The sequence below is a fragment of the Gopherus evgoodei genome, chromosome 5 (assembly GCF_007399415.2).
Source record: "Gopherus evgoodei ecotype Sinaloan lineage chromosome 5, rGopEvg1_v1.p, whole genome shotgun sequence".
In the NCBI taxonomy this organism is placed as follows: Eukaryota; Metazoa; Chordata; order Testudines; family Testudinidae; genus Gopherus; species Gopherus evgoodei.
The window spans coordinates 66,646,795-66,718,883 of NC_044326.1; the positions used below are offsets into that span (position 1 = coordinate 66,646,795).

Genomic DNA, 72,089 nt, shown 5'->3' on the forward strand with positions numbered 1-72,089 from the left:
TGTTCATCCAGTCTCTGTGACAGTCAGTTCGTTATCAACTTTGTAAAGAGTTTATAGATATGAGAGAGGCATATAGGGTGATAGTTCTTAATATTTTCTCAATCCCTCTTCTTGTACAGCAAGATGGTATTTGATGCCTTCTAGCTTGATGGTATTTTTCCTTCTTCGAGATATCAACTGAATCTTAAAGTGAGGGCCTTTCAAAGTTTTTCGCCTCCTACAGAAATACTTTCTGACATTATTCCGTCTTTCCTGGAGCTTTTCCCTTCTTCATCTGGTGTAGTGCTTGCTGATGATTATTGGGGGTACACATTCTTCTGACTCTTGGAGCACTGGGAGAGGGACATTGATTCTTGATTTGAATAGTTCTGTATAGAAGTCCTTGCAGACCTGCTCCATCCCTGCTCTGTCAATTACTGTCTCTCCATCATTGTTCTTCAATGCTGTTATGCTCAGTCTATACTGTACCAATTCCCTCTTGCATATCCTGAGGCTCTTGTGTGAATCAGATGTTTTAAGGAGCTTTTCTTTCCAGAAGTTCTCAAAGTTGTCCTTCAGTTTTCGCCGTATAAGCTTGCACAGAATGGAGTACACAAGGTTGTTATCCCAGTTCCTTTTCAGATTTCTCTTCTTCTCTAACAAGATTTTTCATTTAATTCGAGATTCTTCTCTTTGCCTTTTTCATCTTTTCAATTTCAGCTGCTTTTATGCAATGTCTCAGCTTGTCAACAAACATACTATAGTCCTCATCACACTTTTCCATCTGGCTCCAGTCAAACCCAGAAATCGTTTTCTTCAGCTTTGCTTCATCGAATGTCTTTGGGCACTGTTTCCTGTTTGCCATTTGTAAAGCTTTCTTTTCCACTACTTTGTCAAAAATCAACTTTGCTCTAAGCAGGTGATGGTCACTGCCAGTGTTGAAGGGCTGCACCTCAGATGTCTTGAACGATGCACCTTTTATTGACTAAAATATAGTCGATTTCACCTGTACTCTTCGTGTTTGGCATGATCCATGTCCACCTTTTTGTGATCTTTTTTTTCATACCAGGTGTTTGCCAAGTTCAATTCTTTCATTTTTGCCATCGTTATCAGCCTCTCTTCTCTTCTCTTTCATTTCTTTCGCCGCTGCGGTATCTCCCTATGAACTTTTTGCCAGCTTTCCCTCACCCGACCTTAGTGTTGAAATCTCCCATCGTCATAGTGTAAGTGGACATTTGCGCGAGGGCTCTTTCGAGCTCTTAGTAGAATTCTTCCACTTCTTTGTCCTCACTGGCACTTGTGGGAGCGTAGGCCTGAATGACCTTGAGGATAGCTTTAGACTCCATCTGAAGATGCAGCACACCAATACATGATGATATTAGCTGGCATTATCTGACTTTCAAAACCCAATCCTTACTGATGATAAATTCAACTCCTCCAGTGTTTCCAGTGCCATCTCCCTTTCCCAGCCTCACCGTGCTTCCATCCTTCCAGTTGACTTCCAGCTCTTTCTCTCATTGGGTTTCACAGATACTAAAGATATTGCATCTTTTCCTTTTCTTCTTCTCCTTCAGATGATTTAACATTTCCTCCCTCGCCAGTGACCTACAATTGTAAGTACACATGACGAAGGTTGTCCTTTTCCATGTGGGTCTAGCACCTGACATTTTTAGCAACCTCTCGTTGTTCATTTTCCACTCTACCACTGAAGAATGGTTTTATGACACACAGGGAACTAACAACCATTTACTTGTGTTGTTTTAGCCATTAACTTTAAGCCATCCCACTTGCTAGGCGGGCAGGCATAAGCGTTAACATGATTCTGAAACTGTCCAACATGAAACAATTTTAACCAAGGAATCTGGTATAGCCTGCTTAGTACCATGACAAACAGACCAGTAAAAAAAACCCATTTAACTTTGTATTAAGGACACAGAAAAGAAGAGAAACAGTTAAAGCATTTGAAATGTAAAGTATTAATTACATTTTTCATTTTAACAACATCTCTTCCCTTTCCCTTTAACTAGAGAGAGATTTTACAGGACAAAAAACACTTTGTTTTGAAAATCTTTTAGATAGTATTAAAGAACTATTAAAGAACTACTGTTTTTTTGGAGAAAAGTGAAGAAGTTAGTTGATAGGGACTGGATCTGTTGTAGTTGTTGTTAAAGTCCAAATCTGTTTGCTAGAAGGCAAAACTAGACAAACATGCACAAAGGGGGAAAGGGAAAGGCAGCAAAGATTAAAAATGCAGCTTCTGTCTCTGATGCTGAGTCTCACTTGCGATCTCATTGCTGGAAAAAATTCAGGCACAGCACAAGGTCTTATCAGCCACTCTGGGACCTGGCAAATTCATACTATCATTGGGCTGTTTAGAGCACTACTTTTGTCTGCCTTTCTGATCACAGGCTTACAGCAATATTGCACAATATGCAGTCTTGGCTGGCTAAACCAGACTCTGATTAGATAGAAGTAAAAGGGAGAAAGAAAGGAAAGAGCAGAAATAAGGTGGGGAAGGAAGAGTATGTATGCAGGGTGGAAAGTATCTGTGTGTGTGTCTCTGTGGGTTGAGGGTGGGTGGGTGGGTGGAGGGTGTGTGTGTGATGAAGTTTCTCATTCCAGCTGGTATCTGGGATTCAGCTGGAGTTGGTGAAGGTAGCAATGTCATCTGGCTCACTCACTGGCCCAGTCTGGTGAGGACCTCTCTCAGGATTAGGATCAAGAAGATCTGGGGTCTCAGAAGATTGTGGGAATGGCAGCCATGCTGGTGAATCTTGCTCCAGTAGCTAGTTTTTCTCCTCAAAGTCTCTTTGTAAAAGGATCCTAGAAGGGAATGATGGGCAGAATAGCCGACCCCCTTATTATTTTGTTCACTAATTTGGTCTAATTTCTGACCCCAATTTTGTTTTTGGTTTTTTTTAATTTTCTGTTCTTAACTCAAGGACTATATTATGATCATGCCTGGTAAACGAGAGGAGTTCTCATTAGGCCTTTTTGTTTGGAATAATTCAGTCTGCCTCTCTTTAATACCTTCCCTCTCCTTCAACATTTGTCACTCTAAGTGACATATCATTGTGAACTTTCATTTACTTTTTTACAGTTGACCTCACAATTACAGTAAATTTGTAGGCCCAATTATTACAATAGATATTATATCTTCCTGTCTTTGTATACTGCCACCTGTATAAAGGCGAAGCTACTATCTGTAACGTGCACTGCCAGATCTGTTGCCTATCTCCATAGCCTGCTGTAATCTTTAGAGGCAGAAACAATTACACATTTTATAACCTACTGTATCAAATGCATTAGCCCACAGATAAGTGCATGCTAACAAGAGTCCAGATAAAGAATAAAAGCTAGCTACCATAAGAAAAGCTTCTTCCTTGAAGCTAATGTGTATGCTATAGTGTATGCCCAGTTGAACTCATCGTACATAATACCTAGAAACAACTTACCCAAAAAGTATCTGCTTCTGTGGCAACACAAAGTCTGGGGGGTGACATCATGAATGTCACCATAGATTCTGAACTCTCCATTTGTGCCTTACCTGCTTGGCTAATGGACATTTTTTCCTGTGTAGCCATAATGAGATTTCTTTATAAGCATATTAGAGAAAGTTGATTGAAAGATTAGTAATTTTCATCAAATATTGGGAATGATATCACCAATAGAAAGCTTTTTTCCCCTGAATTTAATGAGAAACATTTATTTATTTCAAAAAATGTACCGGCACCCATTACTAGGCACTTATGAACTATGTTTATATTAGTCAGCTATAAAATGACAAATATCAACTGTAATGAATTCTTATCTCTGTAGTGTCATTGATTCCACTTCTTCATCTCAATCTTCCTTTTAGTACTTAGTCTTAACATCTCCACTGATAAAGTAGTTTGTGTCCTGGACACCATCTCTTCTGGCAGTAAGGTAATTCATCCTTAGTTTCTCTTCTGATAAAATAATTTGATCCCCCCCCCCAGCTAAGTCTCATTAGGAGTTCTCTCAGAATAAAAAAGTATAAACATACAACAAAACAGTCTTTGTGTCCTTCCTCATGGCTCAAATCTTACTCTCTTGATGCAAATGTTGGAAGACCCAGGCATGGTGCCCCAAAGTGACAACTAGTACTTCTACTATTACTACTTTTTTCTACATTTTCATCCCCAGAATCCTACCTCTTTAGGTCTTCAACAATGTATCCTTCCCGGCATCCTGTTGGTTTTTTTTAAACCATCCTTTTCTGCAACCTGTTCCTGGAATTAGTGCTTCCCCAGCTTTCTTTGCAAAAAGCTCCAAAATAGGTCTAATCTCTTTGAAGGAAATTCCCAGCAAACAGCCAGAATCCCTTCCTTTCTGAGGAAAGGCTGCATTTTATATAGCCCTGTCCCCAGTCATATGGTTCCATGTTGGTCACATGAGATCTCTGGGAATCCCCACAACCATCCTAAATGTCTGGCTTTAAAGGGCCAAGCCTCAATAATAGGCACCTGAGCAGCACCTGCTCCTCAAAGGACAAGCACACTCAGTTACACCAGCATTTCATCTTAAAAGTCAGCAATAAATTGCCCCTCTCCAAAACAACTTAAAACCCTCAGTCCCAATTATCATTATTAAACTAAACCAAAATTCATTCTTGACCAGAAAAATAAGAGCTTGTCTATTGGATGTGAATAGCAGTGCACACCAAAGTGCTGCTCTGTATCTCCCCCATGTGGACACTGCAGGCACAAACTGAAAGATCCCTAGCTTGAATTCATGTAATCCTGCAATGTAAACATTAATGCAAACAGGGAGCCTTTTAGGTCATGCCCACAGCATCCACATAGGGGAGTTACAACACTTTGCTGAGCACAGCTATTCACATCAGATAGGCTGAACTGCATAACCTAAGTCTTGCACTGTGCCCTGAAGCTCATTTGATTCAGACTTTGGCAAACCACTGGAGGAAATGAATTCTGAATTGGCATTCTTCTAAAAATGCCAGGGCTTTGATATAAAGAATTTAATTCCAGGAACAGACAGTGAGAGTGATGCAATGGATCTTATCTCCCACACAAAACCAACAATTTAATCAATTCATTAAACTGATTTCTTTTCACAAATTATCCCAGAACAGACTTCAATTCTTTTGCATTTGTTATTCAAAATTATTCCACAAACGGTTTATTTTAGTAAATGGATTTCAGCTATTTTGACATTTAAAGAAATGTGCCTTAGTCATGAATAGGGTTGCCAATTTTGGTTGGTTGTATTCCAGGAGATTTTATCACATGACAGTCTTTAATTAAAGGTTAATGTTTAATTCCTGGAGACTCCAGGACAATCCTGGGGGGCTGGCAACCCTTTCCCCAACATATTATGGTAGTTCTTGACAGCCATAAATTCTTTTGTTCTACCAGAATCTTACAATTTTTACAAACCATGAACATACTTTGTATGTTGAAGAAAACATCCAATTTTTATCTGGCTTTCTTGCTCTTTGGGTTCACTGCAATCTCTGCCTATTGGAAGCCTTGAAACACACTGGGCAAAATGGAAATGGAGTCTGTCAGTTCCTGGAACTCTAGATTGAGCCTCTAGGGAGTATTACCCTATAGACTAAAATAATAATGGAGACTAGAGCCTTCTGATACCATTTATGAACATGCCTGGAGACGGGTGGGGGAAAAATGGACTAGAAACTCCTACTGAAGCCAAATGGTAGGCTTCTGCATGGGGTAATATGGTGAAGCAGTTTGCTTGATGAGCCATGGCTGCACATCCTGCCCCCTCATTGGAAGGGAAAGCCTGATTCAGAGACAGAGACTCCTTTTAGGCCTGGTCTACACTAGGGGTGGGATCGATTTAAGTTATGCAACTTCATCTACGTGAAAAACATAGTTGAAGTCGACGTACTTGGATCTACTTACCACGGTGTCTTCACTGCAGTAAGTTGACTGCTGACGGTCCCCCGTTTACTCCACCTGTGCCTCTTGCTCCAGTGGAATACCACAGTTGATGGGAGAGCGCTTGATGGTTGATTTATAATATCTTCACTAGACTTGATAAATCAACCCCTGCTGGATCGATTGCTCTGGAGGTAAGTGTAGACATGCATTTAGTTTCAATTTTGAGCTTAGCAGCTGAGAGAAGCAGAACAGTTCAGGGAATCTGTGATTAGTTTCCCGTCCCCACAAAGGGAGTCTTTAAACTGCTGTAGGATCCAGTGCATGGGTCAGACATTTCCAGCTTTAGAGAGATCAAATGCAGCACCAGCTACCAAAAAATAGTTGAAACCACTGCAGGGGCTGTCCATAAATTACGTAATACATTAGGCTCCTTAATTTTGCATTTGTGAGTTTCAATGTTACAAAGGGTGCATGAGTCTTGAAAATCACCGAAAAAAGTTGATGTAATTTATGGACAGCACCACAGAACTTCAGACCAGAAAGCCAGGAGAGGACTTTTCTCCACCCAGACTGAAGACCCCAAAGGAGGACCCTCCATTTTTTTTTTCTTATGAGAGCCAACAATCATAACCCAGCAGCCCTTGTTTCTGGACTCATTCTCAGCCTACCTTCTGCCTGGGCAGGAGCTATGGAGGCACCTGGGGATTGGGAAGAACTGAGAGTATTGGGAGGTGGCAAATTTGTTAACTTGCAGGTATGTTAGTGCTTCTTAGCTAATTCTAGCCCTTTCCTTCCCCAGAGCCTATCTTCTCATTCCCAATAAAAAACCCCTTTTACTGTACTGTTATTTTTGGATACATCATTTCTTTGCTGGGGTTTGTGCTGATGTACTTTGTTTCTTGTGTTCTGGGTTTTATTCTCCTTGCCAGAAATTGTACCATTATTTCTTTTCCAAAGGAACAGCTCATATCTCAGGCACAGTGTGGAGTCACTGTCGGTGTGTCAATTATAAATTCAGGCACCATGAAAAAGAACCCAGGACTCAACCCACATCAGGAGTGGAAAGAAGCCACTCCAAGCAAGAAACAACAGGGAGCAGAATTGAGCCATATCTTGGGGGTGGAGGGGTACATGGAGTCAGCATTAGTAACTATGCCTGCCGGTGTGGTAGACATCTCCTTAAACTGAACAAATTTGTTTGTTTCTAGAGGGTCTGATAGCTTAAAAAATTACAACCAGACGAAAAGGATTTGCATAATTTTGACTTAGAAAAAGTGACAATCGGAAATATCATGATTCAGAGCTTAAGTTATTATAGCTAGGTTTAAGACACTCTCCCCCCCCCTTCTTTTTGGACAGGTATAGTATCTGTAGCAGACAGTTTTTATGTCATCTAGTAAGCAGACTGTCAAGTATCATGGAAGTGTCCAGCATTATTTTATGAGTGGATTGTCCAAGGCCCCAGAGCAAATTTCCAGACATGTATTAGTGTCAAGCAAATCACTATATGGGAATACAATTAAATAAAAATTGACAAAACACCCGAGATGTGCTCATGACCAAAATGAGTTTCAGCATAGTTGTAGTACTGCAACCCATATCCTTTCGCAAACCATCCCTTCCCCTTCTTATTGTTTGTCACACTTACTCAAGTGATGCTATGAAATTTAGATTTCAATCTTTTGAAGGCAGGCAGTCTCACTCTTTGTCTTCTATGAAGAGCCTACAACACTGTTTGGTGCTGTATCATAACATTTTTTCTTCATTCGGCTATACTGTGTTCTGTAATGGAAAAACAACCAGCACTTTTTTTTCCTTTACAATATTTTCCATTTATATAACTGAAATTATAACCACCTTTAGTAAGGACTAAATTATGATGACTTTAAGCAAGTGGGCTAGAGGGGGGAATAGGGCACGTGTCACTCCTTCTTCAACTAGCTCATCTTTGCAGGATGTATCCATAACTAGAACTTCTATGAAGTATGGTAATAACAATAATTTTATTACTAGAACTCCAGGAGCAGAAAGGTACAGTCTGGCCTTTACTGCCAGCATTTCAGCCTCAGAGGCAACATGATGGATTGTGTAGGGAGCATGGTCTTATGGAAAAATCCTGCAGTATTAAATAGGAATGAGCCCAAAAGGGTTCTATAGACATTCAATAGGATTCTATAAAAAGGACTATAAGTCCTTCAGAATTTGCTGGAGAAAGATGGAATTCCAATTGTGGCAGTTAGTCATGGCCCTGTTTTGGGGTGGGGTGGAATTCCACTGCCCTATGGGAACACTAGAAGGCTACTTCAGGGAGGTACAATGTCTCCTGGTGCGCTAGTGGTACCAGGTAGGGTACAATTTGTGATGTGCCTTTTAAAGTTCAACAAAACCCTCTGTGTACAGTAAACTCTCTGATAGACAACAGACCCAACTCCGATCCCTTCTTGGGTGACTTATTGCTGTACCTTTCTGTTCCATTTCTCCAGAGGCAGGTTTCTTGGCAGTTGGCTCACTGAGTATCTGATAACAATTCCATACTTCTGAGTTGAATGCTTCTTGGTTCTCTTTCCCTTCTTGCCACAAATTGCCAGTTTGCTTCTGTAGTTTCTGTTCTGTCCAGTTCCTTTATTGCCGATCCTTCCCATTGCATCTGTGGCAGACACACAGACAGATGGACTTCTCCCGCTTGGCTTGTTCAGGAACCCCATAAACTTCATGGAGACCAACAAACCAAAACCACACCTCATTAAGTCCCTTTGCCTCCTAGCACAGGATCCATAGCTCTTTGCAGCTCCTGTTTGCCTGCCTCCTGGTGTGTGCATAAATATTTGCAGGACTGGTGCCTAATTCACCTATCAGCCTCATACGCTGAATGGGAGGGGTGATAAAGTTATCCCTAAGCAAACATGTGGTTTACTTTGACAATTTAAAGGTACAATTAAATAACATACACAATGTTTACCACAAATCACAACTATTCTTTACAAAACCTTACAAAAAAGGTAAGTGCCTTCCTTATTACTTTGACTGATAAGCTTTATGTGTAACCAATAGGTGCAATCCTGCTCCCATTTACATCAAAGTCAATCCCCACTCCCCAAACCCAGAGCAGGATCCAACCTTGGATCTACTGAACAATCACTGCTGCAAAAAATTATTCTGGTACTTCTCACACCTATTCATGAACATAACAACAATCAGACTGATAAGAGGGAGAATTAACCCTTTGGATGCCTTAAATCTACTAAACAAATTACGGGATCACAGCAGCATTGTTCAGATTTTGTAGGAAACTTATAATTACTAATGCAAACCATCAGTTTTGAAGGTTCATATCACTTATTGACATTTAAAATTACAAGCATAATATAAAAGTGGTCAACCCAGATGCATTTTTTTTCACAAAAAGATTTAAGTTAGAAAATGCAGTATAAGAGAGAATGGGATCTCAGCAGGATACAACAATATATGTGCTTCAATGCCCAGGAACAATGGGATTAAATCTCAAATTAAAGTTTTTATTTAGCAGGTTCTCTCTCATGTGTGTCCTCTCTTTCATGTGCATATTTAAAAAAACCTATATTTTAACATTTCTGTCTGAAAGCGGGAGTCATGTACTTTATAATAGGGCAAATCCTGCACACCATATTCATTCAAGAATTCCTGTTCCAATGGAAGCTGATGAAACTTCTTTAGGGTGTAAGGGAACATTTTAGCACAGAATTAATTAATTTTATTTTTACAGCAGTCTTGAGAAACAAAAGGGATATATTACCAGGAAGATAAAGACAGGTTGAATTCAATAGGTTGAATTCTGCTCTTTACATTACACTATTATAAACCCAGAGAACTCCACTCGTATCAGAAGAAATATTCTGAATTTACGCTTGTATAAGGGAGGTCCGAACCAGAGAGACAGACTCTCTAATGGTGAAAGAGTTGAGAGAGTGGAGAGTAGATGGAGAAAGCAAAAGAAATAGTTGAAGGAAGAATAGAAGAAGGAGGCTGAGAGTGGCTGAGCAGTCATTGATTTCAGTAGGAGTCATAGAAGGGAAAGTGGCAATACATCCAGTAATGATGACGCTGGGATTTCTTTATTAACCTCAGAACTATCAAGGCAACTGGGCCTGAATGTGCAATATTTTTCTTTGTTTATTTGCATTGTGATAGTGCCTAGGAGCTCCAGTCATGGACCAAGACCCCTTTGATAGGCTCTGTACAAGCACAGAACAAAGAGAGAGTCATTGCCCCAGTGAGTTTATGGACATAAATGCAGTGAAAGGAGATTTCATGAGTCACAAATCTCTTACAAATGTTAGTTCAGACTAGTATTAGTGCTGACAATCCTGATACTGCTTAATTAATGGGACATTCAGTTGATATGTCCAATATTCTGTATTAAGTTTACTCAAGAAGGGCTGGTCAAAAAATGCAATAAATAAAATATTTTCAGCATTTAAAAAAAACAAACTTTTGTTGAAATGTTAAAACCCTCCTGCCCCCCCCCCCAAAAAAAACTGCTAACACTTTGTAAACTAGTTAAAAACAGCAAAAAGTTTTTTAATACATTTTTTGGTCAAAAATTTGAAAATTCTTGATCAGCTGTATTTTCAGATCTCTAGGAGCTTGGTCCAAAGCCTGCATAACAGAATAAAAAGATCCACTGGTCTTTACACCAGCCCCTAGGAGAAGTTTGACAATGAGAAGAATTGAATGCAATAGGGAAGAAATAGAGAATGAAAAGAAAGAAACAAGAGAAAAGAATATATCAGAAGAAATAAGAAGAAAAAATCTAGTGAAATAAGGGAAATAGGAAACAAGAAAACGTATTTTGTGTAGTGGGAGTTATATGGCCCCCATTACTGTAGTATGCCTTACAATGTTTAATATATTTATCCTTCCAACACCTTTGAGGGGTAATTAAGTGCAGTTATACCCATAGGGAACAGTTATCTCCAAGGAAGTCTTTAGCAGACCAGGAAGCCCAGGTTCCCCATGTCATAAATTAGCACTGTAACCAATGGACCATCCTTTTAATATCTATTTTCACCTGTGTCTGAAACAAAGTGCACAACTGTTTTGGAGGCCCTTGTGTTTTGTTTATTTATAATAGACAGTAACTTCTTGTTATTGCAAGTTATTATAGAAGATAATCCCATATAAAAATGGTAACAGTTTATAAAATATGTTTTGAAATATCTCAAAATATTCTAAAATGCAGAAAATTCCATCTACTATTTAACATTATTAAAAGAGAAGACTTCACAGGTTCTGACTTAGGTTTTGTTTTTGCTAGCCCTCTCTCCAGTTGTGCCCCTGACCGTGCAGAATTTATGTAGAGAGATATCCACTTGGGGCAAGGGAAGTTTAGTATGAGATCAGAATGTGCCTTTGATTTTCAGTTAGGGATAAGTGATCCTCTTGCCATTCAAGGGTTTGTGAGCTTATTGAACTATTTTTTAAAAGGATACCTACGCTAGTGCACAGTCCAGTTACCCAGACTAAGTTCTGAATGAACCTGATCCAAAGCCCACAGAAGTCAACAAAAAGTCAACAGGCTTCAGATCAGGCACTGATAGCCCCAATTCAGCAAAATGTTTTGAGCAAATGATAATTGCAACCCCCTTCAGTAAAGCTCTTAAAAAGTGTGAGGGTTTTACTGAATAAGGATGTTTCACTCAAACGGGATGTAAGTATGTGCCTGAAGTTAAAAACATGCTTCGATGCCTTTCTGAATAAGGATATACTGTAATTTGCAGCCTAAGTGAGGAAGAAAAGTAAAATTATCTCTTCAAACTACTATTACAAATCTATTAGGGAACTAAGTTAGGGTTTAAATTGTGTATCATATCTTTGCTCAGACAGGAAATAGCTAACATTCTCATTTATTTTACATCTTTTCTTTTCTCAATACTATATTTTAATTAATCTCAGAGCAGAGGTCAAAATTTAGCAAATGAATTCACAACATAATCCATACAATTTTTGGTTAATACTAGTCTTCCCTGAGCATTCCTCACTTTTTATCACATATATACTAATTAACTTACCTGTACTTCTTTATAATTACTCACATAGAGGATAAGTTACTTAAAATGCTAATAGCTTTATTAAATACACAGAATTAGTTTCTTCACACTTTGAGGTCATTCTGAAATAAGCATACTAAGAATTTATAGAATGTTTTATCTCTTCAAAGCATTTACAAACTTCAAGCTAATTAAAAGATACTTTAAAAAATCTCTTTAAAGGAAATTTGAATTTATAAAACTACTTGTAAAAATATTAGACTTTATCCTTTATGTTTATTCACAGGTGACAACTTAATTGGATCTGTGGGCCAGATCCTTAGCTGCTATGAATTAATATAATGCCATTAACTTCCATGGAACTATGCCAATTTACATCCTCTGAGGGTCTCACCCTGTATTTGCAATATTTATATTATCTTGTCTGCTTTGCATATGGGCATACATACATTCAAATACAACTTTATTTTATATCACAGCATTCATATAAACAGTCTTGCAAAACAGGTAGTCTCCATTTGCTTGTAAGATTTATTCATGATTTTTTTTTAACTCCATGGATTAATTATGAGCAGTTCTCTGAGTACTGATCATGTTTTTTATATTTTAATACTTGGTTGTGCTGAGACTGTTTTTTTACTCTGCCCTATCTAGTCTACATTTTAGCATTCAGTTTTGGCAACTGCCTCACTGTCATGGCTACTTTAGAGTGGCTTAGAAGACTGAGATTGCCAGGAGCTGGGATGTTGGAGACTTAAAGAGAGAAAATAATTTGTGAACATTTCAATTCTGCAATCCTGTGATAAAAGGCAGTTGAGGCCAGATTCTCAAAAGTACTTTAGTGTCACAATACCCAACCCCTAGGTCCCTCCTGCCAAGCTCAAATATTTTTCCCACACGTATAGTAGACTATTGCTTTCTTCTTCTGACTCTGTCATATAGGTATGAACAATGCTAATAGGGATTCAGCTGATACAGAATTAAAGGATAGGAATATAATTAATGTCAGTCAACATGGTTTTATAGAAAATAGGTCTTGTTAAAGAAATTTGATTTCATTCATTAATGATATGACAAGTTTTTTTTGATAAAGGGAGCTGTGTGGATGTAATATATTTTGTAAAGTGTTTGATTTAGCACCACATGACATTCTGATTAAGCAAATAGCAGTATAATTATCCATACAGCACGCATTAATTGGATTAAGAAGTAACTGACAGTTCTCAGACAAATGTCATCAGTGGGGAATTGTCATTGAATGGGGCCCATGAACTGGGTCCATTCAAACAAAATGTGTTTTAATACTGTGTAGCGAGGTCAACGACTCACTGGTGCCGTGCCTCCTGCTGGTCATCTTGGGAATTAGCTCAACTCCTGCTCTGGATGTGCTCTGCTGGCCAGTGGGTCACCTGCCTTAGGACCCATATCCCTCCTGGACCTCAGTGCCCCTTTCCTTCAGGTTCTGCCCCACCGCAGTACCCCCTTACTCTGGGTTTCCCCTCCCAGGGGAACCCCCAACCCTCTAAACCCACCTTGCCTCAGTGGCTACCGCCAGTCATCATCTAGCCCCCGCTCACTGGGGCAGACTGCAGTCTGTAATGGCCGCTCATCATTGGCAATGGTTTAGGACCAGCTGCCTCTGCCTATCCCCAGGCTGCACCTCTGTAGCACCAATACCTTTGTAGGCCTTCACCAAGGCCAGCAGCCTAGCGGTTTAGCAGGCTGGAGCACCCCAGCTCCTCCTGCCCTTCCCCAACACTGCTCTGCTTCAGATACCTTGCTCTCAGGCAACTAGCCCTTCCCACACCAGGGCTAGAGTGAGACTCTTACAGCTCCTGACCCAGCGCTCTTATCAGGACCAGCTGGGCCCTGATTGAGCTGGCAACACCTGTGGTCAGCTACTCCCTCAGTTGCTTTCACTCCTTTTCTCAGCCGCAGCCCTCTCCAGGGCTGCTTTTAACCCCTGTTCTGCAGGAGTGGGGCAGCTGCCTCACTACATACTGCCAAATGCCAAGTTATATATCTAGGCACAATGAATGCAGGTCATACCTACAGAATTGGGGACTATAACCTGGAAAACAGTGACTCTAAAAAGGATTGTGGGGTCACAGAGGACAAGCAGCTCAACAGTGCAAAAGCTGTTGCAAAAACTAATAGGATCCTAGGATGTAAAACCAGGGGAACAGTAAGTAAGTGTAGCGAGGAGATTTTCACTCTGTATATGGCACAGATGAAACTGATACTCTTACACTGTGTACTGTTCTGGTGCCCACATTTTAAAAAGGATATTGAAAAAACATGGAGAGGGTGCAGATAGGAGTTACAAAAAATTATTTGAAGGCTGGAGAAAACATCTTACAGTAAAGACTTAAAGAGCTCCATTTGTTTAGCTTATCAAAAAAAGATTGAGAGATGATTTTATTACAGTTTAAGTACTGATCAATTAAACAGTAAAAAGTCACTAGGACCAGCTCGTATCCACCGGGGAGTTCTGAAGGACCTCAAATATAAAATTGCAGAACTACTGACGGTAGAATGTAATTATCACTTAAATCGGCTTCTGAACAAGATGACTGGAGGGTAGCTAACGTGACACTAATTTTTAAAAAAGGATCCTGACAATTACAGGCCAGTAAGCCTAACTTCAGTACCAGGCAAATTGGTTGAAACTATAATCAAAAACAAAGTTATCAGACATAGATGAACACGATTTGTTGGGGAAGAGTCAACCTGGCTTCTGTAAAGGGAAATTATAGAATCATAGAATATCAGGGTTGGAGGGGACCTCAGGAGGTCATCTAGTCCAACCCCCTGCTCAAAACAGAACCAATTCTCAACTAAATCATCCCATCCAGGGCTTTGTCAAGTCTGACCTTAAAAAGCTCTAAGGAAGGAGATTCCACCACCTCCCTAGATAACCCATTCCAGAGCTTCACCACCCTCCTAGTGAAAAAGTTTTTCCTAATATTCAACCTAAACCTACCTCACTGCAACTTGAGACCATTACTCCTTGTTCTGTCATCAGGTACCACTGAGAACAGTCTAGATCCATCCTCTTTGGAACCCCCCTTTCAGGTAGTTTTAAGCAGCTATCAAATCCCCCCTCATATTTCTCTTTCCAGTTCCCTCAGCCTCTCCTCATAAGTCATGTGCTCTAGCCCCCTAATCATTTTTGTTGCCCTCTTCTGGATTCTTTCCAATTTTTCCACATCCTTCTTTTAGTGTGGGGCCCAAAACTGGACACAGTACTCCAGATGAGGCCTCACCAATGTCAAATAGAAGGGAATGATCACATCCCTCAATCTGCTGACAATGCCCCTACTTCTACAGGCCAAAATGCCGTTAGCCTTCTTGGCAACAAGGGCACACTGTTGACTCATATCCATCTTCTTGTCCACTGTAAGCCCTAGGTCCTTTTCTGCAGAACTGCTTCCTAGCCGTTCGGTCCCTAGTCTGTAACAGTGAATGAGATTCTTCTGTCCTAAGTGCAGGATTCTGCACTTCTCCTTGTTGAACCTCATCAGGTTTCTTTTGCCCCAATTCTCTAATTTGTCTATGTCCCTCTGTATCCTATCCCTACCCTCCAGCGTATCTACCACTCCTCCCAGTTTAGTGTCACCTGCAAACTTGCTGAGTGTGCAGTCCAAGCCATCCTGCAGATCATTAATGAAGATATTGAACAAAACTGGCCCCAGGACCGACCCTTGGGGCACTCCGTTTGAAACTGGCTGCCAACTAGACATGGACCCATTGATCACTACCGATTGAGCCTGACGATCTAGCCATCTTTCTATCCACCTTATAGTCATTCATCCACCCCATACTTCTTTAAGTTGCTGGCAAGAATACTGTGGGAGACTGTATCAAAAGCTTTGCTATAGTCAAGGAATAACACATCCACTGCTTTCCCCTCATCCACAGACCCAATTATCTCATCATAGAAGGCAATTAGGTTAGTCAGGCATGACTTACCCTTGGTGAATCCATGCTGATTGTTCCTGATTACTTTCCTCTCCTCTAAGTGTTTCAGACTTGATTCCTTGAGGATCTGCTCTATGATTTTTCCAGGGACTGAGATGAGGCTGATTGGACTGTAGTTCCCCGGATCCTCCTCCTTCCCTTTTTTAAAGATGGGCACTACATTAGCATTTTTCCAGTGATCCAGGACCCAGGGGCGGCTCTAGGCATTCTGCTGCTCCAAGCATGGCAGGCAGCCTGCCTGCCGCCCTCGCAGCGACCGGCAGAGTGCCCCCCGCGGCTTACTGCCCCAAACATGCGCTTGGTGTGCTGGGGCCTGGAGTCACCCCTGCCGGGACCTCCCCTGTTCGCCATGAGTTTTCAAAGATAATGGCCAATGGCTCTGCAATCACATCCGCCAACTCCTTTAGCACCCTCAGATGCAGCGCATCCGGCCCCATGGACTTGTGCTCATCCAGCTTTTCTAAATAGTCCTGAACCACTTCTTTCTCCACAGAGGGCTGGTCACCTCCTCCCCATGCTGTGCTGACCAGTGCAGCAGTCTGGGAGCTGACCTTGTTTGTGAAGACAGAGGCAAAAAAATCATTGAGTACTTTAGCTTTTTTCACATCCTCAGTCACTAGGTGACTCCCTCATTCAGTAAGGGGCCCACACTTTCCTTGACTTTCTTTATGTTGCTAACATACTTGAAGAAACCCTTCTTTTTATTCTTAACGTCTCTTGCTAGCTGAAACTCCAAGTGTGATTTGGCCTTTCTGGTTTCACTCCTGCATGCCTGAGCAATATTTTTATACTCCTCCCTGGTCATTTGTCCAATCTTCCACTTGTTGTAAGCTTCCTTTTTGCATTTAAGATCAGCAGCCTAGCTGGTCGCCTGCCATATTTACTATTCTTTCTATACATCAGGATGTTTTTTTCCTGCAACTTCAATAAGGATTCTTTAAAATACAGCCAGCTCTCCTGGACTCCTTTTCCCCTCATGTTATTTTCCCAGGGGATCCTGCCCATCAGTTCCCTGAGGGAGTCAAAGTCTGCTTTTCTGAAGTCCAGAGTCCGTATTCTGCTGCTCTCCTTTCTTCCTTGGGTCAGGATCCTGAACTTGACCATCTCATGGTCACTGCCTCCCAGGTTCCCATCCACTTTTGTTTCCCCTACTAACTCTTCTCTGTTTGTGAGCAGCAGGTCAAGAAGAGCTCTGCCCTAGTTGCTTCCTCCAGCACTTGGACCAGGAAATTGTCCCCTACACTTTCCAAAATCTTCCTGGATTGTCTGTGCACTGCTGTATTGCTCTCCCAGCAGATATCAGGGTGATTAAAGTCTCCCATGAGAACCAGGGCCTGCGGTCTAGTAACTTCTGCTAGTTGCCAGAAGAAAACCTTGTCCTTGTCCACCTCATGCCCTTGGTCTGGTGGTCTATAGCAGACTCCCACCATGACATCATCCTTGTTGCTCACACTTCTAAACTTAATCCAGAGACTCTCAGGTTTTTCTGCACTTTCATACCAGAGCTCTGAGCAGTTATACTGCTCTCTTCCATACAATGCAACTCCCCAACCTTTTCTGCCCTGCCTGTCCTTCCTGAACAGTTTATATCCCTCCATGACAGTACTCCAGTCATGTGAGTTATCCCACCAAGTCTCTGTTATTCCAAACCATGCCTCACCAATTTATTAAAATTATTTGATGAGGTTAATAGAGATGTGACTAGAGTGATCCAGTGAATATAGTGTATTTGGACTTTCAGAAAGCCTTTGTTAAGGTCCCTCACCAAAGGCTCTTAAACGAAGTAAGCTATCATGAGAAAAGAGGGAAGCTCCTCCCATAGATTAGTAACTGGTTAAAAGAATAGAAACAAAGAGTAGGAATAAATTGTCAGTTTTCAGAATGGACAGAGGAATCTGTACTGGAATCAGTGCTGTCTATAGTCATAAATAATCTGGAAAAAGGGATAAATGATGAAGTGGCAAAATTTGCAGATGATGCAAAATTACTCAAGATAGTAAGTCCAAAGTAGACTATGAAGGGTTACAAAACGATCTCACAAAACTGGGTGACTGGGCAACAAAGTGGCATATGAAATTCAATGTTGATAAATGCAAAGTAATGCACATTGGAAAACATAATCCAAACTATGCATACAAAATAATGGGATCTGCATTAGCTGTTACCACTCAAGAAAGAAATCTTCTAGTCATGGATAACTCTCTGAAAATATTTGCCCAATGTGCAGTGGCAGTCAAAAAGGAATATTAGGAACTATTAAGAAAAGGTTAGATATGAAGACAGAAAATATCATAATGACACTATATAAATCCATGGTATGCTCACACCTGGAATACCGTGTGCAGTTGTGGTCACCCCATCTCAAAAAAGATATATTAGAATTGAAAAATGTACAGAGAAGGGCAACAAAAAATATTTAGGGTATGAAACAGCTTCCATATGAGGAGAGATTAAAAAGACTGGGACTGTTCATTTTGGAAAAGAGTCGACTAAGAGGGGATATGATAGAGATCTACAAATTCTTGAATAGTGTGGAGAAAGTGAATAAGGAAGTGTTTTTTACTCCTTCACAGAGCATAACAATCAGGGGTCATCCAATAAAATTAATAGGTAATAGGTTTAGAAGAAACATAAGGAAGTACTTCTTCACACAATGCACAGTCAACCTGTGGAACTGTTTGCCAGAAGAAGTTGTGAACCAGCTGCCCCAATTCCCCAGATGCATTATTTCCAAGCAAAGGAGGAAGAGGAGGGTCTGATGCTGTCCCCGCCGTGTCCTGCACTCTCCCCCATGAGCAAAGGGCTGGTGGGGAGAAAACCCAGAATCGAGCTGTGTTCCAGTGAACAGCTCCAAGAGTGAGTGTTTGAAATGCCCATCCTCTCCCCTGCCTTACCATCAGCAGCAGCAGCACCATAAACATCTCGGGCAACAGGACCCAGTAGTCTGTCCTTCCTAGACACTTCAGCTCGGCTCACCTCCCTATTCCACATTCTTGTTTACTTTAAAATCAATACAGTGGAGGGTCTTGTTTATAAAGCTGCTTCTCAATTGGGCTCCAGATAATGCTAAGGAGCTAATGCCTTTTTAAAATTCTGTCATGTTATGTTTGGTTAATAAACTTGTTTGGCTTACAATCAATACAGCAGAGGGAGTGTTTGTGTGGAGCTTGCTAAGGTTATTAAAAAATGAAGCTGAGAGAGAGAGAGAGACTGAGGGATTTTGTATTTGCATGTTGAAGCAACAAAGTGCTGGGCCAAGCCTTTTGGCCCTCCAGAGACAAATGGCTTAATTCTCATTTGCAGTAAGGCTGGAAAAATTTAAAGAGGCTTTGCTGTAAATAAGAATCATGCCTAAAAAGGTCTCAGATGAACTCTGATTAATTTTTCTGCAATACCCTTTCAACTAAGAAAGCATTTGTGCAGAATTTGCAAAGAGCTAAGAAAAAGAGAAGGCTGGAGGAAGGGCAAGGAGATGAAGCTTCATTAAGCATTATGAATTTTTGGAATCTGGAAAAAGTGAAACTGTGGATAGTATTGCTTCAAGAAGATATGTCCTGCTGCTTCTCCTTCTCCATTCACCATCCATATCAAGGTTCACTGCATACCGAGCACTTTGGTCACCTGTGTTGCCAACCAATTCTTGTGATGTTTGAGTGAGAAAACTGACTGGATGTGTATAGAATGCTGTGCACCAACAGATATGCATTATTAACAAAAGTTATAACTACACATCATATGCTACAATAAGTATTGTAATTAAAATGACAAGTCCGTGGAGTTTCTCCAGAACTACACCAATCTAAATGAAAGCAGTAATGAGAACAGAATTTGGCCCATTATCAATGGGATCATTCCTTAATACAAAAGCATAAATTGCTAACACTGAATTATATTAATTAAACTAAATCTTATTAATCAATTGTAGACTTCTAAAAAGGCACTCGAAATGTCTCAGATACCATTTTGTACTCTTTATTAACTCTTATTAACTGATATATTATCAGTTTCTAGGCTGGCTGCTCTGTTTCATTCTATATACCAGTGTTGTGAAATATGCTTTATAACATCCACATGTTCAACAATGAAAGTCACTGGACCTTGAGGCATTTAATACATTTAAGATTGGGCTAATTACATTTAAGTGAGCCTATTTCAGCCTGCATTGTACTTCACTCTGCAGGGATCCCAAATGAAACCACTGGACTGCTTGTGCCATGGCAGTGGCTCTTAACCTTTCCAGACTACTGTACCCTTTTCGGGAGTCTGATTTGTCTTGTGTACCCCAAGTTTCACTTCTCACTTAAAAATTACTTGCTTACAAGTATAAAAATACAAAAGTGTCACAGCACAATATTACTAAAAATGCTTACTTTCTGATTTTTGCCATATAATTATAAAATAAATCAATTGTAATATAAATATTGTACTTACATTTCAGTGTATAGTATATAGCACAGTATAAACAAGTCATTGTATGAAATTTTAGTTTGTACTGACTTTGCTAGTGCTTTTTATGTAGCTTGTTGTAAAACTGGGCAAATATCTAGATGAGTTGATGCATCCTGTGGAAGACCTTTTTGTACCCCTAGGGATATACATACCTCTGGTTGAGAACCACTGGACTAAGGTATATGCAACATGAGTAATTGTGGCAGAATTAGACTTAATATTTTAAATGGAATGACACTATCTTAATATGTGCAACATTGTATTTCTCAGTGCCACACATCTTCAACACTTCTAAATAACTTTTATATTACTTTTGCCATTTTACTGGAGTGTGATTTTTTAACCTTTTCTGAATTAGACTCAGCCTTCAAAAATAGAAGACTCTTCACCTCTGTCCTTTATTCTAGGAATTTATCTCAACATTTTAATATATTGAACTTCTAAAGGAGTTAACAAGACACCTGCATAAAAATCATAACTTCATCTCCCAAAGTCTACAGTTTTAATGTTCATCTTCTCTAACCCCTCCCCACTCTTTTAATAAACATTTGTTATAATCCCTTGTTGTTTCTAATTTAGAGCATAAGAAGTGAATGACAAGACTGGTCATTTTTATTTATCTGTAAAGCTATAAATAATAGAAGACTTACTATTAGAACATATTTAGTTTCAGATTCACATGATATACATACTAGTTTCCTGTTCCCAAGCTATTCTCAGGTTATCCATGCCAGGATCTTGACCAAAGGAAAGTATATATTGAAACTACACTGTGACTGCATTTGGAAATTAACAATTATTGATATTGCTTGCTTGATTATACCTATTAGGGAAGAATTTTTTATTTTTATTGGCAGATACCTCCACTTATGGAAATGACTCAATATGTACTTCTACTGAAAAGTGGTAGCTGGGGTAAAAGGTAGTGATAAAATGACTGAATGGAAAAAAATAAATAAAAAAGAGGAAAGGGTCCAAAATAGAATTTTTTGAGACTTCACAGAGATGCAATGTGGTTCAAAAGAAACACCAGAATCAAAAACAGAGAAAAAGCAGTTTGAGATGTAGAACAGTAGGAAACAGTTGCTTGAATAGTTATGGTGGGGTCCAGGACTTCAAAGGGAATGAAGTTGCCACTTCTCAGTACTCATTAACAGAAAAGAAATACCACTAATTACATGTGGTAGAACCATTTCTATGCTATGGCTGGAGAGAAACCCAGAAGCAAAGAGCCCTAGCACAAAATATTCATAATTACTATTATTTTTAATTGAAACATAAACAATTGAAAAGTAGGAAAAACAGATGAATAGTTAATGTTTAGACTGAAAACTGCCTTTTGCAGACTGTGGAGCAAAGGCTTTGGACTGTACAGCATCTTCTATTTCCAGCATGGTCTGTGCCAATGTTTGCACTTAATTGTCCTTGGTGAATGCATATGGAATATTCATATTCATATAAAATGACAAAAGAGTAACAGAAAATATTTATATTTTCACATGGTTTATCTTACCAGTACAGATATACTGGGGAAACTGGCAATCTTGGAAATTATTTATTAAATTTTAAGGGGTATTCTGCTCTAAACATTCATACATAATTTCCATTTGCATTAATAAAAGTTACATGGCAAAATTGTAGAAAAATATATGCCCCTAGCCACCTTTTCAGTATGAGTTTGCAGTCATTCAAAGTTTTAGCAGACTGCGGTCTCATTAGTGGAGCTAGAAATCTAGAAGTCCACTCCCTCTGGTGACAGTGCAGGAAAAATGAGGCTGTCTGGAAGTGGAGAGAGAGAGTTCAACTGAACAATCTTTCAGGGCACTCATCCTGCAGTTATATTTTGCATACATGAACCTAAAGATATGGTGTGACAGGAACAAATGTAAAGTTGGAATTTACAGAGGCCAGAGACCACAGTGATGAATTGAAAATCTAGGAGAAATGCTGGTTCTTCAGTGTCATAATAAAACATTATTCCCACCTAGCCTGTTTCTACAGTCTACCACTGACCTGACCTTCCAGATATATTTTCCATGTTGAAGTGAACCTCCCTGTCACCTGAAAAGATAGGAAATAGAGAGCAACTAGATTGACTAACCTATCCAAGTTTCCACTATTTTGATGAAGTGCATTTCACCATACTTAACAAAGATTAGTGGAGGGATAGTTCAGTGGCTTGAGCATTGGCCTGCTAAACCCAGGGTTATGCATTTGATCCTTAAGGAAGCCACTTAGGAATCTAGGGCAAAATTAGTACTTGGTCCTGCTAGTGAAGGCAGGGGGGATGGACTCGATGACTTTTCAGGGTCCCTTCCAGCTCTATGAGGTAAATATATGTCCAAATCCATTAAATTGAAGAAATAAAGGTTATTTTTCTTGGTATCTGTTGAATACATCATTGCCTTTCCCGACTTCATATTTCTTACTTTACACTTAATAGTCTTACAGTAAGCTTCATGTACCCTTGACTCACAAGGAGGATTTGAATCTGTTTTGTATTAATATATGTTACATTAACAATTTCCTCAATCTCAACGGAAGCAAAAAATAAAACCAAAAGAGCACACTCCACTTCAGGAAATCATCTTATTGTCGATGCATAGGAAAAGACTCAGCATTTCATAGAGCAACAAATTCTCCATCCAATACATGAAATAAGTGAGTAATTAAAAACAAATTTCATCTCATGAAGCTGAAAAGCAGAAGCTACTCTTACAAAATTGAGCCTCATATAAAAAACAAGGAGTTATATAATGCTAGATACAATTTAGAAAGGATATAAAGTCTCTCAGAGAGAAATTGGTTTGGAGACTCCATTAAAATACTTTTATCTTAACTTCTCACATTTGAACCTGCATGTTTCAAATAGATGAATGTACCTCCATCACACCCCAAAATAGCATTGAGAGATACTACTAGGATTTAAGAATTACTCTAGAAGAGAACTAAATCAGTGGTGGCACTTTTACTTACCAGCAAAGGTTACTTTTTTGTTGGCGAGACTCTTACCAGGATATATTCATGATCAGAGTCAAATCAATGGGAATTTTGCCATTGATTTCAATGGACCCAGGCTTTGGCCCTTCACAATAGAGACCACATGTCACAGAGTGGGCTGGCTTTTGTAAGGGAATTGGTCCAAGCCCCACTTATTATCTGACCCCAGGCGATGGATTTGAATTTGGGCAGGTAGATAGGTCAAATCACCAGGATTACCTGATAGTAGTGGGAACAGGCAGGGAGTTCTGTTAAGAGGGAGCCTGTTCCTTCTCCAAGGAGAAGGAGAGAGAGCTGTAGGGCGGTTCCTACAGTGGAGCTAGATGGCACTCAGGGTCAGAGAGGACAGGGGAAGGGACTTTCTACTCCAGCCAGATGAAGCAGCCTGCAGTGAGAAGCAGGAAAAGAAGCCTAAAGAGGCTGGGGGAAATATAAAGCAGCAGGGCCTGGGTTTTTGGGAAGGAACTGTTGTGCCCTCGCTGTCTTGACCTGAAGAAACTAGGGAGCTGGGGAAAAACTTGTGTTGGTTTACACTGACATTTGAGCTGTGATATTGTATTAATAAACTAGACTCCAAGAAGGGTGTCAGTTGACTCACATGAGAGCCTGTGTGCAATTATTGGGAAGCCCAAGAAGGGAAAGCCGAGGCAGCAGCAGGGTCTGACACTGAACTGGAGAAATCCCTGTCACCCTCACACATCTAAAACCTTAGACAGAGAAACAGTATTACAAGCCAATTATGATTTATTTTGCCATCAACTACCAGCACTGAAACACTGGTATAAAGTTCTCTTATATTTGCTGACCCATTAAAACTTTAAAAACAACTCCTGAAAGTGGAGGGAGTATTGCTTCCAGATGAAACTGTCCGTGCTTGTTCTCAGGCCAGAGATAACTTTCTTCTATGGAGAAGACTAGGTTGGAGACATGTTTTGAAGGTTTCAGCAGAATCTCCCCCTACCCTGTCCCTCACTTTTTAAGGAATGCAAAATACTTAACTTATTTAAAATTATGTTTTACGGTGATTTTTGATTACACGTCTCTCTGAAATGGCAGAAATAGTCAAAAGTCCAGGGGTATGATCTAACAATCCTAGACAAGATCAATCAGTTCCCACTCACATAAGTAGCCTCACTGAACTCAAAGTTTACCTAAATGAGTTGGGACTATTCCTGAAACTAAGGGTTTGCAAGTCAGCCCCTAGGACCTTCTGGTTGGTTTTATTTGTTTTAACTACAAAAACAACTAATGTGTTTAAAAAAGTATAAATTTGCTGATGTGCTGTGGTAACATTTGTTAGTATTGGAATCTAACTACAGTGCAAAGAGTTTGATCCTGGTCAATCCAAGGTCAACAGAATCAGCTGTGGACCCTAATTTAAGCACCACAACTAGCAACCATGGAGAAAGTTTTCAGTGTTGGCATATTTCAGTGCAGAAACTTATTCTGTTTTGAAATTTCTTTGTTTCTAACCTCAGTAGGCTGGTCCCCTTCCCTGTAATGTTTATAAATCACAGCAAGTGCAAGTTGTGGGGCTTCCAGACACAGTGAACTCAAGACCTGTAGTTCAAGACACTGAAGCTTGTAGCTTGTAAGCCTCTGGTGAAGCTTGTAACCCTCTTAAACCTAGTAGCTTCACGGGGCATGGAAGATGAAAATGAAGTCAAGGAAGCTGAGAGGAGCAAGTGGTTTTCCTAAGTAATTTAACTAACCCAAACAGTATTTATACTTTTTTCCAAGTTCATTATCTATTTTCATCTTAGTAGGGTTTTGGGGTACTCATGTTTTTTTTGTTGGTTTGTTTGCTTTTATTTTAATCTTACATGAATATTCTCACAGGGAACTTTATCTCTGTGATGCGGGTTGGTTTGTTGGGGGTTTTTTTCAATAAAAAATTCCACATAATTGATCGAGCTTTCTATGGAAAATATATTTTTGAGCACTGGTCTAAGGTTTATCTGTTTATGAGCACCGTTTAGTTAAATCACCATCTTGGATTCATACAAGTTGTTGTGTGGATTACATTTTGAGTGTCCTTCTTGTTAAAATATTGGCACCTTTTCCCCCAAATGGCTGGAAGGAAGGGCAGGAAAAGGGCACATGACTAGACTGTATAAATAGTTAGTGCTCCCAGCACAGGGTGCTGTCCGTCTGAGAGGCAGCCTGTGTCCCATTTATTTGCACTTGCATTGTGAGTCAAGATCCATCACTGTTACTTACCTCGAAGACCATCTCCTATATCCAGATCCATGTTCCTTCTGCGTCCTTCTGTATCCCACCAAAGCGCAGTTCAAGGTCTGGATTCGACTGGTAGCCATGGCAGATCTGAGACATGTCCAACTATCTGTTCATCTCCATCTGTGCACCAGAAGTCATCTACCTATAAGTAAAGTTCTGTCAATAAGCCTATAGTTCCTTAAGGGTTTATAGTGGAACCTTGGTTTCATTGCCTGTGAGAACAAACCTATGAGATGTTTTACTAGTTTCCTGTTAATAAACCCCTTTTTGCTTTTGCACCATAACATTGAGTTGGTATTGCTTACCTGCTACCAAAGTGATAGAGATGCTATTCCTGAGTCCAGAACACAACATTTCATTCAGTTTACTTTCCCTTGATAACACTGGGGCTAACTGCCACAAGGCCTGGTGCATATACTGTTCATTTTCTTAATTTTCATTTAAGATGCAGGTTTGTTTTAATTAACATTGCTAATGCTCCCAAATGTCAACAGCATAGAAAACTGATGTGTTTTACAAAAATTATTGCATTAAATCCATATAAATAAGGTTGCTTTTCAGTTTGGTGACTTTTAGCACTTATTATTTAAAACATGCTTCCTTCATATTCCACAGAGTGATTCAAATGGTAGAAATAATAGTTGTATGTGTAAGGAGGTTGCTTTGATCCCAACTTTTTTGTGTTACATTGAAGATGGTTATGCAGCACAATTTTTACTAGAATTCAGTCTAACTGGAAATCACTGTGAATTAGTTTATATCACATGGGCTGAGATTCTGGGAACTTTCTGGTAGTATTGTAAGTAGAAAGGGATCTTAAAGAGACATTACAGCACTTGGGCATAAGGGATATACACCTATTTTCCTACTGTGTTTATGGCCTTCCATTTCTATATGGGTAGGAGTTGCGTGAGTGCAAAAAGCAAAAGAAAAAATTATGCAGGAGGAGAGACAAGTCAGGGTAACTTGCTCACTATAGAAAGGAAGGTCTCCTAAGAGGTACCAGCTGGACAAAGCCCATCTTCTGCTTGCACCTGTTTTAAACATTGTGTACATAACAGCAAAGCACATGACCTTGTTGCTCTACAAATGCACATTAGGGCCTTGATCATACAAATATTTATACATTTGCTTAAATTTAAACATGTGAGTAGTTTTTGCAGAAGTGTTTGCAGAATTGGAGTCTATTTATTATAACAAAAAACTTTCACTAAGTGCTCAATATGCAAATTTCAAACAGTCGTAACTTTGTTAAATCAGTACCAAATTTCCTTCACACTTAATGAAGCAAGCCCTTTTCAGTGAGGGCTATTTATAAGCAAGGTTTCAAGCTTTGAACTGTAGCTATTTTTAGTTATTCCAATTAAAAAACTGTGCTGCAAAATAAAATCATCATAATCAAACCTGAATACTTTACTTAAAGCCTGTTAGAAAATTTGAATACAGGGATAAGCTCTATGACAAAATGTATCAATATCTGGGCAGAAACAAAGTAAATATTCTGCACTACCAACACTACTCAATTTTTGGAGATGGAGTGAAAAGCAACTTTGCTAATTGAAACTACAGGGGGAATTTAGTTAGGCAGAATGTAATTACTCACATTGGAATTTGGCCCAGAATCTGGATTTAACACTCCTTTGAAAAGTGGATAGAATCTTTAATGGCAAGTAAGGATCACAGTTTTACCTCTCATCCAAAGATGGCATTTCCAATGCTACACAATCAAGCTTTGGTGTTGTGTACTAATTTGCTAGTACTACTTCCTCTTGCACCTGGTGGAGTGTTTTGAAGGTGTCCTAGCCAAATACTGCTCAGACCCTACCCTCCAACCTTAGCTTTATTATTATTATTGTTATAAGCAGTGCCTGTAGTGGTGTCAATATTTAAAGTTGCCGAACAGTTTCTATTATTAATCCCTGCTTTTAATTTCTTATAACTTTGTTGGTTATTCATCATATGAGCTGACATCCTCCCATACCTTCCCTTGCTTTCTGCCTCAGGCTGAATAATTTTGTAAAAGCTTCAGCAAAATGTTTCAGTTATTTCTGAGAATTAAATTAGAGAAAAATAGATTTCAGAAATGTTAACTAATTTCGTATCATTCCTTTGAAGAGCTTCAGACCTTCCAAGGTTTGGAGCAGCCACTTGAAATTCAGTATGGGAGTGGTCTTGGTCAGCAAGATTACTTTTGCTATCCCCATTTAAACACCTCCAGGTCTGACCAAATAATAAGCCCCAGAAAATCATCATTTGTACATACTCACTCCATCTGCAATGAGTACGTTCCAGCCCTTTGGAACTCCTTATAACATGGTGACCACAAACAGCAGGTTCTAGGAAGAGAGCCAGAACTCAGCAAGGAGGACACTGAACTAGATGCAGCAGTAGCTGCTCCTTTTTCTTCTTTGCCCTAGGAGAAATCATGGGTTAGAGGAAGTGAGGACAGGGAGGTTTAACTAAAATGTGCTGGTAGCCAGCAGGAGAACATACATTCTAGTTTTCTCTTTTCCACTGACTGCTGTTAAATTTGTACACTTCACAGACCTTAGCATTGAAGAGACAATAAGAGGAAGCCAAATATCATTTTACAGATGAGATAACTGAAAGCTTGCACAAGGTCATTTTTGGCAGCACTGGGGAAAAAACCCAGGGGACAGACTCTACATTGGGTCCCTCAGGAAGTGCAGCAAAGCAGATGCAGGCTCCAGGGAAAAGGTAGTTTTCTGCATAAGCAGCTGATTGGCCTTTGTATATCACTGGAGTGGGGAATGGAATCTGACCCCAGGTCTCTAATATCCAGACTAAGCCTCACCTACTTAACCACAGTTTCTTAGAAAATGAGTATGCTAAATCTGTTTAAGGTACCTATTTTGTCCCCATCACTATTGTATATAAGCACGTCACAATTTTTAATGTACTTACCTTTACAGTACACATGTGACACTGGATTGGAATACTGGAGAGCTGGATGCTATTCCTGCATCTATCATAGCATTTCCTTGTGATGTAGGCAAGGCTATCATATTGCATAGGTACAAGGGGCTGAATTAAGGTTGCTTGGGTATAAAATATCTATATTATGGTTATGCCGTTGGTGTGTTGTGACTGCTGCTTTTCATACTGATGAATGTGATGTCATGGGATTTGGTCTAACTGCAACAGTTAGTACATTTGAATTAATCCACTTGAGCTAATGTAGCCTAGCTCAAGTAGAGTGACCATTCTGCAAAACAACACTACCACTATGCAGAGTGATAGCATTAACATTTGAGGAGTCATTGTAACTTGAGAAACTTCATCCCCACTACATTACTAGCTAGAGCAACAGCCACACTCGAGCTTTCACTGAAGCTGTCTTGAGTTTCAAGCACCATTTAAAGTGAGTTAGAGATTTTTGTGTGTGGATATGAGTCAGATTAAGGGCAAAAGTCAAGTTATAGCTCAGGTGAACAATGCAATGCTGCTTTCATCTGTTAACTGTATCCAATCTATGGTGTCATCTTATTCTTAGGGCTTGCCTACACTGTTACTTTAATTTGGATTAAGATGGGGTATGACTTTAAAGTGGAATAGCTATTCTTGATTAACTTCACATGTGGAAGGATTAATTCTAGAATAACTGTGCCCTATTCCAAATACACTAATTGAGAATAAGACTGTGCTAGATCCTGTGTTGTTTTTATTTGCTAAATTCTTGGTATAGTTTGTCAGTATTTTGAATCCTAATCTATTTTTGGTTTCTCTTTTGGTGTAGTCCACAATGCTTTGCTTATCTGCTCTTTCATTTGCTCAAGGTCTTTTATTTTTCTATTCCATTTTTTACTCTGCTTTCCAATAGTAGGGTTGGGAGTCATCATTTTGCCAAATTTTGAATGTTATCAAATATTACATGCAAAATTCATCCCTGGCATCACTGTATATACTGGAGATACGTCAGAGATTAATTTGGCCACGTGAGTTCACACTTTGGCAATAGAAAGAACATATTAAGATTTGTGTTCATAGAACCTTGCAACTTCCTTAATTTTATTCTTTTTATTTTATAACGTTGAGGTAGCGGTTATGCTGTTCCATACCATACATTGACCACCATATGTCTTGCAGATACAATGGTAATGTCCATATACATACTCAAATACACTTACCATCCTTATGCTTTCACAGTTCCTTGTCTTTCTGTCACTATATTTACCTTTCCATTCTTCTACCCAGTGTCCTATGCCCTTTATATTATCTTCCTGTCCACAGCAATCACAGACTTCCAGGGTGTCATTGGAGCAGCCTATAATAAAGATAGATATGACATGAGTTGTTTGGGATGTTTTGAATTAAGGACAAAACTGTATCAAATGATCTTTCTCCACCTTCTTTAATGAGAGTGGATTGGGACTTTGAATCCATAACCAACTGTTTTTAAAACTTTTGTGAATACCATCCATTGTTTTGTCTGTCTTTCTGGATTTTTGCTATTTGTTTAATCTCAGTCTTCCCCATTGTTAGAATCATAGAATCATAGAATATCATGGTTGGAAGAGACCTCAGGAGGTCATCTAGTCCAACCCCCTGCTCAAAGCAGGACCAATTTCCAACTAAATCAACCCAGCCAGGGCTTTGTCAAGCCTGACCTTAAAAAGCTCTAAGGAAGGAGATTCCACCACCTCCCTTGGTAACTCATTCCAGAGCTTCACTACTCTCTGAGTTAAAATTTTTTTCTTAAAGGCAGTACATTAAAGGCAATACATTGAAAACATACTTCAAAACTCTTGAAATCCCATGACTACATGGATTGACTTATAACAGAGTGACATCACTTAGTGTATATCCTTAAGTAAGCATACTGATTTGTTTAGGGATAGTTTACACCCTACGTGAAACTTCCACCTTGAACCCCTTCTCCCTCTCTCCTCCCCTCGGAGCATCGCTTATTATAAACTTTAAAAAATGAATAAAGTGAAGTCACATCTTATGCGGGGGTTAGGTTCTAAGGTCAGCATGTAAGAGGAAAATCGTGTATAGTGAAAATGACCATAAAGTACAGTACACACAGTATACACAGTATATACTAGAACAGGAGTCCTCAACCTATGGCATGCATGCCAAAGGTGGCATGCGAGCTGATTTTTTTTTTAATGGCAGGCTTCGGGTCCCAGCCGCCGCTGAGACCGCTGCTGGTCTGGGGTTCCGTATGCCGGCTCCTAACAGCCAGAGTCCTGCCCGCTGGCCTGCTCAGTCCACTGCCGGCCCCGCTCAGCCCTCTGCCGGCTGAGTGAACGAAACCTCAGGCCAGCAGTGGGATCAGTGGCAGCCAGGACCCACAGGCTGCCATTAAAAAAAAATGGCTCGCATGCCATAGGTTGAGGACCCCTGTTCTATTGCATACAGTGTATACTGTGTATAATGTGTGTATTGTACTTTATGGTAATTTTCACTATACTTGATTTTCCTCTTACGCACTGACCTTAGAACCTAATCCCCGTGTAAGATGTGACTCCATTGTAGTATAAAAAGAAATTGGGGGGCACCGCTTTTTGGCATCCCCGAATCTTGGCATGCAAGTGGCCGCCTAGTTTGCATATTGGTTACTCCAACCCTGGATTTGCTGTTTCTGTCATAACCTTTGGCTTCATTTTTAATGTTCACATTTAATTGAAGTAACTAGAAAAGAATAAGTATTTTGTAACAGTTGCTAATAAGATGTACTCATGTATATAATGATCTTTGTGGGGAAAAAAAGAACTTTCTATTGAGCATTTTGCACAACAAATAATGGAACCCTAATGAGTACAGTAAAATATATATTTTTACTGTTTTTCCTTGTAGACTAAATTTTAGCAAATAAAATGGCCCTAGGAAGCTAGGAGATTTTTCTTAACTATAGCTATGTTTTTTTCTTAGGTAAATACCAACACCAGCAGGTGGAATTAAATGGAGTGTTTGTTTCTCCTCCCATTCATTTGATGCTAAAATTTCATCAGCTAGATACACTCATAAAATGGTAGCTTAAGCAGTCATAAAACTGTGTTTTTGAATCTCATCATAATCAATCAAATATGAACTCTTGCTTAGCTAGAAAAATCTGTGTGGATCTGAGAATAAATTACTATTCTTTCCCCTTCTGAGTCCCACAGTGTTATTTACAAAGCCCATTAATTTATGCCAATGTTAATATAATTAGTTCATAATAAACTAAATTTATCAAGAAGACTTTTTGTGAATCCTAAAGATGGGGAAAATGGAAACTTGTGCTTGACCAATAATTTTATTTGAAGTTTACACTAAATTTGCATATTAAGTAAAGGTGTAGTAATGTGGGTAGAACATCAAATGCTGTATATAGTGACAATTTCTGGTATATTTTTTGTCTTAATTCATTTCAAAGTCACTGGCTGTGCACCAATTAAGTGTATACTATGAGTCTTCCCATTTCAAAGTTCAAAGGGCATCAAAGTGTAGTAATTTGCAGTTTTGGATTAATCACTGATATTTTTATGATGTATAAAGAATTAGTGTCAAATTCTATAACCTTGATCTTACACTCAATGTCAGATCATCCTGCATTAAAGTACCAGATGTTGTCAATTTGCAATTTACACATTTAAATAATATACTAATTTAAAATACTACCTCATTAGAATTATAAAGGAAAGTATGTTTCTTTGGCATGTTACTGTTGAATAATAAAAAGCAACTGACAAGTTATTATGAAGATTTTTGACAGCATTTTAATTAAAATGGGTTACTCAGTGAATTCAACAGATCATGTACCTAAATGCTACTTGAGCACTACAGTTTAAATTTTATATTAAATCCAGTCAATTAATGCAAAAATGTAATATGCTATACAAAGGACAAAAAATGTCTTGGTAGAAGTAGGCTAGATGTACAACAAAGTATTCTTTCAGCTAGCAAGCTCACAGTAAAGTACATAAAAATGTACAGTATCTTAAGCTTCACTTTATGTGCTTACTGTTGTTTGCCTGGTAAGTTCCTTCTTCGTACTGTGCCCAAATGTGTCCACTTAGTTCATGATGAACACAACATCAGGAGAAAAAGATTTTTCTACCATTGAGCTGACCAGAAATGTATTCTTTTGGAGCTAATGGATGTGCTTCTAGAAAAGGTCCCATTTTGGACAGGAGGGGATTTTCTTGATTGAAAATGAGGAAAGGGTTCCATCAACATGCTTTTAGTGAAAGTTCCCCCCACTTCCAGAAAGTACCTAGGAGACAGAAAAATGGTAACATAGAGTGACCGAATAGTTTTAACGTTGGAACATAATGTTCCTGTGACAGACATGTGAGATCTTCTCCAAAGTGTGCTGGGGTTTTGAGATAATGAATTTGGGATAGACTTTAAACTGTTTCATAAAACTAATTTCATGTCTAGATTGGCTTGTGGATTTTTTTACTTTAGCTTTTTGGACTGTTTTTCTTTTTTAAGAGTGGCTCAAAAATATATTTGGTGGGCGAAGAAAACATTGCAGTGGACTACATAGCAGATTTTCACCACTATGGGGAATAAATGTTTATCTGCACAGCTAAGGCAGATCCAGGCACCAGCAACTGCCTCTGGAAAATATCCTGATGTGGTACTCCACAGCATGCAGTTTATTCCACAGGAAGGTTAATAAAGTCTCAGGATCTTGAACTGCAGCCAACCTCAAGTTGCCATTTGTATCAGCTTTAGGGTTGTTTTGTGCTACCAGAGCAGCACACATCAGCCTTAATGCACTGGAGGATGTGACTTTCCGGCTGTAATAACTTCCCAAGTATTGCAACCACAAGGAAGGCAGCGGGAAGGGGGTTAAATGTGATGTGTGAGTTCATGCACATGGATCTTTGACCTCGTGGAGCTACCTTCACAAGATCTGGATATGAGGGGGGATGGTGGCATAAAAGAGTCTTATTCATTTTTTCTGCACAGGCAGGGGCAATTCTGTGTGCACAGGAGATCTGAAAGGCTCTATACAGACCTTAGGTTTCAAGTTATTTGGGGCAGAAACCATGTTTACTTCTGGATCTTATACAGCAATAAGCCCTCTCTTGGCAGTTCACAAAAATGTACGCAATCATTGGAAGCCTGTTGTCAGATGACCAAATCTCCCTGCACAGGAGGTGTCATAGTTCAAAGCAGTGCAATTAAAAGGGGAAATTGTAAGGGCTTTGTACAATTGAAGAGAAATATGTAGTTTTCATCTATGTCTTCTCTACAGATATCTAAAATATTCAAAAATTCAGTTACAGTCTCCCCAAATACTTTCTTAAATATCTTGCATTTGACAATTGCAGTACTTAACATGGCTGACACGTCAAAGGAGCATATAAAAAAACTGCTGACACGTATAATAAAAAACATCAATTTTCTTATGATTATCTTTTTACTTGTGTGTTATTTCATTATTTCCAATTAGAAATTAAATGGAAAAAAATTTCCCTGGTGAAACTCATATTAAAATATATATTTAAAAATCATAAAAGCTGCAGATTTTATAATTAAGTGTTCCATAAAAACTAAACTATAATTTTCCTATGAAGTTCAATGACATCCTAACTGATCAAGATTGTGTAACAGTTGGCAAGGCAAATTATAAGTTAAACTGTAAATAAAATCAGAAAATACTTTAGTAACACCTAATGAAGATATACTTGACAATCACATATCTTAGCTGTCAGTTTTAAGTCTGTTGCATATTTTCAGGGCAGCTAAGAGGATTCAGGCAGTCTGGGGCAAAGCAGGGGAACTGCGACGCTTGTAGTCATCTGGTGGCAGCCCGGGACATTGGCGGCATTTCAGCGGTGGGGGACCCTTCAGTCGCTCTGCGTCTTTGGCAGCACTGAAGGGCCCCCCGCTGCCGAAATGCCACCAAATACCTGGAGTGACTTAAGGGCCCCCCACAGCTGAAATGCCAGCAGAAGACCTGGATCACCTCCAGGCCAGGGCTCGCAGGGCCCCTGTGGGGCCCAGAGCAAATTGCCCCACTTATCCCCTGCTCTCCCCCCAGGATGGCCCTGCATATTTTTAACAATCATTCCCTTAAAGCAAAGCTATACAGCCTGATTGTTTAAAGAAGCTGAGAGTTCAAGGCTTCCTGCAAAGTGAATGGGAGCTGAAGGTACTTAGCACTTATGAAACTCAGATCAGTGTTTTCCCCTTCTTCATATTGGTATTTGATATTTAAAAAACCCTCTGCATATTCAACCCATTCATGGCTGCAAGACTTCAGAAGAGCCCTAGGAATTTACAGTAGATTTATATGTATTTTTTTGGAATCATAAGATTGACAACCTAGAAGAGTGAAGTTCCCCATGTAGCCAGAAAACAACATGGGTACTGCCCTTACAAATCTCTCCCTTTTCCCTTAAGTATCTCTAAGCAGAAATAGAAGAAAGGCTAATTTTCATGATCCTTTGACCTTTTTTGACTGCTGACAAGGGATCCATTCACATTCTACTACGATGCAAAGAGTTTTTGTGTTGTGGAAAGCTGTAGACAAGGGACTGGACTTTGACCTCCAACTCATTTCACATCTGATCACTAGCGGACAACCCAGTTTCAATAGAACAAAAATACCTTTGTAGCAGGTCTGACATCAGTGGGGAGCTTGCCTGTGTTTAGTTCAGAATGTGCAGTTTTGGGGGCACAGATCGTGGCCTTGGACAATGCCCCTTTGTGCTGTTTCAGCAGTGCAAAAAGGCTTGTAAAACTGCTCTAACAGTTTGGCTGGAATCCTGAAGTGGCATAGAGTAAGTGTGGTCAACTCCAAACCCCATCATGTGCCCTCCAGAGCATACTAAGGGCATGGTCATTAAAAAGAGGAAAGATTAGAGCACTGCTGGCAACCCCCAGCTGCCTTAAGAGCCCCTTGGGGGTTAGTGCAGCCAGACATGAATTAGACTTCCTTCTGCCAGGAATGGGATTGACTGAGTTCTCCAGGTAAAGGACAAGTGATTACATGACCTTTGGGCTAAGTTTTTTGTCTGTAGTGTGTGTGTTTGTGATGTGTTTGCTGCTTGTCTGAGATATACCTTGTGATCTGTTTGTTCGGGGGATCATGTGCTGAGCCTAGCAACCTGCAAGGCAAGGCTGAGTGCTTCTTAACAAGGCTTTGATCCCTATCAATCCTTAACAAGGGAGTGGGGCTACTCAGGAAGACCAGGGCTTTAAAAAGCGCACTCCTAAGCAACCAGAGGAGCTAGTGAACAGGAGCAGCTAACAGAGGAGTTTTGTGAGGGAATTTAGAGGGAGAGTGGTGTGCTAACACACACAACATTCTTTACACTTTTTTAAACTTAAGAACAAAACCATCCCCTGGTAAAATCAAAACTTCAGCAAAGGAACAAGCTGCAGGAGTAAAAAGACAATGAAAGCAGAAGTCCAACAACAGAGTGGGGGCTATCCAGTTTATTGCACTTCATGCAGCATGTAGGATCACAGCCCTATGGGTAAGTGGCATATATGTGCACTCAGTGTAAGGAGCTCCTGACCCTCAGAGACGGTGTATGTGCTTTGGAGACCAAAGTGGCTAAAGTGGACGAGCTAAGGGAGACAGGTAGGTACATAGATGAGTCTTTCTGGGACACAGCAGAACTGTCCAAGCCCTAGTCTGACAGCTTCTGTGCTCTCTCAGGGAAGGAGAACATCCAACTGGACCAGCGGGAAATGATCCCATAGTTGGGACCCTCCTTCTAGATGATGTTGTGGTATCTTCCCACACTGAGGATACCTCTCCGCGGGAGGGAACATCAGTTTTTAGGAAGAGACAGGTATAAGTAATGGGTGATTTGAGCTTTAGAAACATAGATAGCGGGGTTTGCGATGACTGGGAGAACTGCTTGGTGACTTGCCTGCCTAGTGCGAAGGTTGCAGATCTTTTGAGACATCTAGACAGATTTATGTGTAGTGCTGGGAGAAGCTGGTGGTTTTGGTGCATGTAAATACCAATAACATAGGGAAGAACAGGAGAGAGGTCCTGAAGGCCAAATTTAGGCAGGTAGGTAAGAGATTGAAGTCCAGGACCTCCACTGTAGCATTCTCTGAAATGCTTCCAGTTCCATGCTGTAGTGAGGCGGCTCCCCCACTCCAGTGGAAAAGGGGTTAAAGTCAGCCCTGGGAGAAGGTTGCGGCTGAGAGCTGCTAGGCTGGGCTGATTGGGGAAGTGGCCGCAGCTGGGCCACGCCCCAATCAGGCCACAGCTGGCCTGTATAAAAAGGCTATTAGCCAGAGGCCAAAGAGGAGTCTCTCTCCAGGGTGGGAGAGAGCAGGGTCTGGCTGTCAGCAGAAAGGGTACTGGGAGTGAAGCAGAGCTGGGGAAAGGCCAGAGGATCAGGGGAACTCCAGGCTGGCAAATACTCAGGCTGCAGGGTCTGGTCCAAGGCCCAGAGAGGTACTAGGAGGCAGAGGAAGGCAGCAGTTCCAAACCCCCTTGCCTATGATGAATGGCTTTTACACTGCAGTTTGAGGAACTGTCCCAGATTGAGGTGTCATTAGAGGAGGTTTTGGAACAAATTGATAAATTAAACAGTAATGAGTCACCAAGACCAGATGGTATTCACCCAATAGTTCTGAAGGAACTCAGATGTGAAATTTCAGAACTAACTACTAATTGTGGTTTGTAACCTATCATTTAAATAAGCTTCTGTACCAAAAGACTGAAGGATAGCTAATGTGATGCCAATTTTTAAAAAGGGCTCCAAAGTTGATTCTGGCAATTACAGGCCAGTAAGCCTGACTTCAGTACTGGGCAAACTGGCTGAAACTATTGTAAAGAACAGAATTGTCAGACACATAGATGAACATAATTTATTGGGGAAGAGTAAACATGGTTTTTGTAAAGGGAAATCATGCCTCACCAATCTACTAGAGTTCTTAGTTTTTATGTTCTTATCAGCTGGCTCCAGGACTGAAGAAGACAGAGCTGCTTTTTCATATCCTCAGGCACTGAACCAAGAAGAAGTTGGATGGACATGAAGAGAGGGGCAAACATCTTCTCTGTTCAGTGCATCCCCGAGAACACTGTTGCTATTCAACAAACAAAAATAAATAAAGAACCAGAAATATCCAGGAAACCTGCTTCTCCATTGTACCTGAACAAACTAGGATCGCGCTTTGCATTATAATGATTTAAATTCAGTCTTGATAAATGAATTAGCAGGATACAACCACCATCTTGCAATGTTAAAGATCTGGCCAGTCAGAAAACATTGCTGTAAAGCATAGGCAATGACTTGTGAGTGCTCCAGGGCTGAAGTGCCCATCAAAAAAAAAAAGGACTTGCTCAACAGTAGGTAGCAGGAGCACATATATGGTGCACAATGAAACTGGAAGGGAGAAAGAACCTGCTGACAAAGACAAAAGTCAGCCCCTGTGCTGGGGCTGCTGTAGCATCACTTCTTTTCTGGCACTGGTCTTGGCAAAGAATATCTGTCCTAAATGGTATCAGTTTCTTCTCAGTTTTCTTCAGTAATCCTGTGAGGACAACACAAAAAGAAACAAGATTTCTATGCTTCTTTGGAAATATTAGTAATCTAGTCTCCAGATGCACTGTAACATCAAGGCAAAAAAACCCAGAGATACAGATTGTTAAAGACTGTTGAAAAGCATCAGCGGGTAACAGATCCACATTTGACTTTATCAGCTAATAATGCAGCACCATTAGAATGTGGATTGTCTCCTGCAGAACTATTAATGGTAACGACAAAATGTTTACAGGAGCATTTTTTTTTGCATCACTAAAGAGCAGTCCAACAACGAGGTCTTGCATACAAATGGAAGTGCAACAAAAACATTTTAAGAGAACAAACCATCTAGCTTAATTGCTAAAGGATATAGCAAGTATAAAGAGACTTTAATCCTGAAACAAAAGGGCTACAATTCTAAAGCAAGCTATAACTCCACTTATATTATGTAATAATTGAGAATTGACACATTTCCAGAAGAAATAAAAGCAGCAAAGAGTCCTGTGGCACCTTATAGACTAACAGACATTTTGGAGCATGAGCTTTCATGGGTGAATACCCACTTCGTCGGATGTATGTATATGTACATGCATCCGGCATGCTCCAAAACGTCTGTTAGTCTATAAGGTGCCACAGGACTCTTTGCTGCTTTTACAAATCCAGACTAACATGGCTACCCCTCTGATACAAGAAGAAATAGATTCTTAGAGCAGGAAACTTTTCTGCTGAAAGAGAATCCATAACAGTGTGCTGTGGCATAATCCACCAATGAGTTATGTAGGTCATTCAAACAAGTGTTCCCGTAACACCAGCAGACCCCAGTCAACAACAGGCAGAACTGAACATGAGACCTTTGAAACTTAGTACACGAGTTTCTCCTGTATGAGCTAAAAGCCATATGGCTATTAGCTAAGGCTGTAGAGAAAACTCATTAATCTCTCTCCGAGTGGTTTCTGTGCCACTACATGAGACAGAGCACCACATCCAGGATCTGTGTGAGCTGCATCTGCACATCTCAGTGTAAGTGTGTAAGCCACTATTTTACAGAAAAAGGAGATGATGTGTCTTACCTTGTCAAATGTTTTACCAAAGAAATCACTCCTCTGGAACTTGGGATGCTGCTTCTCGTCATATTGTTGCAGGTAGCTCTGCCTCTTAGCTGGTAGCTAGACTTTTGGTGTCCAGCAGTGCCCTTCCCACACTCTCTTGCTCAACTCCTCAAAGCTTCCACAGACTGAAGAGTTAAAATTAAGAAGCTGAGAAAACTCAACAGATGATTTACAACTGTTTACTTTTTTTTAATCTTAATTTTCCATGAAAAATAAGAGACTAAAATATTTTTGCAGAAAATGTTTTGGTCAAAATTCTCAAGGTTTTGGGTTTTTTTATGACAGAAAAGCAAAAACTGAAAAAATAAAATTGGATAAAAAACTAACAAATTTGGAATATTTTTCCCCTCCCACTTTTTCCCCCTATTACCAGTGGGGCAGGGGAGGAGAAACAAAAAACCTAAAAAACGACAATGTATTTAGTTTTTGAAAAAGGTTTTACTAGCACTCATCATAGATGACCTACATAATTCACTCTTGGCTTCTTTTTATGGGTAATGAAGCCATTCAGAACATATGCTAATTGAACTTTATATCGCACCATACCATGATGTATCTGTTTAGAGAATGATGTAGATATTATGGACCATATGAAGATGCTAACAAGTCAAATCTATGCAGCGCATATACACTGACAAGAGACAATGTAATACATATAAAACACTAAGTTATGACAAAGAAAAAAAAAGAAACGAGTGAATTAAAATCAATAAAATATAGATTTTTTGCTACAGGAAGCATATTAGCCTAGAAATTCAATTTCAGATTTTATATTTCAGTCAAGAAAAAAGAAAGTCATTGCTTTAAATAGGATTCTCTCTCTCGCTAGTAGAGTTCCTCCACCTCCCACTTATTCATTTATGACAGAACCAGTCTTTATAATCACCTTTTCCTTATGGTTTGCTGATACTAGAGGTGAAATTCTTCTCTTGGTTTTTAGAGCTTCATGAGGATGGGGTAAGGAATTGGATGGTAGTGGCCTAGTGGATGGTCCCTGAACAACATGGTTATTCCAGTCTGCAGAGCTTCTTACTGCAGCATCTAAAGGAATTTGCATGCTTTCCCCAAGACCTGCAGGTGGATGTTGGTAGTCACACCGGTGGCCATCAGCATAGCCATGCCTCCTGCACAACCACATAACACTGCCAGATGTGTGCAGACAGGGAGGAGTGAGGGATGAGCATGGGGCTGGGAATCAGGAGACCTTGATCTAATCAGGAGACCCTGAGTTCTAGTCTAATACCACAGACTATGTGCCATTGCGGAAGTTATTTTGCCTTTCTGTCTCAGTTACTGTATCCATAAAACTGGCATAGTAATACTTACTTTCTTAACTCCCAAGAGTGTTTGTAAGGTTAATGGCTGTACAATGCCGTGAATATCTAATACAGTAGTTAACTATCACAAGGCAGGCTTGCACCCAGTTATAGTGTCCTCCATATACTCAGCAGTTAAGACGGGAAGAGGATTCTTTCCTGCAGTTCACAAGCGCAAGACACATCAGAATTATGCTTTGTAGCCAATATTTTTTCTTATTATAAATAGATGAATAGTTTGATATATGGGATAATTCTCCAGGAATCCTCACCTAATACTTATGGTAGTCATCCACTCACAAATCTATATACCTACTTGACAGGCAGTTCACATCTCTAATGGAATCTGAATATTGTTTGATTTTTTTTCATTATTATGTCAATTGGAACCACCTATGTTGCACAATAAATACATTAGTGATTTGAGCATCTGGTTTCTGTCATTTGTTCTACTCTGTAGGCAAGAGCAGTGAAATATGTCACACATAATCACACACAAATTGAAAGGTCAGAAATATATTGATACCAACAGTTGAGAACATGCTTTGAAACACTGACACTGTGGTTGTAACTAGAAGCTGATTTAAAGATTCTGAAGGTAATCTCAAAGAAGCGGTAACTGAGCATTAAACCCACAGAGGGAGTTAGGCACTAACTGCCAAAGTCTGAAGTCCAAAAGTTAGTTCCTCAAACTCCTCCATGCTCAGCTGCCTGCTTAATATTGTAGGCATCTAAATTTCCTAGGCATGTAAGTTTCCAGGGGTAAGGTCCCCTAGATGCCTACATTTTTTCCAGTTGATGGTTCTATACATTTGCCACTACTGATCTATTGTGCCTAAGTCCCAATGTAAGTGTTTCTTGCCTTAAGGCTCTGGTGTTTCATTTGTAGCTGGGGAAAATGTTCATTTTTTTTTCAAACAAAATTTAAGTTTCTGAAATGGAAAATTATTTATCGAACTGCAGAAGTTAGAGATGGGAAAGGCCTCTGTAGGCCATCCAATCCATTTCCACATTGATGTAGGATTGTTCCCCACAGCACATTCTTTAGCATATTATCTTGCCTGGTTTTCAAATGCAGGAACAGTTCTAGGAATTCTGCCGCCCCAAGCACGGGAGGTCCGCAGAAGCCGCGGGACCAGCGGACCCTCCGCAGGTAAGCCACCAAGGGCAACCTGTCTGCCGCCCTTGCAGCGCCAGCAGAGCACCCTACGTGGCTTGCCGCCCCAAGCACATGGTTGGCGTGCTGGGGCCTGGAGCCGCTCCTGTCTAAATGCCCAAGCAATAAAGCTTCCACTGCTTGGCAACATGGTGGATCAGACCATGGGTCTATCTAGTCCAACATTCTGTTTCAGACAGCAGCCTGTATCAACTGCTATAGAGAAAGGTGGAAGAAACTCTAGAATAAGTAAACAGGTAAGTAACTGGAGGTTTCAGGGAATGAATTGCTCGAAGGGAAAAGTAAAGTAAATTTATTGCAATCATTGATAAGGTGCATCTTAATCTCCCCTCCATCCTCTGCACTGGCTCAGGTCTGTTTTCAATGTGATTGGCTGTTCACTATAGAAACTTTGAAAACAGCAATACTGACAGCTCTAGGATCTATAGTGCATATATTTATTTATTTATTTTATTTTTATTCTTCAGTGACTTATTTCCTGTTTGTGCTACTTAGCTTTTTCATGTGCCTGCTATTATTGTACCTACTCATGTTTGAAGTTCTTTCCAATTTAATATCATCTGTGAATGTTTATATTGCTGTTTGATTACATTTTAAATAATTAATATAGATGCTAAATAAGACTAAACTTAATATTGAACCTGTCATAACCAGTACTTGGGAAGTTTCAAGCATCCATTCTTTATTTATTATCTAATTGCTAAAATTTCTGTTACTATTTTTGTCTAATTTAAGAAAATCTGTTGCAGTATAACATTGCACAGATGCTATCTAAATACTTACATTTAAGATACAGAGACATTGCTGCTTTGCTTCCGGATACTTTAATAAAAAAAAACAAAAACTGCTTCTGGTTACTTAATTAAACTAGTAATTACTCTTGAACATGTGGGTTGGTTGTTTTCTGCTTGAAATAATTACCCAATGAAGCCTTCACCAGGGCTATCAGCAGGAAGCAAACAATCGGTGTATTGGTAAGAGTTTATAAAGCACTTGTATGTTTTGCCAGATGGAGGAACAGATGGGTGTATACACACAAAAACTGATTACATAATCTCAGGTCTCAACCAGAAGCCACAGCTGAAATGTACAAGAATCAGTTGCAATCACTCCACAGCTGCCTGCTTCAAGGAGATTTTTAGATCACTGAGACAAACAAATTCTTAAAGCACATACTTTGATTTTTACCTAAGCTTTCCTCTCCAAATTGTCAGCAAAAGGGGCTTATTCTTGCAAAGGAGGTTTATAACTACCATCAACATTCATTGAGTTATATTTGTAACTCTGTGAATTAATGGGAAACTAGTTCCCCAAATCAGAGTTCTGTCAGACTCAAACATGGGCTTAGCTATTGTTTTTTTCTTTCAATATTTGTTCTTTTTTGATCCATTGCTTTTTTGATATCTGTTCTGTGTTTACATAATTGCTGTCTTTTAACCTATGTAAGGCTGGTTCCATTCTTGTATGACTTTTTTCCATAGTTTAGCATTGTTGTAAATATCCAAACATCTAATCCTGTCTATGGTACTTCTGAAATATTAATGGTTTTATACCCTGTTGTAGTGCATATTTTCCAATTAGAATGTTGCAGTTTCTGAATCCTGTCATATGTGTCAATTTTTACCCACATAAGTGCAATATTATGTCTCCTTCCCCGATATAGCCTAAATTCACCTGGTTTGAGGATCCCACTAGGCCTTTGGCATGACAAAGGCACCCAGGCACCTAGATTGAGGCAGTGTATTAATGTTCAAAGGCAGAAATGAAGGTGGCTAGAGGAAATTTAGTTTATGTCTCCATGTATTCTGAGATGTTCCTTGCCATAAGGCAGTCAAAGTGTTGCCTGGAATTTAACATCATCATTAAGAAAGCACCAATCTCTGGCTGAATGCTGCAACAGATGGAAAAATTAATATGCAGACTGTTAGTATTGGGCTGGGTGTACCAAATATAATTGTCAAAAATGAAAATGTATCTACATGAATCAGAGCCTTCCATATGAAAGAAAAAAGAAGACAAGAAGAAAAGAACAGTGGCTTAAAATTGAGACAATTTCCCTGAAGCCTAAACAAGTGAAACTGTGACAAGGGATAAAGTTGTCAAAAACTCTTAAGGTTCATTTTTCAAAATTTAGGCTAGTAAGAGACATATTTAAAAAGACATACAGAAAATCCCATAGTGAAAATCCCACTAATCACCGATGTGCCTAAATCACAGTGGGAGGTATCTTGGACCCCAGAAAACCATTGAGAGAGACCAGGAATAGTCCCTTAGTAACCTATGGGTATTCAGCTCATGCTCCCCGCTGTAATTAATTTGAACAAAAGTGTTGTCAAGCTTAAAAAGAACAATAGTATTGTCGGTATAAGGCCTAAAACTTCCAGAAGCTTCACAAAGCAAGCCTTGTAAAATTAGCTTTAAGAAGCAAGCTTTGCAAAAGGAAACAGACTTGTGGTCAAAACGCTCTGTTACCAGTTATCACATTATGCTAACTCCTATAAAGTGAGATAAATTGTACACCCCTCTACCCCCCGACCCCGGGACACAACTTGTCTAGCCCACATTGACCATATTTAGAACATTTGGCTATTAGACAAGCCACAGTCAAGACAATAGGCTATATGGACATAAGTTATCTCCTTGTGCACAACTTATAAAACTAAAACAACAATTGGCTACAAAAAAAATAAGTAAGCATAAATTATACAGCCAAAGCAACAACTCTAATCACATTAAAGATTTGGTCTAACCTAATTGGTTGACCTGCTTCAAAACATGACGGGCAAATAAGAATAAATGTGTAAAGGCTTAGGTGTGTGTGTGTGTCTTGGTCTAGGATGTTGTTCTCTTTGACCGTCTAACCCACACCCCCTGAACCAAGGAAACCTGTATCACACAGACTATCTGTACCTGGCCAGTGCAAAGAGCGGTTGACTAAAGGGTAAGGTATTCTCGACAGGGTAAGGTTTTAAAATAAAATAGTCTGGTTGCATGCAAAATAAGGTAACATAGTAAAAAAGTCTGGGTTGCTCAAGCTGTTTTAATGTCAAATTGTATGAACACTATAGTATTAAAAATGGTAGTGTAGGAATAATTTAATCTGAGATTATATCAATGCTGCAATATTAAAAATAGTAGTAAGTAAGTACCTGATGTATAGTATTACTTGTACTTGTGCTTGTCTTCCTGATTCAATGCTGCTCTTTAACTTTTCTTTTCCTATTCTGTCTGTGTTGCATTTATAGCCATAAATCATTAAAACCTTTTCTTGAGGAATAATCAGTAGTTTTAATTTCTTTATTCAGACACCACTTAACCTCATTACATCTTTGTTGGGTGGTGGAAAGCAGCAATCACCCAGGGCACCTTTGGGGCCCTAAGGTGTGCCTCCTCCTTCTATTAATCTCCACACCCATGTTTAGCAAATGTTTCAGCCTTCCATTCTATTTTGATATTTACACTTTCCAACTTTTCCTGGGCTGAGATAGCCATACTGAAAACTCCATTTCTGCTCAGTTTTTTTTTCTGATCCTCCTCTAAAACTTTTTAAGCTCATTCTTCACTAAGTCGGCATAGTCTATTAATTTTGTTCTGGCTGTTTTGTCTATCCTTTTCAAAGAGAGAATTCTAAGACTGATTAGCACAGCCCTCAGGGTGATACATACCAGAATTGTTGCAGAAGCCAATTATTTGCTATATATGTACAGTAGGTAAGAATGTAGAAATATTTTGGGCACTAGTTTTCAACCCCAGCAGTAATGAATTAATCACAGAAAATGCCTATTAGTTAATCTGTAGTATAGGCAAACTAATGTTTGTTCATGAAAATGGGCCATTGTGAGCACATATCAGATTAAGTGGCCACCTAAAAACCACTTTGGGCATTCAGTTACTGGATTTATGTACACAGATATTAAAGTTTGCTCACAATAAGGGGTTCATGTGATGTGTGTGATTCTCCCGTTGTAAGAAGCATTGAGAATTTTGCCTTTAAAGTTCAGAGGAATAACATGAGGTTCTAAAATCATTTAGACCTCTCTAGTTTGAATTTCTATTTACATGTCATTTATGTAAAGGAGGTTTGACATAGTAGGCTTGTACCTTGTGTGAACAACTGTGGGTATATCAGGGAATGAAAAGACACAATGTTAAATTGGTTAGTTTAAAGTAAAGAAGAAGGTTGTGATTCTCGGGAAATAGAGCCTCATCAACATGTACTTCTGTTGTTTTGGCCAAACGTATAAAATATATATTTTAGCTATAGCTTAAAAAATGGTGGGGCTATAAAAAGCAAAGAAGTTCTGCTGAAAAGGTGGAGTGCATATTGAACAAAAGTAGGATTTGGAAATCTTTGCTTATAGGATACTGGACTGAATTTAGGCCTGCATGATTCTGCTGAATGAAATAAACCGTTCTATAATTGTTCTAACTTTGTGGAAAATTGCCCAGTTAGCTAGTTTACTGACAGAACAAAATTAACACTAATTCTTTTAAAAATGTCTGACCATATTGAAATAAACACACGGTTTAATGTTTCTTTTTTGTTAAAGGTGTTGATTTTTTGTAAAGGAATTAATATTGGTTTGGGGTGTTAGCTGGACTCCAATGATAAACATGTTTACCTTCAACAATTTTTTTGAATACATATATAAAAATCTTAGAAGATAACTGCATGAAGTGTGCCATATAATTCCTTTAACCCTGGATAAAGTAGTGGTTAAGGAGACAGAAAAATTGCAGAACACTGGCAAGAATCCAAAAATAAAATGCATTTCAAAATATAACATTATAAAGAAGTAAATATCCTAACATTCAAGGGGAAAAAGAGAAAATAGGATAATTCCCCAGAAACTTCGCAATTATACATATATAGAAAGAGACAATTGTACCTTTCCAAATTATGGATAGCTTAATATTTTGAGTTTGTGCATTTTTCCCATCAGAAAGCAAGAAACTCAGAAATGTTTTAGTTCATCCTTTCAGTGGAAATTTTATACACAAGTTGTATTTTAGCAACAGATTTGAAGGAAGAGCCATGTTTTTGACAAGTAGTATATAAAAGTATTTAACAATAACTTATGGGGAAAACTGTGTATTAAAACATTTTATCTTGTAGAATTAGAACATTCTCTGATGTTTGTATAAAAAAACTTTTTACACCAGTATAGACTGATATACTATCAGGTCACATACTAAGAAACGTTAAAAGGAATACAAATTCAAATTATGATAGATGTATTCTCCTAAATTATGTCTGTACTATGAAAAATGCTGTCTGAGCAGTTTGTATGAAATAACCAACTTGGAATTAGAGTTAGAAATAGACAGAAACTATACACAGACTATATTGCATTTCCTTTCACTCCTTTTGCCCCCAGAAGAATAGGAAGACCTTGTCCTCAAACCTGTCTGATTGGCTGCTGTTGAATGCTAGCAATCACGTCTGGGATCTGACAGAATGAAAGTGATATATTAACTCAATAGTATGTTTTAAAACCCTGAGAGTGAATCTGAAATCCTTCTCTTTTAGTGGATCTGTGTAAAAACCAAATTTGATTAAGAAATTTATCCATTCCTCACATAAAACTGTCAAAAGTTTACTAGCTGAGTTGAGATTTTTATACATCCTCAGAAGTGATATTTCTATACTCAACAGCATGTTCTAGGATAGACACTAGGGGCTTCCGCATTTTGATTCAGATTCCTTCACCTTCAAAACCTGTTGCTTTTGGAAATTGTGTCAAAGAATCAGGAGATCAATATTGCCCACGGTTGTTGAGGCACGTCTAAAAGGCAAAATACTCCAGTTACTGTACTTGCATAATCTTCTGTATTCAGCTAGCTCTGATATTCACCATATTATTTCTACAAGAGTTCTATGCCTGCAAATCTCTAAATGAAGTGCTCTGCTAAGTAATTGTAATAGGAAAATTCCCTTTATGTCTTTGGATCAAGAATTTAATAGCTTTCATAAATATTGCTATAAGAAGCATTTGGAGCCATTTTTAAAAGGATTTACAATCCTAGGGCAACTTCTGAAATGAATTAGAGAATTTTTCTAGAGTAAACGCTATGGGCAACTTTAAAAGATGTATTCCTTTTTTATGACTCTTTGCAAAATTCAAATGTTATTGGAAGGACATAATGTTTAGATGTAATAGGCACCAATCAGATATTGAAAATAGGATTACTAGCATTAAGTTTGTCCCTCTTGAGCTCTGAATTTAATTGATTTATTTATTTTTTAAATGCCTAAGATTAGGGGCAGAAATTTCATGGCTTAACCCAAGAGATAGTCTGGTCTTCACTCTAACTCTAAGGCTATCAAAAGTGATACTCCCTATAAAATATTATATATTAGTGTCTAGAAACCACATAAAATATATGAAAAAACTTCAGCATCAGTAAATATATATTATCCCTCCATATCAAACCATAAATGATGACAGTCTGAGAAACGTTGAGTTTATACTTCGGCTAGGTGTCTTGCAAATGAAAAGCTTTTTAAGAGCTAAAATCAATTAGCTATATAATACCATGTTTTCTGATGGGAATATATTGGAAAAGATGACTGGAAGTTGTTTGTTACAATGGTAAAATGAGATTTTACCTCTGGATATTATCAGCCCAAACATTCATCATTATAAACCGCTTCATTTTTATTTTATTATATTGATTTACCTTAGCACCCAAGACAGTTTGTCCTCCTACAAAATTCAGAAAACATTGATTTACTTAAATTATTCAATACTTTAGTTTATGGCCATTATGTCATTTAACACTTTAGACAAATCAATGCAACTTTTATAAATTGCCATCTGCATTCAGTACGTTTTGCAGATGTATTTTGGTGGAATCATTAATTTGGTCTAAGTTGATGTTTTATAAATAACTTATTTTAAAACAATGAGAGTGTATATACATGTAGTAAAAGATGCAAATGTTTATGGATAAAATGAATATTTTAGCTTACCCTGAGACACCCTATGCATTAGAATGCAGTTTTAGGCTTGTAACAATATCATTCTCACTTAGCTGAAAGGTATACTACTGTATGTTTGTATAAAGCTTTTCTTTCTTTAACTTTAAACAGTGATCATATATGAAGATTAAACATGTTTTTAGCAGTGTTGTCCATCCTGAGAAGTTTTGAGGAAAGAGATACCAGAAGGGACAATTCTTTAGATCAAATACAGTATTAGAAAGATTGTGGGAGATAAGATTTTATTCAAATGTATCCAGTAGAAACATCACCTAGAGTGTGATAACCCCCATGACGAAAAAAGGAACCAGCACTATGTTCTTGTTGCAGCAGGACAGGCTTGAGACAACTGAATTAATAGAAATTATGAGCCTGATCTTCCATTCTTTGTTCACCTTAATCTCCCTAACAAATCCCATTAAAGTCAGTGAAAAAGAGTCTGACTGATATGAATAATCTTTGGATCAGGTTCTTACACAACAATGAAGGTTTGAGTGTAGAGGCAATTGGACCTTGCATATATATATTTTACTACATTTATACTAAAGTTGGGAAATTGTTGAGTATTGAGATCTTGTAAATAAAATCATTTCTCTGAGCAGGAAAATTGTACTATTTGTTCAATGAGCCGTTCTTTCTGAAACAATGTAAACTAGTTCCTTGGGAAAAAAGCTTTAAGACCTTTACATCATCCCCATTACTACAGGTTATCAAAACACAGTAGTAAATACTGTTTTCTTCATTTTGCAAGAAAAATTCATATCTAGTTTCTACATTATATGCACCCTTAGTGATAGTTTGTTCTGGATTTTGGACTTTTTAGTAAACAGATTTACACAGTAGTGGTGTTATAGAGCTTGTCCACACAATGCAGCAATGCACACTACAGGGTATAATTTCTAAAGTGCACTAACTTTTGTTCACTAATTGGTTCACGTAGATCCTGCTGGTGTGCACTAAAGGTCCCACTGTGCTTTACTGTAAAACACTAGGGAAGCGCACATTGCTGTTCTGTGTAGATGTGTTCTGAGTATTCCAGTTGCAAATGTAATGATATAACTAATGTTCTAAAGGAGCAGCTTTGCTAGCTTAGCTATAAGGAGCATATCATCTGACCAAGTTCACATCACTTCATTTGATAACAGTGGTACATCTCTGTAATGTACTGCAATACATGGCTGCAGATGATCCTTTAGCTAATAATTCAGTTCCTAAGAAGACAAAAAACACAGGCAACTTTTTGAGCAATGGACCCAAGTAATCTGAATTGAAGCCTTTGTCAGGTTTATGGCAACATAATTCTTGATCATTTATAGCTTTTGTGTATTTTATTGTTTTACAGTTTTGTTAATTAATCATTAAAATGTTATATTATATTAAATGTATATTTTTACAAAGGGATGGAAACAATTAAACTAAAGCCAGCTACTATTTTAGTGGATGGCAGGATGCATTGTTTCAAATAGGTGAACTCCTGCTCCCTCTCCCATTTGCTGTGGTTCCAGTACATAGGTTGAGGGCTGTACATGAAGAGGGTACACACAAATTCCCATTCCATGGTAGAGAGTCTGAGTTCTTTGGTAGCCTATTTTCCATGACTAAATGTGGGTATAACAAGTGGATCTACAAACTACCAAATACACTTTCTACAGACCCCATGTGTAGAGATATAATTCATGGGCTCTTGTAGCCACTATTCAACATTTAAATGAAAAAAAATTCACAAAAAAGAAATTATACATGATTAAATTCTGAATAAATTGCTAATGTGAGACCACTATGTATCACAGAATCATAATTACAGATGCAGCCTATAGTTTTGATTGAGTTTTTGCTTTGTTGTTACATATACCATTCCCATACCAAAGAAACAGATTTTATAAAACTAACATTTAGGATGTACTGTTTGAAAGTAGTTATTTCCATCATCTTCCAAAAACATATCTCCATTACCCTCCTTTATTATCAGGCAGGCAGCAGTTATACAAGAACATTACCAACATGCCATTTTAGTTCATTCTCATTCTTCATTCCCACAAATACAATTGCTATTATTTGCTTCTCCAAGTTAACTGTTCTTTTAGTTCTGCATTCTTGAAGCAAGAATATCAGTTATTAAATTAATCTTTAATGAGATTATTTCAGAATACTCTTATTAGAGATGATCTTATTTCTAGATAGCCTTACATAAAACATTCTCATTAACAGTGCATCAAGATGTCACCTTAGATCAATTTTGTAACAGGATCTGAGACACATTCATTATATGCTAATCTCCCTTAAACTGAGTTTTGGTTTATATATTGTGTATTAGAAAATTAGTATTTTTGCTTCTGAAAACTGTAAATAAAGCCTTTTCTGGGTTAACTATTATGAATTTAGAGACAAGGTGAGTGAGGTAATACCTTTTATTGGGGAGAGAGACAAGTTTCAAGCTATACAGAGCTCTTCTTCAGTTCTGGAAAAGGTACAAAGAGTGTTGTTTAGCATAAGTAGTTAGTACATATTCTAAGACACCATTCAAGGTGAAGTACCCATTAACACCCGTTAATTGGGTGTTGGACAAAAAAGGGGGTTAATGGTTACAGATTGTTTAATAAGCCATAAATCCAGTGTCTTTATTAAGACCATGATTTTTAGCGTCTAGCAAATTAAAGCTCCTAAGCTCATCTTTTGAAAGTGTTGTGCAGGTTTAATTTAAGGATGAGGACTGATAGGTCAAATATAAGTGTTTGCTTTGTGAAAAGTGTTAGCGAGCTTTTGTCTTTTATCATTTTCCTGTGTGAGTTCACTCAAGACTGTAATGATTGTCTGGTTTCATCCACATAGTTGCTATTGGGGCATTTAGTGCACTGGAGGAGGTATACCACATATTGTGATAGGTTTGCTTAGGATCCATGGATTTTGAAAGGTGTGTTGTGTGGGGTATTGATAATTGTAGTATGGAGATATGTCTGCAGGTCTTGCATCTGTAATTTTATTAGGATCTGGTGCTGCTTTAGTTGATGTGTCCTGGGCTGTGGGGAACATGCTTCTGATGATAAGCTTGGAGAAGTTGTGGGGTTGTTTGAAGACCAGAAGATGGGTCCAGGAAAGATTTCTTTCAGGCTTGGTTCCTCATCAAGTATGGGTTCCAGTCTGATGTTTCCCTCTATGGTTTCCAGATTGGAGTGGAAGGTGACTATTAGGGGCATCAGAGAAGGTTTATTTCTATATTGAATAAGGTTCTCTCAGGTTATTTGAGTGGCCTGTTTTATGTATTTAATAGTGACACTCTGAGAACCTTTCCCAGACCCAAGTAAGAGCTCTGTGTAGCTCAAAAGCTTGTCTCTCTTACCCACCTTGTTTCTCTAATATCCTGGGAATGACATAGTTAAACAACACTGCATACATTTTATGAACTTGAAATTCAAGCATGGGAGCTAAAGCTGCGCATAACCATAGGTTTCAACTTTCAAAAAATCTCATATTTGATATATATCTTCAAATGGCTTCAGTTTTTGCTAACCATATTCTTTCTCTCTTGCTCCCATCACCTCATTCATTACTGTAGTAACTAGTAGAAGCATCTCACAGTAATGTTTGAATGCATACAAAAACATTAAGCTTCCCGGCTCATTACTGGGTGTCTCTGCTCCTGAAAACATGATTCAAAGTGCAAAGAGTCAGCCTCATCTAATAGCAGGATGAACAGGCACTCATGCTAGCACCTGGCCAAAAGAGGTTCACTGTGTAACCTATAATTAGTGACCAGTTACAGATGGTGATACTGCAGATCAGGAAAGGACAGCACTATATGTAGCTACAGTTGTGTTTTCTGCATACTGCAACTTTAAATGCAAAAAGCTGCTTGACTACCTGTCAGCTGGAGGAGGATAGGGCTATGATTAGATTCAAGATGTGGGAAATAAAGCTTGATACAGAGAAGGTAAAAAAAAGTATTCCTCTATGGCCAGGGTTCCCAAACTTGGTTCACGGCAAGCCCCTGGCAGGCCATGAGATGCTTTGTTTACCTGAGTGTCTGCAGGTACTGCTGCTCACAGCTCCCAATTGCCACAGTTCGCAGTTCCCACTTTAGCCTCTTCAGGGGCTGGTGTGGGGGGACAGGACATCAGAGGAACCACCCTATCATCAGTAGCTCTCTTCTGTACTGAGAGGAGGGCTCCAGCTCAGACATCTCAGCTGGCTTTAACCATGATAGTATCATTCAGGGAGAGAAGTAGAGCCTGAGGCAGGTAGTTCCCAAGCCAAATAGAGTTTTATAGATCAACAACAACATCCAATTTCCAGGTTCCCTTTTTTATAGGCACTAACTGTAGGCCACAGAACACTGGTGATATGTTTATTGTGAGAAACTACTTAACAGGAGACCTGTTCTGTTCTGCACCATTCAGTTTCTGAATAGATTTACATGTAGCACCAGTAATCCTGATCCCTGGATAGCAGCGCAAGTTCCACATCAGAGAGGAAAAAATGCTACATCTCTTATCCAGCTAGAAGGCCAATTCCATAACAATAATCTAAAAGCGCTAAGGATCCAAGGACATTCATCCCCACATTGCAAACAGTGGTGACCAATGGCAGACACCCGGTGAAAGAAGTTCCATTGAAATTAAGGGAAATGCTTATATGAATAGGTGTGGCTGGATTGGAACCTCAAACTGTAAAAAGAACTGTCTGCATGTGAATTATAATACCTTTCAATCTGAAAAGCAATTATACATTAAATACAAAAAACTGTTAGTGAGGATTACAAGATTTATTTTAAATAGCGTTCATCAAATTAGTTTTAGAAACATTTTGTAATAAAAATTACCTATCTGATTTCAGCATACTGCACTGAAATTTCACTTCAAAATATCTGTGAAATTTCAAATGTTAATTTGAACAGGCCAGAAAACCAAACTTGCATTATTTTAGAGAAACTATTATGGTAAATGGAGAGTTGCATAAAACGTTCGAAATAATGGTTAAAATGTAACTGAGCTTTACTTATAATATTGTTCATGAGCGTAGTTATATTAAAGGGTTTAGGATAAGATTGCCACAAATCTTACTCAGTAGTGCAAGGGAGTGAGACGGAGTTAGGTCACTCTCTTTGGCCTGTCCAGATTCTGACTGTGGAAGGAGAAGAGGGACTACTTGTCCAATGCTGTCTCTTGTGAACAAGGGGAGTAAAGACTGGGAAGAGCTGTTATTTCCCTAGTCCCACTCACCAGCCAGAATGACTGGTCAGGTATACAGTGGGGAATAAAGCTGCCCCACAGAAATGGGGGCAAGAGATTAATTTACTTACCTCACACCCTGCAGTACTGGGGAAGGAAGAAAGAAATTGGGACTCTGAGGGCAAGCCTGCATTACAGAACTACATTGATGCAGCTGCAATGATGCAGCTCTGCTGCTGTAGCACATTTGGTGAAGATGTGCTATGCCGACAGGAGAGTGCTCTCCATATAATCAGAGATGTTGGACTCAGAAAAGTCTTTTTAGATCATCTACTCCATCCCCTTCTGAGCACCCTATTTCTTATAGTATGTTTTCTGGTGTTTTATTAAACATTTATTTTGGCTACAAAAATAGGACAAGTATGAAAGGATAATATGGCTCTAAGTTCAAACATTCATAAAAACTAAGTGCAATAAATTGTTATATTTTGTTTACCCAAGAACTGCTCATTTTCCTTCTGGCAATTCTGGGGTAAAAGGTATTTCCTGCATAAGAGTATGTGTGTAGGTTACTTATATGAAGAAAAATACCAAAAACACCCGTTTTGTAGAAACAACACTATCTGAGATTAGTTTGTTGATACTTTTTGTACAGGAAGGATGAATCACAGCATTTGTACTTAAAAAGTTTCTTCTATTCTAAAAGTTTCTACCGATCTGAGAGATATCATCTATGTGTCAAATGGGAAATACTGCTGGAATCAGTAATCACTCTCTGAAAATGGATTGAGTCCTGTAGCACCTTATAGACTAACAGATGTTTTGGAGCATGAGCTTTCATGGGTGAATACCCACTTCGTCAGATGCATGTAGTGGAAATTTCCAGGGGCAGGTATACATATGCAGGCAAGCTAGAGATAATGAGGTAGTTCAATCAGGGAGGATGAGGCCCTGTTCTAGCAGTTGAGGTGTGAAAACCAAGGGAGGAGAAACTGGTTCTGTAATTGGCAAGCCATTCACAGTCTTTGTTTAATCCTGAGCTGATGGTGTCAAATTTGCAGATGAACTGAAGCTCAGCAATTTATCTTTGAAGTCTGGTCCTGAAGTTTTTTTGCTGCAGGATGGCCACCTTCAGGTCTGCTATAGTGTGGCCAGGGAGGTTGAAGTGTTCTCCTACAGGTTTTTGTATATTGCCATTCCTAATATCTGATTTGCATCCATTTATTCTTTTCCGTAGCGACTGTCCAGTTTGGCTGATGTACATAGCAGAGAGGCATTGCTGGCATATGATGGCGTGTATTACATTGGTGGACGTGCAGGTGAATGAACCCGTAATGGTGTGGCTGATCTGGTTAGGTCCTGTGATGGTGTCGCTGGTGTAGATATGTGGGCAGAGTTGGCATTGAGGTTTGTTGCATGGATAGCTCAGGAACCAATCCATGCAACAAACCTCGATGCCAACTCTGCCACATATCTACACCAGCGACACCATCACAGGACCTAACCAAATCAGCCACACCATCACGGGTTCATTCACCTGCACGTCCACCAATGTAATATACGCCATTATATGCCAGCAATGCCCCTCTGCTATGTACATCGGCCAAACTGGACAGTCGCTACGGAAAAGGATAAACGGACGCAAATCAGATATTAGGAATGGCAATATACAAAAACCTGTAGGAGAACACTTCAGCCTCCCTGGCCACACTATAGCAGACCTGAAGGTGGCCATCCTGCAGGAAAAAAAGTCAGGACCAGACTTCAAAGAGAAACTGCTGAGCTTCAGTTCATCTGCAAATTTGACACCATCAGTTCAGGATTAAACAAAGACTGTGAATGGCTTGCCAATTACAGAACCAGTTTCTCCTCCCTTGGTTTTCACACCTCAACTGCTAAAACAGGGCCTCATCCTCCCTGATTGAATTACCTCATTATCTCTAGCTTGCCTGCATATATATACCTGCCCCTGGAAATTTCCACTACATGCATCTGACGAAGTGGGTATTCACCCACGAAAGCTCATGCTCCAAAATGTCTATTAGTATATAAGGTGCCACAGGACTCTTTGCTGCTTTTACAGATCCAGACTAACACGGCTACCCCTCTGATACATAAAAATGGATTACACTTCAAGTGCAACCATAGCTGCAGATGCTTTGGTATTCCCACTTCTTGTGCTATGCTGTAATACCATTTGATGAGTATTAAAGAATATGAGTAGGATTCTGATCTGCACAAAGTTGCACTGACACAGGCTACAGAGGGACTGCACAGCAGCTGGATCTTCGATGTGGAATTCTAGCTGAGTCAGCCATGATTCTTCATGTCATTTCCCAGGATACAGTAAATGGTAACGTAGCCAATTTGTAGAGGGTTCACTGTGCTTCTCACTCTATTTCCAGACAGTTCTGCTTGTTGATGTAGGTGTGCAGGGCTACAGCCTACTTTTAGATAAGACAGTACCAAAGACTGTGCTAGCAGGAAATCACAGTATTCCCAATGGGATCCTGCCCTATATAGAGTCACAAGATAGGGGGAATGAGGAACAGTTCTTTATGTACCCATATAAGGGCCAGCTGGAATCTATGCATTTACTAGTAACATATTCAAACATATGTTTCATATATTACAAATAGCTAAATCCTGCTTATTTCTAGAGAAGTCAATGGGACAATTCAGGCAATTAAGTCAAGTGAGGGTAGCTCTACATTCCTTTCTATTCATTCATTGCATCCATATTTTGGATGCTATTTCAAAGAATGTTTCTGTCTTAGATGGTGTAGTGGGTTGGTTACCGGCTCCTGCCCTGAGGGGTTTAAAAAGCAGCCTGTGAGGGCCTGAAAGCTGCAGCTCTAAAAGCTTGGCTGATTGGGGAAGCAGCCGCAGCTGGGCCACACCCTAATCAGGTCACAGCTGACCTGTATAAAAAGGCCAGGGAAGCCAGGAACAAACAATCTTCCTCTGTCTATAGAGGGAGAAAGGCCTGTCTGCAGGGAGCGAGACATGGGGTATCTGAGTGGAGCAGGGCTGGGGAAAGGCAGAGGCACTGGGGAGCTCCTGCGTGGAAAGCCCCAGGCTTCAGCCTAGCATTAGGCCAAGAGGTACTGGGGGCTGCAGGGGGCAGCCCAGGGGTAGGCAAAGGCAGCAAGTCCAAACCCCTTTGCCTATGATGAGTGGCTGATACTGCAGTGTGCTCCAGTGAACGGGGGCTAGATGGAGACTGGCCAGTAGCCATATACTGAGGCAAAGTGGGGATAGTGGGTAGGGGATTCCCCAGGGAGGGGAGACCAGATTGGTGGGCTACTGCCAGGGGGAAGCACCCCATTTAAAAGGGCACCAGGGTCCAGGGAGAGACAGGCAGATCACTGGCCTGCAGAGGGCGCTCCAGATGCTGGAATGAGCTAATTCCCTGAGAGACCAGCAGGAGGCACTGCAGGGGTGAGGCTGCACATCTACAGATGGTTTCTCATGTATATATTCACTTTTCAGAGAATGTTTAAGCTCCTGTCTTACATTTGCCAAATCCTAATATATCAATCCCAGACATGCACAATTTTCTATCAGAATCAAAAGAAACACCTGCAAGATATTTTGTATGCTAAAAAAATCCCAGGTTCACCTAAGGGAAAAAAATTAAAATAAAAGCTGGGGACCATGTTTGCAAATCAACTATGAGCTTGCTAGTCCCATGCTTTATTTATTTCTCTTTTAAGTAGCTTTCACTATGTTATTTTAATACTTTCCCTGACTAGTGGTGGGATACTATATATGTCTTGGTGTGGATTATAATTATGGGGAAAGAATCATATATATCACCATCTACTTTTTTTTTTTAAATCACCATTTAAAAAATCAATAAATAGTGGAACCTACCAAGATAAAACCATACAGTACATCATCATTATGGTCCTTTTCCATGAAAATTTTAAAAGGGAGCAGTCTAAAAGGAGTTAACAGCAATGTGCCTAAGCCATTAAAACTGTTACTTTTGATTTATGTTTTAACACATTTACATGAGAACTAGAGAATGGATTGTTCTTTGTTTGAAGTTTAAAGAAATGTAGAAAATTTTAGAAAAATATATTGTGCTCCAGGAAGAAATTATACCACCTCCTTTCACCTCTATTGTAATAATATCTAACTTGTCTTTTTTATTCAAGTATAATCACCTTTACATGAGTGAAAAATAACTTTAAACACATTTCCTTGTGCTCACAGGATAATTTAATTTATGATAACTAGCACTGGAGCATTTCTTTACTCTATACAGAAATGAATGTGTTACTGTCATGTATTTGTGTATTTCTTCTGATTTTTGATAATGGCCTCTCAATATCTTCCCATTGAAACCAAGATTTTCTTGAAGCATTTTCAAATGACTTTTAAAATAAAATTTATTCTGTGATTCCGTTCCTGCAGAACACGTGATAATCACAGTCTGCAGACATCTCACAGAAATAAGTGCTCCAATGGATTCACGGTACAAGTGTTTTTACTCCAGAGCTTGATTGTCAAAAATCAAAGATAAAACTTTACAGCAATATGATAGTTATAATCCAATGAAGGCATGTAAACTTAAATGTGATTTTTCTTATAGTTCTGTGTAATATTTAGGAATGACTGCAATCTTATGTACATTAGGTTTACTAGTTCACATATACTCTGAATTTCCCAAATAACATGAACAGAAACATGACCCTGAAATCCATTTGCTCTCACAAGAGACTTTTTAATTAACAGTCACATCTATGCAAAAATGCTATATTTTGCAAAGTTAGCAAAACTTAAACCACATTATTAAATTATGAAAGAAAGCAGAAGTCTCAATGGATCAGATTAACGTTTCAAGAACTAGTGTACAACAATATTCCTTTCCTCCAGAGTCTGAGGCTGAAATGCCAAAAATTTATGTAATGATGTAATTGAATATTTAATAGTATAATATTTTGAGCACCTTTCCAACATAAATGACATTAAAAATTAACCTGGTTAAACTGTTAAAGGTTATCTGAGCAAATTCCATTAGACTATGCTTTCAAAGCTAATTAAAGATGACACAATATTAGAAGATGCCTTTTCTGAGAAGACTAAATTAATGTATTGACTAAAAAAAATTAAAAAATGAAGATGAAATGGAACAGCTCAATTCTGTCTGAAGTCTTTCGTTGGATTGTTGGCTAAGATTATGAAACATTGTTTAGTTAGTAACATGATACTATTGACCCTGTAGAATCCTAATCAGAGTCTAGGTACAATCCCAGGCAAATTACGTTGTTAAGTCAAAGTAAAGGTTGTAAACAGTTGTAACAGCTGTCAAATGTATAAAGGGATATTGCCAACCTGAAATAAGCCCCAAAATCAACCTTTGGAAAGATTTTCCCTCCTAAAACTTTTTAATAAAATAAAAGTTTCCATGTATTTATTTTAAATAAATCCCACTGAAAACATTACCCCCCTTCCTCCGAAATCCTCCCTTTGTAGTGTATGTAATCAAAACACAAATATTGATGAGGACTATGTGCCTGCCACATGAGTCCATCTACAATGCACAGGGCTGCCAGGGACAGAGTTCTCTTCCCCACTACATCAGGGTGCTTCATACCAGTGGGCTATGATTATGGGCACCAGGGCCGGCTTTAGGCCTATTTCACCAATTCCCCTGAATCGGGCCCCGCACCTAAGAGGTCCCCGCACCCAGTGAGAATCCCTTCCCTGGTTAGAGGCGCCTTTTTAATTTTTACTCACCTGGTGGTGTTTTGAGTCTTCAGCGGCACTTCAACGGCGGGTCCTTCACTCTCTCCGGGTCTTCGATGGCACTTCAGCGGCAGGTCCTTCACTTACTCTGGGTCTTCGGCAACACTTCAGCAGCAGGTCCTTCAGTGCCGCTGAAGACCTGGAGTGAGTGAAGGACCCACTGCTGAAGTGCCGCCAAAGACTCAGAGCACCGCCTGGTGAATACAAGCCCCATGTATTTTTTTACATGTGTTCTTTTTTTTTAAGTCATCCCTGCCAGGGCCCCGTCAAAACTGTTTGAATTGGGCCCCACACTTCCTAAAGCCGGCCCTGATGGGCACAATCTGTTGCCACTGCAGAAATATTTTCCTTTGGAAAGACAAACGGCAGCTCTAAGCACAATTCAGGATTCTCTTGCCTGGCTCCATGGGGCTGGCAATGGTGAGCAGGAGCCCATAAGACTAGGAAGCAATCCCCCCACATCCTCTCTGCTGGATGGAGGAGGAGAAAGATGAGATGCCCCTCACCAGGAAGAAGGAATATAAGCACCCATGTTGGGAACTCCTCATAGGATATTAAAGACAGATGGTGTTACTGGTTGGTAGGGGATATCTTTCTGAGATATTATAAAGGCCTATATCATCCTGGTATCTAAGCAGTGACACTGGGACCAATTAAAATAAATAAAACAAGAGATCTCAGATTTTATCCTCTGTCAGAGTTGCGCTCAAATCAGGAGAAGGGGGCAGCTGGTTACTGATTCTGAGGATAGCCCCCAAACAACATAAAGCAGTAGTAGAGCAGTTCTAAATTACACCACTGGACTATGGTGCTTAGCTTCACCACCCCCTTTCCCAGCAGGTGATGTAGGAACCAGCAAGAGCACAGATGCCCCAGCAGAGAGTTAATCTTTGCCAGAGGATTTCTGTGATGGTGATTTGTGTCCGTATGATGGCTCTTTAATGCCATCTGAGTGGCACAAAGGTGCTGATAACCTACATTCTCTTTTTCAACTATTTTATTCTAATTGAAATAATCTTAAAGATTTGCTGATATTCATGCATTTAATCAATGTAATGACAGTTGTTTCCTAGGGGAAAGAGTGCATGTGGGTTCCACGGTGGTGTGATGTTACCATGCTAGTGCACCTAAGCAGCAAGTACCAGGATATACCCACAAGCACCCTTTATCTGTACAGAAATAGCATATGAAAACAACATTGTAGAAAGAAAAATCCAATTTGAAAACTAATTTCACTGCGAGATTTCAAAGGTATTATTTGTAACATACAGGAATATTTATTATAAACTTGAGTTTTGAGATGACAGTGTTCTGCTCAGGGAAAAAATCTTTATGAGAACATTGTACAATGAACTTTCTCAAAAATTGCAAACTATGGTTATCATTCTGATTGCGCTTAATTTTAAAGCACAAAAGTAATCCTATTTACTTCAATCTGACTATTCACATGTGCTTAACTTTAAGCATGAATAGCCCTATTAAAGTAAATATGATTACTTAGGTAATTGAAGTTAAGTATGTGCATATATATTTTCAAGATAAGGTTCAATTATTATTTGCATAGTTATAGGACACATAAAGTGCCACATGATATACAACATATTGAAAGGCATGATCACTAGCCCAAAGAGCAAGAGCCAAAGATAGACAAATGGATGAAAGATGGGAGAATTGGTCACAAAAGCACAAGAGACCATTGGTTCTGGTCATCCTGTGTCCTACCCACAATAGTGGCCCATACTTGGTTTTTCATTTTTATGTAGCCAAATAAACCTGTCTTATTTTATCAGAAATTTGGTCACAGCTGAGGCTTGGTTAGGTAAACATGTGACTTGCTAAGCTCCAATTCATTGTTCCATTGGGGAGATACAGATTCCTTAGCAAAAAGGAATTGTCCTGAGCAATTGTCTTCAATCTGATTTCCTTACTTGGGGGGATCTAAAAGCCTCTGTTCTTTGAGAATTACTTATGTCTGTAAAGGTGGCAGGAATAGTTTTGTTGAGCAGTCAGTCTGTGATTACTTATTCATTTTTGAAGTCACTGATGCCATGAAGAACTGCATTGCTTCTGGATAGAATTGACTTGTAGTTTATGGTTGTTCTATTAGTGGAGATTGAGGGGCAGAGTTAAGGCTGGTGGGGTGGCAAGAAGTGATAATTTTATACTCTCATATTGACTTTCTTGTTTAATGTAATCTTCACTTTAAGTTTCCAGACATTTTAACATGCCTTTTTTAGTAAACCACTTTTCTTTTTTTTAGTTTTTTTCAGTTAAGTAAATGATAAATATTTACACCTTTAGTGTTACCTGAAAATTCCTTGACTTAATACATGTTTAAGAACTGCTCACTGATGGGAAATCTTGTGCTGCTTGCAGGTTGCACAGCGACTCTGGGGGTCCTTGGAAGCTCTGTAGTAACAAATAAGACTCTGTTGTTCTCCAGAGCACCCAGCACTTCCCCAGCCTCTTCTTTCCTTCTGGTCCCCAGCCACCTTTGTGCCCTGTGGCTATGTGTCTCCCTGCTTTCCACTTTCCCCATCATGAAGGCCCACATGGAAAGGTGAAGATAAGAACTTGATTTAGCAGACATATAGGAGGATCCATCTTTAGACTGCTGGATGAGACCCATTTCCTCACCAAATCAGCTTCCGCTATGTACAATGTTTCTCTGTCTCTTTTTTCTTTCCTTCAGAGACGTTTTTCCTCTTCTGGTCATTCTCTCCTGGTCCCCAACCCCCTTTTTCCCATTCTCCTCAGACCATCTTCCCATGTGCCAGTGTGGTTGTCTCTCTCCGGTACCTACATATCTCCCAAATGTCTTTTCTTATTTACTTCAAGTAAGTTTCCAGAAAAATTCTCTCTTTCCATAAGTAAATTTTCAGGTGGACTTAAACTGCGGTGAAGTTGAGAGGGGGGAAGGCAGTCAAAATTGGGCTTTTAATTGAATTCAAATTTAAAGTAGTAGATAGACGAGCCTTGTCTCTCCGTAATACTGTTTTAATCATCATTTGAACCAAAAATCTGCAGTTTTAGGACCCAATCCTTCATACACTACTGATCATAGCACCACACTCAAGAGTAAGTGTATCCAGAACTAGGCTATTATGTAGCACAAGAATCATTCCCCCATCTTTGTCTATATTTTTCTTGCCTTTCTTGCAATTGTTCATATTTTATCCCCATATCTGATACCACTCTGTTCACATTTAAGATTTTAAGTATATTTCTTGTAAGTCATTTTCTACTATCAAATCTGGTCTTTCTAATATTTTTTATATAGAAAAGGCTTGTATTGTCCTATGTTAACATTTACCTAGGAGCTGCGTTCTAGGCTGGCAAAGAACTCTCCTTTTATTAAGTAAACTCTTTGGTGTTTGTAGCCATGTTATATTAATAATTTATTAGAAAACATGTCAAGTCTTAGTCCACTAGAAACATAATGAGCTTCACTTCAGGGATCAGTGTAGGTCTTGCCTGAGGGAAACTCAATTCTTTAAACAAGACAGCAGACCTATTGATTTCATGTTCAAGACTCCAAAAATTTCACTGCAATATGATGTTGAAACATTGTGTGAGGCCCAACTTTTAATGGAACACTCAATTTAGGATTAATCAGAAGATCAAGAAAAGAAAACATAGAAGCTTAATTACCCCATATATTACATGGGTGGGGCTTCTGTTCATAAAATGGGAGTAATCCACATAAAAAGGGTGGGATAATAAGTAGTTTTCATTGCAAGGCCTCTTTTCTTTTAAAATAGTTGTGTGGACTCTGGATAAAAAGGAGTTTTTATTTTGTGTGCTCTTTTAATATCAATGAATAGTAAAATATATTTACTGTGTGTTTTGCAATGATTGGCCAATTTTACAAAGATGTAGAATATTTGAAAACATATACATAATACCTCTTTGATTGTTATTATTTGTAACACTCAAGCTGCACAGATTCTCTCCGTTATTATGTAACTCTCATCCTCCAGTCGGAAGTCCAACAAACCAGCCTGGGCTCAAACAACTGCACATTGTGGTCCCAGTGGGGCAGAGGGCAATGAGGAGCTCCACAGAAGTTTCATGGAGTTGAAGAAATAAGCAAGCTCATGCAAACAAGGGCCAGACCTCCAAGGAACATTCAATGGATCTTGCTTCTTTTCTCTCTCTTGCACTGCAGTAGCAATGTGGTGCAGCCATGAGGGAGAAAGACAGGTTTGGGAAGTGATGACTAACCGGCCACCAGTGGAGGGAAGGTCTGGGAGGTTTAGTAGTGAAGAAGCAATCATGCCCCCTCAATCTGATTCCTTTTCTTTGGGGGGGAAAGGAGAGCTGGGATGGGGAGGAGGAAGAGTCTCAGCTCTAATGTGCTTGCTTACCTGGGTGACTCTCTTCTCTAACTTTGTGAGCTGTACTGGTGAGATTGAAGGCCATAGAAGATTAATCTGAATCCTAGAGAATAATAAAAGTATGTTAAATAAATAGCATGGAATTATAGATCATACAGATTCCCAGGCAAATCTGATTCCTTTTTTTCACATATTATAAAATTAAGAGATGAGGGGAGTGTGACAAGTTGGATCACAGAAATTTCCTTGGGGCTGCCAACTGATGTGCTAAGACTACTTCTGCCCCTGCTTTCCCTGCCAGCTTGAGCCTCCGGCACTCTGTCTTACTGAGACAGACATGTCACTCTGCTCCAACACACACCCAGGGTCTGGACCACATGCGCCAAAGCTGCAGACTTAACTGAAAGCAGCTTAAGAAGTGTTCCAGTCTTTAACACTCAGATGCCCAACTCCCAGTGGGGTCCAAACCCCAAATAAATCTGTTTTACCCTGAATGAAGCTTATACAGGGTAAACTCATGAATTGTTCACCCTCTATAACACTGATAAAGAGATATGCACAGCTGTTTTTCCCCTGAGGCATAAATATCTACTCTGGGTTAATTAATAAGTAAAAAGTGATTTTATTAAATACAGAAAGTAGGATTTAAGTTGTTCCAAGTAATAGCAGACAGAACAAAGTGAATTACCAAGCAAAATAAAATAAAACATGCAAGCCTAGTACAGTAATAAAACTGAATACAGATAAATCTCACCCTCAGAGAAGTTTCAATACATTTTTTTCACAAACTGGATGCCTTCCTAGTCTGAGCCGAATCCTTTCCTCTGGTACAGTTCTTGTAAGTTCCAGCTCAGGTAGTTGTTAGGGAATTTCTTATGATCGCTACCCCCCTTTGTTCTGTTCCACCCTATATATCTTTTGCATAAGGCAGGAATCCTTTGTCCCTCTCAGGGTTCCCACCCATCCTTCTCAATGGAAAAAAACACTATGTTAAAGATGGATTCTAGTTCAGGTGACATGATCACATGTCACTGTAAAACCTCAAGCCTTCATTCCTCCCAGCCTGACTCACAGGAAGGCCTGCCTGCAAACAAAGCCATCCACAGTCAATTATCCTGGTTGATGAGAGTCATCAAGATTCCAAACCACCACTAATGGCCCACACTTTGCATAATTAAAGTAGGCCCTCAGAGTTATATTTCATATTTCTGGTTTCAGACACAAGAGTGATACATTTATACAAATAGGATGACCACACTCAGTAGATTATAAGCTTTGTAATGATACCTTACAAGAGACCTTTTGCATGAAGCATATTTATTTACATTATATTCACATTCATCAGAATACTTTTATAAAATCATACAGAGTGCAACGTCACAGGGAGAACACCAAATAAGTAATATATTTGGATTTTAGAAAAGCAATTGTAGGATAGGTGGGACCACTGTAAAGTTTCTTCTGTGACAGGGAGGGGCTTGCATGTCTTCAGATTTTAGACCAAACAAACACATTCTATTAAATATAAACTGAATCAAGAATTAACTGTATTTAGGACACACTAAAATGGAGACCTCTTGAATGTGCTGTCCTATGGGGATTTACCTCAGAACTGCCATGTAGATAACAGATATATTAGAAATGCTGTGACCTTCTTGCAGATTCACCATATGATGAGCATCTCAGAGGGGATTCTTCTTCCCCCACCCTCAGTACTTTAAGTGCTGTTATTCTTTTCTTAGACAACTTTTAACAGTATTGCAGGTGCTACCAGAGACATCTAGAGTAAAATGTAAATACAACACATGCTATGAATGAAAAACAGAAATCAGCAGCAACGTGACATATTCTCTTTCCATTTGTGTCATGGTTTCAGAAACTATTTGGAGTGCAAATGTGTAGCCAAAACTTAGAACAAGAAAAAACCGATGAACACTAATAAGCCCCCATTCAATTTATGCAAAATCTAGAGGATATTTATTTGCTTTTTTAATGCCATTTACATGACTCATGATGCCAAACTTCACTTCTTACTTTATTCTTGTATCTATGTGGTCTTTGGTAGATTTTGAATAATAATTCTCAGATGTAAATAGCCAGACTGCTATCTTCTTTTAGTTAAGTTCACCCTGTCATAATCCACCCTATATGAAATAAATTCTATATATGCACACCACATTTTTAAAAACATCAATTAACAAATGCTCTTATCATGGATTCATAGCTTCCAAGGTGAGACAGGACCATTGTGATTTTCTAGTCTAAACTCTTGTACAACACAGGTCATAGAACTTCCCCAAAATTATTCTTAGATCATATTTTAATATGTGTTTTTTCAAGTTGTAATTTGTTAATTTATAACTTGCTGTTAAGACTGCTATGATAAAAAAAATGACACATGGCTGTATCATTGTGACATAATCAGATATGGCCTAGGAGAATATGGTGATATACACCAGCACTTTCAAGACTAATTACTTCTCCTCTCTTGTTCAGATTCAGTACCTGCCAAGTACTTGTGTAACAATCATTCACATCTGTTTTAGAGATGCAAGTACCTTAGTTAGCATTGCAGGCAGTAAATTACAAAGTCTACTATCAGGCTGACTAATGGATGTTCTGCTAAACCATCTGGCATGTCTCAACTAAAAAGGATTCTTGTTTTTTCAAATGGAAAAAGCCTTTCAGAAAGTCAATCCATCATAGCAGAGCTCAAAGAATCTCTGAGCTCCTAACTACTGTATCACCACTGTTCTCATATTCTTTGTATTTATTGCCTCCTAACATTCCCAGTAACTCTTAGCTTTTTTATTTTTTTACTTATGATCCTCTCATGGATATCATTGAAAGAAAGGAAAATTTGCTAGTACAGGCAAGATATTTTTTACATGTTTTCTTCCTTTTAAATTGTGAACCAAGAATATAGGCTGATGTAGATTGCTGTCAAAGAACTTCAGTTAATTGTCTTTTTCTATTTGTAAATAGTTTGTAAAAGTTGAATCAAATGTCGCCCTAAAACATGAGCACTGTGATGCAGTCTGAAGAAGTATCACCCATATGTTCAACTATTTGGGTAAACCTATATATTTTTTTAAATATTTGCTACTAAAATCACTAAGAAGTTCATAATAAATTAATACATTTTCCTTTTTTGATTGGTTAGCAATAATTACACAAACATGGTTTTACATTAACAAATTTAACAATAAATAAAAATCCCCTCTTGTATATCTGAGAAGTTTTACCCTATATCTTTAAAACACGTCTATCTCTATTTTCCTTTGCTTTGTGAATGCTACCTCTGCCATGACAGTATCTGTATCTTTGAAAGGAGAAGGAAAAGGATTTCAGGACAGGGGAAGATTCCAGATTGGGGGAAGTAGAGGAGGCAGAGCGAGAGAATCTGTCTCTGGCCTGGAATAGGCTATGAGTTAAAGGTGTGATGTTAGAACACATTAACTAATATATTCTGATGTATTTGAAATGTCCAGTGTAGACAAGACAGTGCATACATTAATAAATTCTAAGCTAGTCACATTAAATTCCAAACTCCTCCCTAAATTTTAACACATCTAAATACATGTTAAGGGCAATGTGCTTTGACTACATTACACTTTTCAAACAAATCTTTTATATTAGTCTATATAAGAAGTATCTAGCTATATTGTCAGAGCAGCAAGAGGGAGTCCTCCAGCTGCTGAGGCTTTATGTTTCAGGGCTTCTGGCCTGAACTGTACTGAAAGGGCACAGAGGTGATAGCATTTGGGATTTTAATTTAGGAGTCCTTCCTCACTTAGAGTTGCATTTTTTTCCTATCCGGATCCAAAGATGCAAACGCTAAAATTTTCATTGTGAGGATGGTGAAAAATGGTTCTGATTCTTATTCATTTGTACTTTGAGTGAAGAGAATCAAAACTGGTTTTGTTTTTTCAGAATTGTAATCAAACAATGGTCTTCTAGATGCTAGAGTTTGTTTATCTAACACCCAAAATTCAGAGAAGAGGTTCTAAATACCAAGTTTCAAATTTTATTTAATTTCATTTTTAACATTTTACATATCTTATCTGAGTCTATTTCTACCAGTTACATAATTAGTTTTCCACACACACTGTAAATACTAAATATCAAACACATTTTAATGGCCTTATATTACTTTATTGAATTATCATTCCAACAACTGACTATGTTTTTCAGTGGTCTACTGTTTCATGATCTTCACGGATTATTAATCACTGTGTTCCCTGAGACCCAGACTCTATCTATGGCCAGAAAAACCAGATCATAATGTCTCCTAACTTCAGTCAGCCAGGCCCATGTTATCTTTAGTTTTGCATATTGATTTCATTTTGGTTTACCTCTGCAAAGAAATGGGATGTTCCAGCCAGAGCTCATGGTAGCTGCCTACTCCTCCAAGGGAAGTAGGCTGGCAAGGACATATACCTGTGTTATGTTCTGGGCATTAGCTGTCAATTGATGACATAGGGGATCAGCTGTCATAGTAATGGCATCATAATAGAACCTGTATAGATGGAGAGATATTAGCTGAATTTCAAGATGCTCATTGCTAACTACAAAGCCTCATTCATTTACAGCCTGGATCCAAGCTAATAACAAGACAACCATCCAAATCTGACATGCCATATGTTCTATGAAAGAAATGAAAGAAATAACTGTCTCAAGGATGAGGAGCAAATGTGGTAGAGAGTCAGCTCTCTTAGGAGAGAGAGAACTTCAGGGTTTCCTCAACCTGACCACATTAGAAAGACATGCAAGGCTTGTCTATTTGACCAAGCTTTGAATGCATGCCAAATCCCAGGCAGTCAGACATGCTCTCCAGGGCAAAGTTTATGTTTTGTTTTTAGTGTATTTTACAGGGTGTAAAACTGTGTACTGTTATGGCATTATACTGTTATAAATAACAATGCATGAAAGTGTGGGTCATTGTACACAGTAAGAACCATTAAAATTGAACATTAACCACTGACAGTAGTTAAATTTATTGCAGCCTGAGTTATTCCTATTCTAAGTATATGGAATACCACAAATACTGCTATAAAAGTAAATATTGAGCTAGATAAAAATCCATTAAAAAAACACTCACTGAACACTCATTATATTGCCATGTGTTATAATACCAAATTGTTATAGCATTATGTTTTCAGTGGAATAGATTTTTCCCTGAAGGATTCTCACATTATGCCACCAAAATTTGTTGTTCTGGCAGCGCCGACAAGACTCGGGCACTAATCCATGTCTACTCTTGCTGAATCACAAAAATACCACAGCATTTGGTGCATGTATGCATGAATGTGCTTGTTACAGATGCTTTAAAATTTGTCATCAGACGGCACCAGGCTATACATAGTGATGAAATACAGCTGTCTGATTTTCTTGTCTGTACCATAGTCATAACCATGGGATCTGAGCAATAGTATCTTATCTTTTTCTTTCATTTTTTAAAAAAATCTTGGATTAAAACATCAAATTTTATGGTCAGTTACCACATCATGGTACTACATGATTTCCTTGTACTACAACTAGTGGTGTCTCAGAGGCCCCACTGTTTCTCATAGATCTATTTATTGGCATTTTAACTTTTTTATATATGAATACTAAGGTGTGATGTTTTCTACCAATAAGACAAAATACCTTTCAAATAAGTGAAATATGTAGGAATCCCTCCTTCCAATAATTAATTACTTGATGGCAATAGATGTTCAGAGACTGATGCAGGATTTCAAGCAATTGCTTGTATTTCTCTCTCTCTACAGAGTGCTTCTATCACAAATTATTCCCTTGTAATGCTCTAATAATTTAACATAAACTGCACCATATTCTGTGGCCAAATTCACATTTTCATTTGAAAGTATAGCACCTAAATTATTAAATCAAAGATTTATTCTTGTCCTGCTTCTAATTTGATCCTGGTGTTATATTGCCAGAGGAAATTGAGACTCCACTGGTACATTTTTTTTTACCTATTGTTACTAGAAAAGATGCTGGGCAGTACTATTTTAATAAAATTATATTTAAAATAAGTTTTTGCTGATGTAGTGATGCAGTACAGGATATAACAAGCTCATTGTTTGTAATTAGGGCTGTAGATTAATCAAAGTTAACTCATGGGATTAACTAAAAAGAATTATGATTAAAAAATGAATGATGATGAATCGGATTTTTAATTTCATTGTTAAACAATAGTATACCAATTGAAATGTATTACATAATTTGGATGTTTTTCTACATTTTCAAATATATTAATTTCAGTTACAACACAGAATACAAAGTGTACAGTGCTCACTATATATTATTTTTATTAAAAATATTTGCACTGTAAAATAATTAACAAAAGAAAGTATTTTTCAAGTCACTTAATACAAGTACTGTAGTGCAATCTCTTTATTGTGAATGTGCAGTTTACAAATGTAAATTTTTTGTTACATAACTTCACTCAAAAACAAAACAATGCAAAACTTTAGAGCCTTCAAGTCCACTCAGTCCTACTTCTCGTTCAGCTAATTGCTAAGGCAAACAAGTTTGTTTACATTTATGGGAGATAATGTTGCTCTCTTCTTATTTACAATGTCACCTGAAAGTGAGAATAAGTGTCCACATGGCACTTTTGTAGCTGCCATTGCAAGGTATTTACATGCCAGATATGCTAAACTTTCATATTATTTTTTACTTGCTTGACAGCCCTATTTGTAATTAATATTTTAGTGCCAGATTGTGCCTGGCTACTCTGTGGGGACCTGTTCCAAATCCCAGTGACTTCAAATCAAGCCTCAGGTATGCAGAAAGCTCCACTACTCATATGGCAATGCACATTTTCCGTACATGGGGGACAAGACCCTAGCACCCTTAAGAGGTATAGCAGTGGGTGTATCTTGTGCACTGTGAAGCTCCTGATTTTCTTCCTGATTTTCCCCAGGGAGGCGCAGCTTCATGCCATAACAGCATGGGACTGTCCTTTCAAGGTACAACTGAGCCCTTAGTTCATCATTTAACACCTGACAGTTACTTTAAAGCCCTCGAGCTGCTACACACAAAATCTATTACGAAATTAATTAGGAACATTTTACATCTATAAACCATGTATTTGATTCTGATTTTTCTTATTCCCCATGATGTTAGTATTCATTTTGACACCATTAATAGCTTTGGTGTTATGAATTTTAGCTGCATAACCAAAAAGTAGTAGCAAAGATATAGCGACTGATTGGTATTAGAAAAATAAGTGTGATGACATGTCATTTGTAGGATATGCTAATAGAATTCCAGTAAAAAACTTAACTAAACATTCTAACATAAGAAATAGATGATTGCTGAAGCAATTTCAGATTATTGATTTAGAATTGTTCAAGCTTACGGTCACAGTATTTAAACTTAGTTTTCTTTGTTCCAGGCAATGAGATATATTATTTCTAATTTGGGGGAAGATGAGCAGATTTATGTTTCCAAGAAAGTGATCACTGAAAACTTAGCAGTTTAACAGAAAAACAGACATGGTGATAGTTTTATATTTTATGTAGTGTGTTAATGGACATAAGAGTATCTTTACATATGCTATGCCTGAAATGGAAGAAAGTTCCCATTTATTGATTTTTCTGAGTAACAAAATGTATATTCTTGCTGTAAGGCTTGGGTTCTGTGGTTACCATAAAAATGCCTGCATTTATAAAGTTAGCGTACTGTGGTCCTTTAGATGCTGAAGTTATCAAATAGTCTAAATAGAGGAGGAAAATTAAATTTCTCAGAAACAACTATGTAGTAACGTTTACCAAATGGTGATATTTTATGTATTTCTCTACATTTCAACAACAACAACAGTCATATAGTAATTTCTAGCTGCCATAACCATTCGTTAAGCTTTGACTAACAAAACATTTCCCTACCAAGTAGCAATAAATAATTTTAGACAGGTAACAGACTGGCTACTGCAAGCACCCAAAAATGAGCATTGAAGTCAATGGGAGTTAGGTGACTAAGCTGCTTCAGTGCTTTTGAAAATCCTATTAAACACTTATCTGTATCTTTCGTCGTCTACATAACATTTAAAAAGCGGGGGATGGGGGAGGGTATGGCCTTCTTTGCTCCTCCCACGGCCCCTGGTCTCAGCGTCCCTTAGTGTGGATCTTGTCAATCTTATTTTTTACTTTGATAGGCAGTCTCCTATCACAGTCCACTCCACTCTCTTCTCTCCATTTAGTCCAGGCCTTTCCTATTT

At 38.7% G+C, this 72,089-nt stretch overlaps 1 long non-coding RNA gene across 1 annotated transcript; it reads left to right on the plus strand.

Annotated features, from left to right (window-relative positions):
- Nucleotides 1-11,683: 11,683 nt before the first annotated feature.
- LOC115652969 lies at nt 11,684-22,618 on the plus strand. The gene is made up of 3 exons (XR_004000799.1): nt 11,684-11,695; nt 14,198-14,200; nt 22,483-22,618. It is a non-coding gene; the product is annotated as an uncharacterized LOC115652969 (long non-coding RNA).
- The last annotated feature ends 49,471 nt before the right edge of the window (nt 22,619-72,089 follow it).